Genomic DNA, 71,458 nt, shown 5'->3' with positions numbered 1-71,458 from the left:
AGGTGCTGCTGTAGGCCCTCCTATGTTGGGGACAGAAGCACCAGATCATCAGAAAACAGTAGACATTTGACTTCAGATTCTAGTAGGGTGAGGCCTACTCATTCAAGGGTTTTTCTTTATTTGTACTATTTTCTACATTGTAGAATAATAGTGAAGACATCAAAACTATAAAATAACACATATTGAATAATGTACATTTTATAACATCAAAACTATAAAATAACACATATTGAATAATGTACATTTTATAACATCAAAACTATAAAATAACACATATTGAATAATGTACATTTTATAACATCAAAACTATAAAATAACACATATTGAATAATGTACATTTTATAACATCAAAACTATAAAATAACACATATTGAATAATGTACATTTTATAATGTCAAATGCATATTTGTCTCCACTTTTTGTGGATTGGGGTGATCACTCCTTGGTTCCAAATATTGGGGAATATTTCAGAGCTGAGGATGATGTTAAAGAGTTTAAGGAAAGCCAATTGGAATTTGTGGTCTGTATATTTGATCATTTCATTGAGGATACCATCAACACCACAGGCCTTTTTGGTTTGGAGGGTTTGTATTTTGTCCTGTAGTTCATTCAATGTAATTGGAGAATCCAGTGGGTTCTGGTAGTCTTTAATAGCTGATTCTAAGATTTGTATTTGATCAAGTATATGTTTTTGCTTTTTTGTTCTTTGTTATAGAGCCAAAAATATTGGAGAAGAAGTAGTTTACCCATTCATCTCTGTTTTTGGATAGATAACTCTTTGTGTTGTTTGTTTAGTGTGTTGCAATTTTCAAAAGGTTAGATTCTATGGATTCTTCAATTACATTGAGCTGATTTCTGACATGCTGTTCCTTCTTTTTCCGTAGTGTATTTCTGTATTGTTTCAGTGATTCACCATAGTGAGGCTCAGGTTTTGTGGGTCTATGATTTTGGTTGGATAGGTTTCTCAAAAACGTTCTTAGGTTTTTGCATTCTTCATCAAACCATTTGTAATGTTGTTAATTTTCTTAGGTTGTCTGCTTGACATTTTTAGATTTGATAGGGAAGCTGAAAGGTCAAATATACTGTTTAGGTTTTCTACTGCCAAGTTTACACCTTTACTATTACAGTCAAACGTTTTGTCCAGGACGTTGTCTAAAAGGGATTGAATTTGTTGTTGCCCAGTTATTTGTTGGTAGGTTTCCACACTACTACTTTCCTTCCATCTATAGCATTTCTTAATATTATTCAGTTCCTTTTACTTTGAATCCTCATGATTGAGTATTGCTCTGTTCGAGTATATTGTGATTTTGCTGTGATCTGATAGGTGTGTCAGTGGGCTGACTGTGAACGCTCTGAGAGACTCTGGGTTGAGGTCAGTGATAAAGTAGTCTACAGTACTACTGCCAAGATATGAGCTATAGGTGTACCTACCGTAGGAGTCCCCTCGAAGCCTACCGTTGACTATGTACAGACCCAGCGTGCGACAGAGCTGCAGGAGTTGTGATCCGTTTTTGTTGGTTGTTTTGTTATAGTTGTGTCTAGGGGGGCATATTGGGGAGGGAATGCTGTCACCTCCAGGTAGGTGTTTGTCCCCCTGTGTGCTGAGTGTCAGGTTCTTGTCCAGTTCCGGCATCTCTCTTCTCCTCTCCTCCCATCTCTCTCTCTCCTCTCCTCCCTTCTCTCTCTCCTCCTCTCACTCTCTCTCTCTCCTCCTCTCTCTCTCTCCTCCTCTCGATCTCTCTCTCCTCCTCCTCCTCCTCTCCTCCTCTCCTCTCTCCTCCTCTCTCCTCTCCTCTCTCCTCCTCTCCTCTCTCCTCTCCTTTCTTTAATACAACCTGCTAACAATGCCTATTATTCCTGGAAGTAATTCATAGCTTATTAATGAGTAATTACCATTATAACACGTACTTTGTAGTAAATCATTTCTGTACAATAATGTGCTACAGGAAGCACTGTAAGACACAATGATGTTCTAGTCGTATGATTGGTCTGCTGTGTGTGTCACTCAGGGCAAGAATGTGACGATTGGTCAGATGGGTTGGTTCCCCTGCAGTAAGGTCCAGCCCTTCATCTGTGTGAGTACCACTGACTTTAAACACTGATCTAGGAGTATGTCCGGGATCCAATCCGATCGTGGGTTATAGGCCTTGGGGCTTCTAATCCCAGGCCTTTCTCTTGGTTACACATGGGTTAGATCATCATCAGTGTAAAGATTTCACTGTGTGTAGCATACATACATGTTGTTGATTGCACATTTTATGTTATGCGTGTAGGCTGCACCATATCTGGTATTGATATAAATACCAACATGTGTTTTATTAACTGCTTCAGTTGCAAGGAAGCATGGGTTGTGTTCTCAAAACTGTCTAACCTCTGACCTCTCTCCCCAGAGACCAACTCCTGACCTATCAGACTTCCTATGGTGAGTAATGATACCATTCTATTTACACCTGGTATCACTCATACCTATGTTCTATATATGTACCACCTGGTATCACTCATCACTATGTTCTTGATATGTACCACCTGGTATCACTCATACCTATGTTCTAGATATGTACCACCTGCACTCTTAGAAAAAAGAGTTCAAAAGGGTTCACCGTCTGTCCCCATAGGATATTTTTTTTTGGTTCCAGGTAAAACCCTTTTCGGTTCCAGGTAGAACCCTTGAAGGTTCCAGGTAGAACCCTAGTGGATTCCATGTAGAACCATCTGTGGAAAGGGTTCTAGATGGAACCAAAAGGGTTATACCTGGAACCAAAAAGGGTTCTTCAAAGGTTTCTCCTATGGGGACAGCCGAAGAACCCTTTTAGGTTCTAGATAGCACCTTTATTTCTAAGAGTGTGGTAGCACTGCAGGGTTCTAGGTTTGGAAGTGTTCTGTGTTTCAAAATAGTTATTGATAGCAATCATGGGAAAGGTTTTGTACTGTTCTAACGTAACTGCAATGGGTTCTAGGTTTGGTCATTTAAGTGATTTGGGTTCTAGGTTTGCGGGGAACATGGACCGGTCAGCGGCGAAGAACCTCCTGATTTCACGGTCAGACGGAACGTTTCTGGTCCGCCAGAAAGACGGAGGAGAGTTCGCCATCAGCCTCAAGTGAGCCCCGCCTCCTTACTGGCCAATCAGAAAGGCGCTGTCTGACAGCTGGCAATCATAGGATGCTTGTTATCTGTTTTCTCTCTCTTTCACACACACACACATATTCTCATTCACTCTGTCTGTCTCCTCCAGGTTTAACATGGACATCAGACACATCAAGATCACATCAACAGAAGGCCTCTACCGCATCAACGAGAAGAAAGCATTCAAAGGGTTAATCGTACGTCATTCCCCTTCTCTCTCTCTCTCCCTCTTATCACTCTATCTACCCTCATCTCTCTCTCTGTCTACCCTCCTCATCTCTCTCTCTGTCTACCCTCCTCATCTCTCTCTCGCTCTCTCTCTCTCTCTCTCTCTCTGTCTACCCTCATCTCTCTCTCCGTCTACCCTCATCTCTCTCTCTGTCTACCCTCCTCATCTCTCGCTCTCTGTCTACCCTCATCTCTCTCTCTCTCTCTGTCTACCCTCCTCATCTCTCTCTCTGTCTACCCTCCTCATCTCTCTCTCTCTGTGTCTACCCTCATCTCTCTCTCTCTCTCTCTCTGTCTACCCTCCTCATCTCTCTCTCTCTCTCCCTCTGTCTACCCTCCTCATCTCTCTCTCTACCCTCCTCATCTCTCTCTCTGTCTACCCTCCTCATCTCTCTCTCTCTGTCTACCCTCATCTCTCTCTCTACCCTCCTCATCTCTCTCTCTGTCTACCCTCCTCATCTCTCTCTCTACCCTCATCTCTCTCTCTGTCTACCCTCATCTCTCTCTCTCTCTCTGTCTACCCTCATCTCTCTCTCTCTCTGTCTACCCTCCTCATCTCGCTCTCTCTCTCTGTCTACCCTCATCTCTCTCTCCGTCTACCCTCATATCTCTCTCTCTGTCTACCCTCCTCATCTCTCTCTCTCTCTGTCTACCCTCATCTCTCTCTCTCCCCTCCCCCCGTTAGGAGCTGGTTCAGTTCTACCAGCAGCATTCACTGAAGGAGTATTTTAAGGAAGTGGACACCACCCTCCAGACCCCCTTCAACCAGCCTGAACAGAGTGATACACCTTTCAACACACCCTCCCCAGGTACACACACACTCCACCCTCCAGACCCCCTTCAACCAGCCTGAACAGAGTGATACACCCTTCAACACACCCTCCCCAGGTACACACACACTCCACCCTCCAGACCCCCTTCAACCAGCCTGAACAGAGTGATACACCCTTCAACACACCCTCCCCAGGTACACACACACTCCACCCTCCAGACCCCCTTCAACCAGCCTGAACAGAGTGATACACCCTTCAACACACCCTCCCCAGGTACACACACACTCCACCCTCCAGACCCCCTTCAACCAGCCTGAACAGAGTGATACACCTTTCAACACACCCTCCCCAGGTACACACACACTCCACCCTCCAGACCCCCTTCAACCAGCCTGAACAGAGTGATACACCTTTCAACACACCCTCCCCAGGTACACACACACTCCACCCTCCAGACCCCCTTCAACCAGCCTGAACAGAGTGATACACCTTTCAACACACCCTCCCCAGGTACACACACACTCCACCCTCCAGACCCCCTTCAACCAGCCTGAACAGTGATACACCTTTCAACACACCCTCCCCAGGTACACACACACTCCACCCTCCAGACCCCCTTCAACCAGCCTGAACAGAGTGATACACCTTTCAACACACCCTCCCCAGACACACACACACACTCCACCCTCCAGACCCCCTTCAACCAGCCTGAACAGAGTGATACACCCTTCAACACACCCTCCCCAGGTACACACACACTCCACCCTCCAGACCCCCTTCAACCAGCCTGAACAGAGTGATACACCTTTCAACACACCCTCCCCAGACACACACACACACTCCACCCTCCAGACCCCCTTCAACCAGCCTGAACAGAGTGATACACCCTTCAACACACCCTCCCCAGGTACACACACACTCCACCCTCCAGACCCCCTTCAACCAGCCTGAACAGAGTGATACACCCTTCAACACACCCTCCCCAGACACACACACACACTCCACCCTCCAGACCCCCTTCAACCAGCCTGAACAGAGTGATACACCTTTCAACACACCCTCTCCAGGTACACACACACACACCCCAGACTTCCTACAAACCTCAACTTATTTCCTTCCATAACCTCAAATATAAGTACTGTATGTTTCAACACACCCACCCACGCTCACCTCCCTCTCTCTCTGCCCTGTAGGTGGCAGTATGCATTCGTTCGGCACAGCAAGGGCCAGGTATGACTTCTCAGCCAGAGACCGTACAGAGCTGTCTCTGAGAGAAGGAGACACAGTCAAGGTCCTGTCTAAGAAGGCTCCCAATGGATGGTGGAAAGGAGAGGTCTATGGACGGGTGAGGACCAACACACACCATCAACACATTCACACAGACACACCATCAACACATTCACATACAGTATATACAGTATGATCATCACACAGACACCTGTCAACACATTCACATACAGTATATACAGTATGATCATCACACAGACACCTGTCAACACATTCACATACAGTATATACAGTATGATCATCACACCTGTCAACATGTACACTACCAGTCAAAAGTTTGGACATACCAACTCATTCAAGGGTTTTTCTTTATTTTTTACTATTTTCACATTGTAGAATAGTGAAGACATCTAAACTATGAAATAACACTTATGTAGTAACCAAAAAAGTGTTAAACAAATCAAAATATGTTTTATTATCTTTAAAGTAGCCACCCTTTGCCTTGATGACAGCTTTGCACACGCTTGGCATTCTCTCAATTAGCTTCACCTGGAATGCTTTTCCAACAGTCTTGAAGGAGTTCCCACATATGCTGAGCACTTGTTGGCTGCTTTTCCTTCACTCTGCGGTCCAACTCATCCCAAACCATCTCAATTGGGTTGAGTTTGGGTAATTGTGGAGGCCAGGTCATCTGATGCAGCACTCCATCACTCTCCTTCAAGACTGTTGGAAAATCATTCCAGGTGAAGCTGGTTGAGAGAATGCCAAGAGTGTGCAAAGCTGTCATCAAGGCAAAGGGTGGCTACTTTGAATAATCTGAAATATATTTTGATTTGTATGACTCCATGTGTTATTTCATAGTTTTGATGTCTTCACTATTATTCTACAATGTAGAAAATGGTACAAATAAAGAAAAACCCTTGAATGAGTAGGTGTCTAAACTTTCGACTGGTACTGTATATAGAAGTACAACCCACATAACTTTACTAGAACACAGTCTTGATCACACAGGAGTTGTTGAAGGTCTCTCTCTCTGTAGGTTGGTCTGTTCCCAGCTAACTCCTGTCTCTCTGTCTGTAGGTTGGTCTGTTCCCAGCTAACTCCTGTCTCTCTGTCTGTAGGTTGGTCTGTTCCCAGCTAACTCCTGTCTCTCTGTCTGTAGGTTGGTCTGTTCCCAGCTAACTCCTGTCTCTCTGTCTGTAGGTTGGTCTGTTCCCAGCTAACTCCTGTCTCTCTGTCTGTAGGTTGGTCTGTTCCCAGCTAACTCCTGTCTCTCTGTCTGTAGGTTGGTCTGTTCCCAGCTAACTCCTGTCTCTCTGTCTGTAGGTTGGTCTGTTCCCAGTTAACTCCTTTCTCTCTGTCTGTAGGTTGGTCTGTTCCCAGCTAACTCCTGTCTCTCTGTCTGTAGGTTGGTCTGTTCCCAGCTAACTCCTGTCTCTCTGTCTGTAGGTTGGTCTGTTCCCAGCTAACTCCTGTCTCTCTGTCTGTAGGTTGGTCTGTTCCCAGCTAACTCCTGTCTCTCTGTCTGTAGGTTGGTCTGTTCCCAGCTAACTCCTGTCTCTCTGTCTGTAGGTTGGTCTGTTCCCAGTTAACTCCTGTCTCTCTGTCTGTAGGTTGGTCTGTTCCCAGTTAACTCCTGTCTCTCTGTCTGTAGGTTGGTCTGTTCCCAGTTAACTCCTGTCTCTCTGTCTGTAGGTTGGTCTGTTCCCAGCTAACTCCTGTCTCTCTGTCTGTAGGTTGGTCTGTTCCCAGCTAACTCCTGTCTCTCTGTCTGTAGGTTGGTCTGTTCCCAGCTAACTCCTGTCTCTCTGTCTGTAGGTTGGTCTGTTCCCAGCTAACTCCTGTCTCTCTGTCTGTAGGTTGGTCTGTTCCCAGCTAACTCCTGTCTCTCTGTCTGTAGGTTGGTCTGTTCCCAGTTAACTCCTGTCTCTCTGTCTGTAGGTTGGTCTGTTCCCAGTTAACTCCTGTCTCTCTGTCTGTAGGTTGGTCTGTTCCCAGTTAACTCCTGTCTCTCTGTCTGTAGGTTGGTCTGTTCCCAGCTAACTCCTGTCTCTCTGTCTGTAGGTTGGTCTGTTCCCAGCTAACTCCTGTCTCTCTGTCTGTAGGTTGGTCTGTTCCCAGTTAACTCCTGTCTCTCTGTCTGTAGGTTGGTCTGTTCCCAGCTAACTCCTGTCTCTCTGTCTGTAGGTTGGTCTGTTCCCAGCTAACTCCTGTCTCTCTGTCTGTAGGTTGGTCTGTTCCCAGCTAACTCCTGTCTCTCTGTCTGTAGGTTGGTCTGTTCCCAGTTAACTCCTGTCTCTCTGTCTGTAGGTTGGTCTGTTCCCAGCTAACTCCTGTCTCTCTGTCTGTAGGTTGGTCTGTTCCCAGTTAACTCCTGTCTCTCTGTCTGTAGGTTGGTCTGTTCCCAGCTAACTCCTGTCTCTCTGTCTGTAGGTTGGTCTGTTCCCAGCTAACTCCTGTCTCTCTGTCTGTAGGTTGGTCTGTTCCCAGTTAACTCCTGTCTCTCTGTCTGTAGGTTGGTCTGTTCCCAGTTAACTCCTGTCTCTCTGTCTGTAGGTTGGTCTGTTCCCAGCTAACTCCTGTCTCTCTGTCTGTAGGTTGGTCTGTTCCCAGCTAACTCCTGTCTCTCTGTCTGTAGGTTGGTCTGTTCCCAGTTAACTCCTGTCTCTCTGTCTGTAGGTTGGTCTGTTCCCAGTTAACTCCTGTCTCTCTGTCTGTAGGTTGGTCTGTTCCCAGCTAACTCCTGTCTCTCTGTCTGTAGGTTGGTCTGTTCCCAGCTAACTATGTAGAAGAGGATTACTCTGAATATTGCTGATGTCGCCTCAATGTCACACCTTCACCTGTGTGTGAAAGAGACAGCGTGTCCCAATTCAATCCCTCCCCCATCCCTTGGCCCTAACCCTTTAAGGGGCAGTGCAGTCAGCAATGTGATTTTACTGGGAAGGGGGGGGGGGGGGTTCAACAATATTTCCACACTATGAAGTTGAAATAACACTCTGAAATTGTGAAAAATTATGATAATGACCTTTTAGCTTTTTGAAAACAATGCTTGGAATTTCAGCCTGTTCAGGTGGGATGGAGATTTTGGCCCAACGCATGACATCACAATCTGATCAGATGTTTCTGACCAATGACCAGTCATCTTTTTATTTGCATATGTATCCTCCTACTTTGAAATAACACTCTGAAATTGTGAAAAATTATGATAATGACCTTTTAGCTTTTTGAAAACAATGCTTGGAATTTCAGAGCAGGCCTGACTGGTGTCACGCTTTTTCCCCCGTCCCTAGAAAAACACAGCTGATTAATCTAATTGCATTCTGAACTGAAGATCATGATTATTTCATTAATGGAGTCAGGTGTCTTAGCTGGGGCAAAAGTGTGATACCAATCAGGCGGACTGGAACTGCCCAATCACTGCTCTAGAGGCTAGACTATCATATCCTCCAATCAGGGCTGTGTATGGAAACATATTAAAATTTGTATCAACATGCCGACACGATCAGACTGAGCATTTCAATGGCAAAAGGAGGCTCGGGGGGGGGGATGATACAAAATATATTTGGAGTTATTTTCATATAATAAACACAGTGATTTACTAGACATACAGTGATGATGTAAAAAAAATTAAATCAAAAAGACTGCATGTAGGCTATAAATGTTTGCATAGATCTGCAAGATAGAGGCAATATGGCGGAAGCTTCACCACCACCATAGAGCACTAAAGGACATATTAGCCTGGGAAGCACCACTGAGGGCTTCCACCATTTTTTATGTAGTCAACCGGACGGGACTTCCAACTTCATTGGCTGATCCCTCCTGGTGACCCCTGTTGGGAGTCATGTGCAACCGGGTCATCAGGAGAGATCAGCCAATCGTGAAGAAGAAGAAAGATGCAATGATGCTGCCTCTTTCCATCTCTATGAGCATTACTACACACGGATACCTACACAGACCCTTCAGACATGTTAACATCAAGGGGTTAGGGTCAAGGGGGAGGGGGAGGGGGGGGGGTCCTAAAGACAGGGACCCCTGGCTTCCTCCTATGTTTATAACTCAATGTACTGATTCAATGTTTCTGCTGTGAATAAAACCTCTGCTTTACAGTATGGTCTGTCTCTGTCCTGTTAACATTGTATATAGTTAAAGAGCGACTGCCTTTAAAAAGCAACGAAACAGTTATTCTAGTGTCAAAATTGACTACAAAGTGTAAATAGGTTCATTTTGGTCATAAAGTCAGTCTCGTCTAAAACGGAGTTTGGAACATCCATGTGTCACAATGGATAAATGAAAGCTGGGTTTTGATTTGACGATGTCCATTAGCCCACTAACATGGGGTGAACAGCTGCGGTGATCGCTCTCTATCCAATAGCATAGACAGACCTGCCCGGTGATCGCTCTCTATCCAATAGCATAGACAGACCTGCCCGGTGATCGCTCTCTATCCAATAGCATAGACAGATCTGCCCGGCAGCCCGACTTTGTTTACATAAGACAACACAACGCCATTTTGTTTTGAGAAATACTGCACCAAACACCTTCGATGTAAAATTGCACAACTAAAAACATCCTCTGCAAAAATTACTGATTTCTTGAGTTACCTTCGATTCATTGAGGATTTAGGCTTCAGTGTCTCATGGGGAGAAACATAATTAACCAAACGCGGAATCGGTCAGGAAACACACCTCCAAGACTGAATCTCGTTTTTCCTAATGTGCAACAGAAAAACCACACGTGCCAATTGGCGTGTTCAGTGGCTCTTTAAAGATACTCAGTGATTTGACGTCGCCACGAGCAGCTGAGAGGAGCGAGATGCACGACTCCTCTCTCACACAATCACACAGTCTCTTCACGGTTACAAGGTGGGAGTCACGGGACCAAAACAGCAGAGAAGTCGAGCCTCGCGCTTCAACGCTCTTAGTTGTTTGCGGAAATCGACCCACTATGCTGTTAAACTTTGTGCATCTACGTCACATCGCTAAGTCCACCGTTAATATCATTGCAGTTAATATTGTCTAATGTTCTCAGAGGTTCCGTCCCAAATGACATCCTGATACGTCAACAGAAACAGGGTCCATAGGAGTCTGGTCTAAAGTAGTACACTATATAGGGAATAGGGTGCCAGTTGGGTCACAGATAATCAGGTTAGTTATGAGAGTTAAGACAATATAAATATTTGCTTTTATTTCCAAACAATATCAAAACATTTAAATCACTAGAACTTCAACAATGTCTTTTCGCAAACCATGATCCAATGGTCAACAAACTCACGCCTTGTTATTAAATAGAAGTGTGTCTCTCGTATGTGTGTGTGTGCGTGCCCGTATGTGTGTGTGTGCGTGCCCGTATGTGTGTGCGTGTGTGTGCGTGCCTGTGTGTGTGTGTGTGTCCCCTCCAGGCTTCTACTGGTAGTAAAGCTCCAGGTTCTGTCCATCATGGATCTCATCTGCAGACAGGAGAGTTCAGGAGGACAACAACATGAGGACAACAACACAAACCCCATTCATATGCCAGATGCACCGTGTGTGTGTGTGTGTGTCAAATGTCACCAGTTGCACAACCAAATCATTTCCCTGGGTTTGCCTCAATATAATGAACTAAACCAGGAATCTCCTCACTTTCAAGCCAATACTTCACCAATAGCATTTCTCAATAACAAAAACCTTTGCTTACATTTAGAAACCCACTCAGACAATAACCTTCAGATACAGTGAGGAGGAGACAGTGAATTACATTTACATTTTAGTCATTTAGCAGACGCTCTTATCCAGAGCGACTTACAGTTAGTGCATACATTATTTTTTATTTTTTTCATACTGGCCCCCCGTGGGAAACGAACCCACAACCCTGGCATTGCAAACGCCATGCTCTACCAACTGAGCTACATACCTGCCGGCCATTCCCTCCCCTACCCTGGACAACTTGTGCGCCGCCCCATGGGTCTCCCGGTCGCGGCCGGCTACGACAGAGCCTGGATTCGAACCAGGATCTCTAGTGGCACAGCGATGCAGTGCCTTAGACCACTGCGCCACTCGGGAGACTTATGTTGCTGTATGTTTCTCTCTCCTTACAATATCTAACAGTATCTAACCTGGAAGGAAAGCAGACATGTTGGCTCAGCATTGCCCAGTTTGCGCAGATCCCTCCTGGTCAGAGTGAAACTGCTGTTCTAAGGGCTCAATAGTTTCCTATTTCCTCCTGGTTAAACAGCAGCTTAGCAGGTTTTTTTCATGAATCTTGTTCTAGAGGCAGCTCTGCAGAGTGGTCACTAGCTGGCACAGCCACAAAGTAATAATGATTTTAAACCTAACCTTAACCACACTGCTAAACCCAATGCCAAACCCTAAATTAAAGACCAAAAAGCTAATTTTTGTTTTTCATGAACTTTGCAGCTGGTCTATCTAAGCGGAAATCTCTCACTTCTGTCTCCAGGACAAGACTCAGGACAATAAACGCCATCTTGTGGTTAAACAGTGAAACTGTATTTCTGAGGGCTCAAAAAGGATACAGTCTCCCAGAGACACATGGTCCTTGAATATGGTGTACCTGAAAGGAGAAAACAGGAAGTAAGTCACAGAGTAAGAACACTGCTTAGACCAGGGTCCTTCCTGAACGTTGCAGATAGAATGTCATGAATAGAGCACAATTCCTTATTCTATGTATTCCTTAATGGCCATGTACTCTTAAATCTCTACCCAGCACAGCCAGAAGAGGACTGGCCACCCCTCAGAGCCTGGTTCCTCTCTAGGTTTCTTCTTAGGTTCCTGCCTTTCTATGGAGTTTTTCTTAGCCACCGTGCTTCTACATCTGCATTGCTTGCTGTTTGGGGTTTTAGGCTGGGTTTCTGTATAGCACTTTGTGACATCTGCTGATGTAAAAAGGGCTTTATAAATACATTTGATTGATTGAAATGTATTGTGCAGAACTATCTTAATATTCTAAACTTTACCCTGGATACAAATGCAGTCTACACAGAGAACAGTCTGAATAATACAGGAGAAAGAGAAGGGAAGTGACTCGTCACTGGTTCCAATGTGCCACAACTATCACGTCCACAGGCTAGGGACTGTTCATTTCTTTCTCACCATTTCTTGAGTACGATCTTGTCCCACCGGGTGCCGGTCTGGGCAGCGATGAGCTTCTTCAGGTCTCCTATAGTGTCTTCTGAGCTGCAGAGGAGAGGGTTAAGGTTTGTACACTGACGACTGATATAACGACATGTTGGTACAGTGTTTCTATACCAGCATCTACAGACACCTATATAACCTTAACCAGAACCCTCTGAAGGTTTAGCATCTAGACACCTATATAACCCTAACCAGAACCCCCTGAAGGTTCAGCATCTAGACACCTATATAACCCTAACCAGAACCCCCTGAAGGTTCAGCATCTAGACACCTATATAACCCTAACCAGAACCCTCTGAAGGTTCAGCATCTAGACACCTATATAACCCTAACCAGAACCCCCTGAAGGTTCAGCATCTAGACACCTATATAACCCTAACCAGAACCCTCTGAAGGTTCAGCATCTAGACACCTATATAACCCTAACCAGAACCCCCTGAAGGTTCAGCATCTAGACACCTATATAACCCTAACCAGAACCCTCTGAAGGTTCAGCATCTAGACACCTATATAACCCTAACCAGAACCCCCTGAAGGTTCAGCATCTAGAAGGATGCTGACTTTCTAGGCAGAGTTGCAAAGAAAAAGCCATATCTCAGACTGGCCAATAAAAAGAAAAGATTAAGATGGGCAGTCTGAGATATGGCTTTTTCTTTGCAACTCTGCCTAGAAGGTCAGCATCCCGGAGTCGCCTCTTCACTGTTGACGTTGGGACTGGTGTTTTGCGGGTACTATTTAATGAAGCTGCCAGTTGAGGACCTGTGAGGCGCCTGTTTCTCAAACTAGACACTAATGTATTTGTCCTCTTGCTCAGTTGTGGGCCTCCCGCTGTCCTGTGAAGGGAGTAGTACACAGCGTTGTACGAGATCTTAAGTTTCTTGGCAATTTCTCGCATTGGAATAGCCTTCATTTCTCAGAACAAGAATAGACTGACGAGTTTCAGAAGAAAGTTATTTGTTTCTGGCCATTTTGAGCCTGTAATCAAACCCACAATTGCTGATGCTCCAGATACTCAACTAGTCTCAAGAAGGCCAGTTTTATTGCTTCTTTAATCAGCACAACAGTTTTCAGCTGTGCTAACATAATTGCAAAAGGGTTTTCAAATGATCAACTTGGATTAGCAAACACATCGTGCCATTGGAACACAGGACTGATAGTTGCTGATAATGGGCCACTGTACGCGTATGTAGATATTCCATTAAAAATCTGCAGTTTCCAGCTACAATAGCCATTTCCAAAATTAACAATGTCTACACTGCTTCTTTCGAAAACAATGAAATTTCGAAGTGACCCCAAACTTTTGAACGGTAGTGTACATTTGTATATATAGTGTACGTTACTATCGCCAATAGGCAATAAAGCTGTATGCGTCTATGAATGGGGTAGGCTAGTCTGTGCTGTAAGACTAGCTATTGAACCTGCATGTTGGTCAGCTTGGTAAAAGGATACTTGCACTTCACCCGGACCTTCTTGCCCAGCCGGTCATTGCAAACCACCTCAATCATCCTGATCCTGTTCTGCAGAGAGAGAGACGGGAAGAGTTGCTTGAGATACTGTGTGACACGGTGAGCATACGATAAACACTATTTTCACGCCACTTCGATACGTAAGTTACTTTTTCGTAGCAGGTTAGGAGAACTTAAAGCGGGTTAGGATAATTAACGTAGCAGTTAAGGAGACTGGGGTTAAGGTTATGATGGGTTAGCGAAAATGGTCTCTTAACCTGCTACGAAAATCACTTCGTATCGAAGTGGCGTGAAAAGAGCGTGTCCCGTGAACATACAACACAGTTTAGCTAGCTAGCTAGCTAGCTAACGTTAGTTGGTTACAATACAAGGAGGTTGTTCCAGTTGCTTGTCATTCCAACTCCAATAATGTAATGTTGTTTAATAGCTAACAGTAAGATAATAGCTAGCAAAATAAACGTTATGTTGTCGAATCTGGAGCTGGCTAATGTTAGCAGAACTAGCTAGCGCTTCATCAACAACCACCGAAGATTTCGAACAAAAAATAAAGCATTAAGTCTTAGATATTGACGTTTCATTATACATGTTTATTTTGGTCTATACCATTGATAAAAATATCGTATAAGTAAAGATATTACCTTATTGGTCACTAGTTGTTCGCTAAAACGTGAATCGCTTCAGCCTGCGTAGTCGTAAAGCGTTCCGCTTTGTGTACAACGAGAAGACACACCAATGAAACGTCTAAACTGATGATTGACGTTTCTACTTCAAGGCCTCTCATAAGGTAACATGTCAAGAGAAGGCGGGTACTGCGATATGAACTTATGCCGTAAATTGACCAGAAGTGCTGTGAGTAGTTGCAATGAAATAACATATACGGTCACATCAGTATCTAAGGGCATTTTACCGTAGATCAGTGGAATAAACCACCGAATATGACATCAACATACCATTCGGTTAAGCCAATGTACTTTATCATGAGAAATGCGTCTAATGCAACAACAACAAAAAAAAGCAAATGTTCCAGAAAAGTGAAGAACATTCTAAACATGTCTCTTTGCCGACACCTGGCGGATGGAAGGTGCAACAACAACAGCCGTTTCCTGCGAGCCGCGAGAGGAAAAGAGGAGTGACTTGTACCGTTTTGAAAGCAAGCAGGGACAATGGCAGACGCCGAGGACGAGAAGCTGCCGTCCGGATGGGAGAAGCGGATGAGCCGCAGTTCAAGTAGGTGGAGAGAGATGACTAGCTTTCATCCCAGTCCCGAACAATTTGTCGCTGGTGCACAAAACATTATACCGGCTGAACTAATGCAAATGCTAGCGTTAGCAGCGCAGCTAAGTTTCTTAGCTAGTTAGGTTGGTTGTAAGCTTGTTGCATCGTTAGGTGGTGACGCATGTTTATTTGTGCATTTGTGAATTATGTTTGATGGTTATTCGTTTGACTAGTGCGTGTGTCAAACTATCATCTGGTGTTTAGTTGGCTAACGTTAGCCAGTAATGACGCTCATGTCATGACTAACCCAGCAAGTTAGCTAGCTAAACTAGCAGCGGCGCATGCATGTTTTGACGGCTGTTCAACGTACTATGCATTGGACAGTAACTTCTTTCATAATCAAACAATTCTTAGGTATATATGTATTGGAAGATATACTATTGTATGGGGTGTCGTCATTTTGAGTTAGCCAGTTTATTCATGAATGTCCATTCATTTCATTCGCCAGCTCGCGAGGTAGGCCCATAACAATGACGTCATTTTGTCCCGCGCCTTGGAGCCATTCCAACACCAGTGTTAGGATGGCAGGTGCCTGCCCAGTGAGCAAAAGTTGTTGAAAAAAATATTTTCTCAACGCCTTCTGCACAATATCATTAAAAGTTGCTGAAGACGACTAACTGAGATTAGTTCTGTCCATTCCATGACTAAAGCAAAATGCTTTCGTCTGCATAGATTAGACCACCTTCCGGAGACATTTGAAACCCTACCTCTTTAAGGAATACCTGGAATAGTATAACAGTAATCCTTCTACTCCCCCACCCCCCCATAAAAACAAAAAAAGTGTGGTTGTCCCACTGGCTATCCTAAATTGAATGCACCAATTTGTAAGTTGCTCTGGATAAGAGCGTCTGCTAAATGACTTAAATGTAAATTAGTGCACATGAAGGAAAGGAAGCTTCAGTAGAATTTTGTTTCAGCATCGCCTCCCTCTTTCTCTTAGTCTTTCTCATCCCCCAAACAACACCTCACCTATCTCCTCTCTTCCCCTATCTCCTCTCTTCCCCTCTCTTCCCCTCTCTCTTCCCCTCTCTCTCCTCTCTTCCCCTCTCTCTCCTCTCTTCCCCTCTCTCTCCTCTCTTCCCCTCTCTTCCCCTCTCTCTCCTCTCTTCCCCTCCTCCCCTCTCTCCTCCTGTCTTCCCATCCTCTCTTCACCCTCCTCTCTCTTCCCCTATTTCCTCTCTATTTCTCTTCTCTCTCTCCCCCCCCCCCCCCCCCCCCTCTCTCTCTTTTTCTCCCTCCTCCCACCTTTCCCAGGTAGAGTATACTACTTTAACCACATCACCAATGCCAGCCAATGGGAGCGTCCGGTGGGGTCAGGTAGGTCGCCCAGCAGCTAAGGGGATGGACCTGTAGCTGAAAGGTCGTGGTTAGAATACCTGGTGGGGCTCTGTGAAATTGGTCTGGGGGATTGATCTGACAACTGGAGGGGTGCTGGCCCTTGAGCAAGGCCCTTTACCCAGCAGCGTGCTCTCCATCCAGGGGCGCGGCGCTGCGGCTGGACCCTGTGCTCCTCTCTACTGTGTGTGATGTGTGCTGTCTGGGGGGGTTGAGAAGAAGACTCTGTTGTTCGCTGTAGTATCATATGGACAATGAAGTTGTATTGTCGGTGAGGGAAGTGGACAATAAAGGTGTTTTAATAATAATATGCCATTTAGCAGACGCTTTTATCCAAAGCGACTTACAGTCATGCGTGCATACATTTTTGTGTATGGGTGGTCCCGGGGATCGAACCCACTACCCTGGCGTTACAAGCGCCGTGCTCTAAGTGATGGGAGTAGACAATAAAGTTATATTGTAGGTGATGGGAGTGGATAATAAAGGTATATTGTAGGTGATGGGAGTGGATAATAAAGTTATATTGTAGGTGATGGGAGTGGATAATAAAGTTATATTGTAGGTGGTGGGAGTGGACAATAAAGTTATATTGTAGGTGGTGGGAGTGGATAATAAAGTTATATTGTAGGTGGTGGGAGTGGACAATAAAGTTATATTGTAGGTGGTGGGAGTGGGCAATAAAGTTATATTGTAGGTGGTGGGAGTGGGCAATAAAGTTATATTGTAGGTGGTGGGAGTGGACAATAAAGTTATATTGTAGGTGGTGGGAGTGGACAATAAAGTTATATTGTAGGTGGTGGGAGTGGATAATAAAGTTATATTGTAGGTGGTGGGAGTGGACAATAAAGTTATATTGTAGGTGGTGGGAGTGGGCAATAAAGTTATATTGTAGGTGGTGGGAGTGGATAATAAAGTTATATTGTAGGTGGTGGGAGTGGATAATAAAGTTATATTGTAGGTGGTGGGAGTGGACAATAAAGTTATATTGTAGGTGGTGGGAGTGGATAATAAAGTTATATTGTAGGTGGTGGGAGTGGATAATAAAGTTATATTGTAGGTGGTGGGAGTGGATAATAAAGTTATATTGTAGGTGGTGGGAGTGGATAATAAAGTTATATTGTAGGTGGTGGGAGTGGATAATAAAGTTATATTGTAGGTGGTGGGAGTGGATAATAAAGTTATATTGCAGGTGATGGGAGTGGATAATAAGGTTATAGGTCTCCTGTAGCTCAGTTGGTAGAGCAGGGCGCTTGCAACGCCAGGGTTGTGGGTTCGTTTCCCACGGGGGGCCAGTATGAAAATGTATGTACTCACTAACTGTAAGTCGCTCTGGATAAGAGCGTCTGCTAAATGACTAAAATGTAAAAATGTCATGGGAGTGGACAGTAAAGTTGTATTGGATTGTAGGTGATGGGAGTGGCGAGCCAGACAAGGTGCGTTGTTCCCACCTCCTGGTGAAGCATAGTCAATCACGTCGCCCGTCCTCCTGGAGGGAGGAGAACATCACACGCTCCAAAGACGAGGCCCTCGACCTTATACAAAGTGAGTAGTTGGGGAAAGAGTTTGTGAGAACATTTGATAAAATGTTTCCAGTTGTCTGTATGTGTTGAGAGAAATGGTGTGTGAAAAAGTTTGATAAACTGTGTGCGTGTATCTGTGTGTAAATGTGTTGAGAGAGATGGTTTGTTGGTGTGTGAGGAACGATGTGTGTGTGTTGTTAACATGTTGTTGTTGTAGAGTACATAGAGCAGATGGTGTGTGTTGTTAACATGTTGTTGTAGAGTACATAGAGCAGATGGTGTGTGTTGTTAACATGTTGTAGAGTACATAGAGCAGATGGTGTGTGTTGTTAACATGGTGTTGTTGTTGTAGAGTACATAGAGCAGATGGTGTGTGGTGTTAACATGTTGTTGTAGAGTACATAGAGCAGATGGTGTGTGTTGTTAACATGTTGTTGTAGAGTACATAGAGCAGATGGTGTGTGGTGTTAACATGTTGTTGTAGAGTACATAGAGCAGATGGTGTGTGTTGTTAACATGTTGTTGTAGAGTACATAGAGCAGATGGTGTGTGTTGTTAACATGTTGTTGTAGAGTACATAGAGCAGATGGTGTGTGGTGTTAACATGTTGTAGTAGAGTACATAGAGCAGATGGTGTGTGTTGTTAACATGTTGTTGTTGTAGAGTACATAGAGCAGATGGTGTGTGTTGTTAACATGTTGTTGTAGAGTACATAGAGCAGATGGTGTGTGTTGTTAACATGTTGTTGTAGAGTACATAGAGCAGATGGTGTGTGTTGTTAACATGGTGGTGTTGTTGTTGTAGAGTACATAGAGCAGATGGTGTGTGTTGTTAACATGTTGTTGTTGTAGAGTACATAGAGCAGATGGTGTGTGTTGTTAACATGTTGTTGTTGTAGAGTACATAGAGCAGATGGTGTGTGGTGTTAACATGGTGTTGTTGTTGTAGAGTACATAGAGCAGATGGTGTGTGGTGTTAACATGTTGTTGTAGAGTACATAGAGCAGATGGTGTGTGGTGTTAACATGTTGTTGTTGTTGTAGAGTACATAGAGCAGATGGTGAGTGGTGTTAACATGTTGTTGTTGTTGTAGAGTACATAGAGCAGATGGTGTGTGTGTTAACATGGTGTTGTTGTTGTAGAGTACATAGAGCAGATGGTGTGTGGTGTTAACATGTTGTTGTAGAGTACATAGAGCAGATGGTGTGTGGTGTTAACATGTTGTTGTAGAGTACATAGAGCAGATGGTGTGTGTTGTTAACATGTTGTTGTAGAGTACATAGAGCAGATGGTGTGTGTTGTTAACATGTTGTTGTAGAGTACATAGAGCAGATGGTGTGTGTTGTTAACATGTTGTTGTTGTTGTTGTTGTAGAGTACATAGAGCAGATGGTGTGTGTTGTTAACATGTTGTTGTTGTTGTTGTTGTAGAGTACATAGAGCAGATGAAGTCAGGAGAGGAGGAGTTTGAGGCTCTGGCCTCCCAGTTCAGTGACTGCAGCTCCGCACGCAACGGAGGAGACCTGGGACTGTTCGGCAGAGGTAACACACACACTGACAGGCACACACACACACACACACACACACGGTCACATGTAACATGTACTATACACTCTCACACACAAGCATGCAATCACAGACACACACAAACACATGCACTCCTTTATGTATTTACCAGGTATTTTAGGTTTTAGTTCTGATATCAGTCTGCGTGTGTTTGTGTTTCAGGTCAGATGCAGAAGCCGTTTGAGGATGCGTCCTTTGCTCTGAAGGTGGGAGACATGAGTGGTCCAGTGTTCACCGACTCTGGAGTTCACATCATCCTCCGCACGGGATAGAGACGCTCTGATACCCCTGAATACCCCCATCACCCCCTGAATACCCCCATCACCCCCTGAATACCCCCATCATCCCCGGAATACCCTCTAAATACCCCATCACCTCCTGAATACCCTATCACCCTCTGAATACCCCTGAATACCCCCTCCACCCCCAACATCCATCAATACACATCCAACCCCTTTTACCACCTCGAAATACCCCACAATTAAACCCCCCTACCCCGAGCCACCCCTCAAATGCTCTTATCCACCCCCTCTTACCTCCCACCCCCCTTAAATACCCCCTCTTGTCCTCCCTACTACCCTTAGAAGCCCCCCCCCCACCCCCCCCCCCCAACCTTCTGTTCTGTATGCAACTTTACACTGACACCATCAACACCCCTTTTCCCCTGTACCCATTGCCATGACTACATCATTGTGTGTGTGAAAATAAAAGAGACCTGTTGGTAGTGACTGACTGAGCCAACAAGTGTGTGGGTTCACGTGGACCATTATCCCTCCTCTATAGTGTCCCCTCTCTGTGTGTCAAGGCCTCCCCCTGCTCTATAGTGTCCCCTCTCTGTGTGTCAAGGCCTCCCCCTGCTCTATAGTGTCCCCTCTCTGTGTGTCAAGGCCTCCCCCTGCTCTATAGTGTCCCCTCTCTGTGTGTCAAGCATTATTCTCCCTCTATCAATGATAACATGTCAGACCAGTAACCCAGTGTTCCACACACACTCTCTCATAGGAGACCGACACGTAGAAGGCTGACCAGTAACCCAGTGTTCCACACACTCTCTCATAGGAGACCGACACATACCAGTAACCCAGTGTTCCACACACTCTCTCATAGGAGACCGACACGTAGAAGGCTGACCAGTAACCCAGTGTTCCACACACTCTCTCATAGGAGACCGACACATACCAGTAACCCAGTGTTCCACACACTCTCTCATAGGAGACCGACACGTAGAAGGCTGACCAGTAACCCAGTGTTCCACACACTCTCTCATAGGAGACCGACACATACCAGTAACCCAGTGTTCCACACACTCTCTCATAGGAGACCGACACGTAGAAGGCTGACCAGTAACCCAGTGTTCCACACATAGTCTCTCATAGGAGACCGACACATACCAGTAACCCAGTGTTCCACACACTCTCTCATAGGAGACCGACACATAGAAGGCTGACTCGTGGGATTATTTAAATGGATACCAACATCCCTTATGTGTGGAGAATAGTCAGGGCACAGTCCACTCTGTCTGCCATGTTTGTAGTCCCCCCCTATTCCATTTACTGCTTCACTGTATCCCCTGTGTTCCAGGGAACTACAATACCCAGTATGCATGTGGGGAAGGGTTTTTGTAAGCTTGAATCTGCTAAGAGGCACTTCATATGACTTGTTCATCTCCCACCATTAAAGGACTCTTATTTTGTAAACCTGTCTCTGGACTTTTATTTTGTTGGCTGTCTGTCTGATGCTGTTGCTGTGGGTGGTTTCCAGATTCACGTGGGGTGCGTTTAGTTCAATAAACATTGCATGAAGGTTTATACTGAACGATCCATTTCCCCTAAATGGTGCAAAGCATTATTTTAATGGTCTTTGAGATATATTTGCTCCAGTTTGGTGGGTGTGGTGAGGTGTGACCTGATAAATATGGGTGGTGGGGTGTGACCTGACCAATATGTCTGAGGTGTGACCTGATCAATATGGGTGGTGAGATGTGACCTGATCAATATGGGTGGTGAGGTGTGACCTGACCAATATGTCTGAGGTGTGACCTGATAAATATGGGTGGTGAGGTGTGACCTGACCAATATGTCTGAGGTGTGACCTGACCAATATGTCTGAGGTGTGACCTGACCAATATGTCTGAGGTGTGACCTGACCAATATGTCTGAGGTGTGACCTGATCAATATGTCTGAGGTGTGACCTGACCAATATGTCTGAGGTGTGACCTCCTGATCAATATGGGTGTCATCATTTGAAATCCCAAAACGTGTGCAGCACACTGTCCAGTGCCTTCAGAAAGTATTCACACTCCTTGACTTTTTCCACAGTTTGTGTTATAGCCTGAATTTAAAATTGATTAAATTGAGATTTTGTGTCACTTGCCTACACACAATAACCCATCATGTCAAAGTAGAATAATGTATTTAGAAATTTCTACAAATTAATAAAAATGAAAGCTTGTTATGGCAAACCTAAATAAGTTCAGGAGTAAACATTTGCATAATAAGTTGCATGGACTCACTGTGTGTGCAATAATAGTGGTTAACGTGATTTTTGAATGACTACCTAATTTCTGTACTTCACACACACACATATCTGTAAGGGGGGGGGGGGGAGCAGACAGTTAATATCCCTTTGAGCATGGTGAAGTTATTAATTACACTTTGGATGGTGTATCAATACATCCAGTCACTTCAAAGAAACTGCTGTCCTTGACTCAGAATTTATTGGCTGTGATAGGAGAAAACTGAGGATGAATCAACAACATTGTAGTTACTCCACAATACTAACCTAAATAACAGAGTGAAAAGAAGGAAGCCTGTACAGAATAAACACATTCCAAAACATGCATCTGTTTGCAATATGGCACTAAAGTCAAACTGCAAAAAATGTGGCAAAGAAATTAACTTTATGTTGTGTTGGATTCGGGGCAAATCCAACATATCACTGAGTACCACTCTTCATATTTTCATGCAAGGTGGTGCTGCATCATGTTAGGGGTATACTTGTCATTGGCAAGGACTAGGGAGTTTTTTAGGATAAAATGAAATGGAATAGAGCTAAGCACAGGCAAAATCCTAAAGGAAAACCTGGTTCAATCTGCTTTCCAACAGACACTGGGAGACAAATTCACCTTTCAGCAGGACAATAACCTAAGCTCTTAGAGACTTAACCAGAAAGACACATCTATAATCACTGCCAAAGGTGATTCTAACGTGTTGATTCAGGGGTGTGAATACTTATGTAAATTAGATATTTCTGTATTTCATTTTCAATACATTTGCCAACAGTTCTAAAAACATGCTTTCACTTTGTTATTATGGGGTATTGTGTGTACATGGGTGAGGGAAAAAAACAATTTAATTCATTTTGAATTCAGGCTGTAACACAACAAAATGTGGAATAAGTCAAGGGGTTATGAATACTTCCTGTACAGAGGCCCCAGTTAGATCAGGCTACGCAACCGTGTTCATAGAGATTTGACCATTTATTTAATGTGACCTCAGGAAGATGAAATGGGTGTGAGGGTTAATTTGCTGTTCTGCTCCTATCACATGACCCAGAACGGTCATGTGATTCATATGGTGTGGTAGATTGGCTAGATATGAAACAGAACAAAAGGCAGGTGAGCGTCATCTGAATTCAACATCTTCCCTCATGAAATATAAACAACATCATCTCTCATCATGAAATAGAACATCATCCCTCATCATGAAAGAGAACAACATCATCCCTCATCATGAAAGAGAACAACATCATCCATCATCATGAAAGAGAACAACATCATCCCTTATCTTGAAATAGAACAACACCATCCCTCATCATGAAATAGAACATCATCCCTCATCATGAAATAGAACAACATCATCCCTCATCATGAAAGAGAACAACATCATCCCTCATCATGAAAGAGAACATCATCCCTCATCATGAGAGATCAACATCATCCCTCATCATGAAGGAGAACAACATCATCCCTCATCATGAAAGAGAACAACATCATCCCTCATCATGAAATAGAACATCATCCCTCACCATGAAAGAGAACAACATCATCCATCATCATGAAAGAGAACAACATCATCCCTTATCTTGAAATAGAACAACACCATCCCTCATCATGAAATAGAACATCATCCCTCATCATGAAATAGAACAACATCATCCCTCATCATGAAAGAGAACAACATCATCCCTCATCATGAAAGAGAACATCATCCCTCATCATGAAAGAGATCAACATCATCCCTCATAATAATAAATAATAATAATATGCCATTTAGCAGACGCTTTTATCCAAAGCGACTTAAAGTCATGCGTGCATACATTTTTTTTGTGTATGGGTGGTCCCGGGGATCGAACCCACTACCTTGGCGTTACAAGCGCCGTGCTCTACCATGAAGGAGAACAACATCATCCCTCATCATGAAAGAGAACAACATCATCCCTCATCATGAAATAGAACATCATCCCTCACCATGAAAGAGAACAACATCATCCCTCATCATGAAATAGAACAACATCATCCCTTATCATGAAATAGAACAACATCATCCCTCATCATGAAATAGAACAACATCATCCCTCATCATGAAATAGAACAACATCATCCCTCATCATGAAAGAGAACAACATCATCCCTCATCGTGAAAGAGAACAACATCATCCCTCATCGTGAAAGAGAACAACATCATCCCTCATCATGAAAGACAACAACATCATCCCTCATCATGAAGGAGAACAACATCATCCCTCATCATGAAAGAGAACAACATCATCCCTCATCATGAAAGAGAACAACATCATCCCTCACCATGAAAGAGAACAACATCATCCCTCATCATGAAATAGAACAACATCATCCCTTATCATGAAAGAGAACAACATCATCCCTCATCATGAAGGAGAACAACATCATCCCTCATCATGAAAGAGAACAACATCATCCCTCATCATGAAATAGAACATCATCCCTCACCATGAAAGAGAACAACATCATCCCTCATCATGAAATAGAACAACATCATCCCTTATCATGAAAGAGAACAACATCATCCCTCATCATGAAATAGAACAACATCATCCCTTATCATGAAAGAGAACAACATCATCCCTCATCATGAAAGAGAACAACATCATCCCTCATCATGAAAGAGAACAACATCATCCCTCATCATGAAAGAGAACAACATCATCCATCATCATGAAAGAGAACAACATCATCCCTTATCTTGAAATAGAACAACACCATCCCTCATCATGAAATAGAACAACATCATCCCTCATCATGAAATAGAACAACATCATCCCTCATCATGAAAGAGAACAACATCATCCCTCATCATGAAAGAGAACATCATCCCTCATCATGAAAGAGATCAACATCATCCCTCATCATGAAGGAGAACAACATCATCCCTCATCATGAAAGAGAACAACATCATCCCTCATCATGAAATAGAACATCATCCCTCACCATGAAAGAGAACAACATCATCCCTCATCATGAAATAGAACAACATCATCCCTTATCATGAAATAGAACAACATCATCCCTCATCATGAAATAGAACAACATCATCCCTCATCATGAAATAGAACAACATCATCCCTCATCATGAATGAGAACAACATCATCCCTCATCGTGAAAGAGAACAACATCATCCCTCATCGTGAAAGAGAACAACATCATCCCTCATCATGAAAGAGAACAACATCATCCCTCATCATGAAGGAGAACAACATCATCCCTCATCATGAAAGAGAACAACATCATCCCTCATCATGAAAGAGAACAACATCCTCCCTCACCATGAAAGAGAACAACATCATCCCTCATCATGAAATAGAACAACATCATCCCTTATCATGAAAGAGAACAACATCATCCCTCATCATGAAGGAGAACAACATCATCCCTCATCATGAAAGAGAACAACATCATCCCTCATCATGAAATAGAACATCATCCCTCACCATGAAAGAGAACAACATCATCCCTCATCATGAAATAGAACAACATCATCCCTTATCATGAAAGAGAACAACATCATCCCTCATCATGAAATAGAACAACATCATCCCTTATCATGAAAGAGAACAACATCATCCCTCATCGTGAAAGAGAACAACATCATCCTAACAAATCTGCTAGGACCTTCAAAAAGTTGGTGCTGGCTTATCAGCTCAATATTCGGTACTAAAAACCTTTACTTGGATCTGTTTCAATTCTGGATTCAGTTCCACGTAATGGAAATAGATGATTGTTTTAGATGACATTACCTTCTTACTTAAATAATTTGTGTTACCCAAACTATAGAATTGAGTAATAATAATTGGAAATGGTCAAAAACTTCTCTTATTCAATTAATATTAATCAATTCTATAGTTTGGGTAACACAAATTATTTAAGTAAGAAGGTAATGTCATTGTCTCCTCTGAACAGTTGATATTGAGATGTGTCTGTGACTTGAACTCTGTGAAGCATTTATTTGGGCTGCAATTTCTGAGGCTGGTAACTCTAATGAACTTATCCTCTGCAGCAGAGGTAACTCTGGGTCTTCCTTTCCTGTGGCGGTCCTCATGAGAGCCAGTTTCATCACAGCGCTTGATGGTTTTTGCGACTACACTTGAAGAAACTTTCAAAGTTCTTGAAATGTTCTACGTTGACTGACCTTCATGTCTTAAAGTAATGATGGACTGTTGTTTCTCTTTGCTTATTTGAGCTGTTCTTGCCATAATATGGACTTGGTCTTTTAACAAATAGGGCTATCTTCTGTATACCACCCCTATCTTGTCACAACACAACTGATTGGCTCAAACTAATTAAGAAGGAAAGAGATTCCACAAATTAACTTTTAACAAGGCACACCTGTTAATTGAAATGCATTCCAGGTGACTACCTCATGAAGCTGGTTGAGAGAATGCCAAGAGTGTGAAAAGCTGTCATCAAGGCAAAGGGTGGCTACTTTGAAGAATCTCAAATATAAAATATATTTTGATTTGTTTAACACTTTTTTGGTAAGTACATGATTCTGTATGTGTTATTTCATAGTTTTGATGTCTTCAGTATTATTCTACAATGTAGAAAATAGTAAAAAATAAAGAAAACCCCTTGAATGAGTAGGTGTGTCCAAACTTTTGACTGGTACTGTATGCTATAACATCTATAGTCTGGCGTATCTATAGTTTCTCTGTGTCTCTGGTCTCAGTAGTCTATGTACTCATAGATGCTATAGTCTATAGATTCTACAGTCTTGCCGCACACAAATAGAATAACACATGCACTTTCTCTCATTCACTCAGTAGTTCATAGTAATAATATCTCTTATTCTCTACATTTCAACACTCTTATCACTAATGATATCTCTTATTATCCAAATTTCAATCAACTAATATCCACATTTCATTCCTCTTAATATCCACATTTCAATCAACTAATATCCACATTTCATTCCTCTTAATATCCACATTTCAATCAACTAATATCCACATTTCATTCCTCTTAATATCCAAATTTCAATAAACTAATATCCACATTTCATTCCTCTTAATATCCAAATTTCAATCAACTAATATCCAAATTTCAAACCTCTTATTATCCAAATTTCAATCAACTAATATCCACATTTCAATCAACTAATATCCTAATTTAATTCCTCTTAATATCCAAATGTCAATCAACTAATATCCTAATTTCCATCCTCTTATTAGGCCTCTTCCACACTCACCCAACTCTCACATCCACAATCACCTCATGCTATTACTTGACTTAAGACTAGTGGTACCCCCCTAGTAGTCCCAGACTCAGGGACGCAACAATTTAAGAATGTGGGGGGGGGGGGATATGTCCCCCCTGTCCAGACTACAGGGGTCCCAGACCACATATACGTCTTCTCCATTTTTATGTTTAGTTTAATTGGTTTTATCATTTATTTTTATTTATTTTTAATACAAATTCATTTAAATTGAATGACTGAAATCAGTTGGCGTGTGATGTGTCTCCTCCTGGGCAGCTCACAGTGAAGGTCTGTTCTGGGCCTCGTCGTCTTTTGGTCAAACGGGAATTTCACTTCATAAAATGCGCCACCGGTTTTCCTCGCAGACCCCCACTGGAAAGCTCTGCAGATCATATCAATCATATTTTTCGTGACGCCAAACTGTCGTGGAAATTACCACCAAGGACACCTGAAGTCAATCTTAAATGAATCATTCTTTATTAACAGCAAGCTGGAGAGGTCACAGCCAAACTTAGATGCATAAAGTAGTGGTCTGAAGTGATGAAGCTCCGTCGGGGATCCCGTTAGATCTCTTATATACTCCTTACATAGACAAGTTACATGGTCATTTTTCATAGGGTTGGTTCCTGCATGTGTCTGGAACCATCTCCTATCTTACCTTATAGAACATATTCTGGGTGTTCTGCCAGATGGTCCTAAGGAGGAGGTCATGTCTTCCCCCCTCATATCTTTACCAAGCACAGGCAGGAACCAGGGATTATTTACGACCCGAAAGACAAGATGAACATTTTCAAGGCTGTCTCTTCACACGATAAACTTTGGAGGGATCAACATGTATTAAAAATCAGTCACTTGCATGAACCCAGTCGAATTGGTTATTAGAAAAGCACAAACATTTTCCATCACACATATTGAAATGATTCCCCTTGTTTCCAACGTGGTTCCTGGTGAGCTGTACAGGCAACAGACCCACTGCCTGGAATGAATTTACTCCAACATGTGTTCTGGGGGGTACATTATACAGAGATGTAAAACAACCATAGGTATAGGAGCGCTGAACTCTGGATAGAAAAGAGATGCTTACTCTTACTGTAGAGTGGAATAGAGTGGACTGTGGGGGTGGAAGGTTTGCATGTTGTGGGGGTGGAAGGTTTGTATTTTTCACACTGGTCCCCGGTCAAGTGGGGGTCGCAGGTGAGGGTGTACAGGAAATAAAAGCCCCCTTCGCTGTTGTTGCACCAGCGTTCATGTGTCCCCTGCTCGAGGTTGACGGTACAGTGCCTCAGGTTGTCATCTTTCGCAGGATCTTCATCCCAGACCTCCACCGTTAGCCTCAGGTCTTTGTCGAAGGGACCCATGTCAAAGGTGGCATTCCAGACAGGATTGTTGGACGGAATAACATTGGTCTGATGGGACTTGGAACCGTAGGTGACCACAGCGTACCTGTAGCAGGTGGAGAAACAGGAAGTTGGAAACAAAATGGAAAGATAAAAATACTATGGTGTGCCACAAGAGGGCGATCAAACTCATTCCATGGAGGTCCTACTGTATACTGGTTTGAGTTATTTCTATTAAATTAAGACCTAGACCAGGGGAGGGGATTTCCTTACTAATTAGTGACCTAGACAACCAGCAGAGGGGATTTCCTTTCTAATTAGTGACCTAGACAACCAGGCGAGGGGATTTCCTTACTAATTAGTGACCTAGACAACCAGGTGAGGGGATTTCCTTACTAATTAATTAGTGACCTAGACAACCAGGTGAGGGGATTTCCTTACTACTTAGTGACCTAGACAACCAGGTGAGGGGATTTCCTTACTACTTAGTGACCTAGACAACCAGGTGAGGGGATTTCCATACTAATTAGTGACCTAGACAACCAGGTGAGGGGATTTCCATACTAATTAGTGACCTAGACAACCAGGTGAGGGGATTTTCATACTAATTAGTGACCTAGACAACCAGGTGAGGGGATTTCCATACTAATTAGTGACCTAGACAACCAGGTGAGGGGATTTCCATACTAATTAGTGACCTAGACAACCAGGTGAGGGGACTTCCTTACTAATTAATTAGTGACCTAGACAACCAGGTGAGGGGATTTCCTTACTAATTAGTGACCTAGACAACCAGGTGAGGGGATTTCCTTACTAATTAGTGACCTAGACAACCAGGTGAGGGGATTTCTATACTAATTAGTGACCTAGACAACCAGGTGAGGGGATTTCCTTACTAATTAGTGACCTAGACAACCAGGTGAGGGGATTTCCTTACTAATTAGTGACCTAGACAACCAGGTGAGGGGATTTCCATACTAATTAGTGACCTTAATTCATCAATCAAGTACAAGGGAGGAGGGAAAACCCGCAGACACATGTTGGTGTAAAAGGTTGAAATAACTTTTATCACAATACGATAGTGATTCTGTCTTCTTGTTTCTCTCTCTTTTTCTCTCTCTCGTCTCTCTTCCCTTCTTCTCTTCGAGGAATGAGTTTGACACGTGTTATAATCTGTAGCCCCTAGGACAGGGTTTCCCAACCATCTCCTTGGCCCCTCCCCTAGGTTTCACATTTATGTTTTAACCCTAAACTGGCACACCTCATTAAATTAGTCAACTAATCATCAAGCCTTTGACTAATGGAATCACGTGTGCCAGTTTAACAAACCTGGGGGAAGGCGAGGAGAGGGTTGGGAAAAGAGGGACTACTCCAATTGGCACAAATTGCTTGTGTGACATCATATTGCTTGTGTGACATCATATTGCTTGTGTCCCAAATGGCACCCTATTCTCTGTATAGTGTATAAAGTACACTCTTAGAAACAAAGGTGCCATCTAGAACATAAAGGGTTCTTTGGCTGTCCCCATAGGAAAACCCTTTGAATAACTATTTTTGGTTTCAGGTATAACCATTTTGAGTTCCATGTAGAACCATGTAGAGTTCTACCTGGAACCAAAACGGGTTCTACCTGGAACCAAAAAGGGTTGTTCAAAGGGTTTTCCTATGGGGTCAGCCGAATAAGTGTGGTACACTCTATGGAGCAGGACTGCCCAACCCTGTTCCTGGAGAGCTACCGTCCTGGAGGTTTTAACTCCAACCCTGTTCCTGGAGAGCTACCGTCCTGGAGGTTTATACTCCAACCCTGTTCCTGGAGAGCTACCGTCCTGGAGGTTTTAACTCCAACCCTGTTCCTGGAGAGCTACCGTCCTGGAGGTTTTAACTCCAACCCTGTTCCTGGAGAGCTACCGTCCTGTAGGTTTTAACTCCAATCCTGTTCCTGGAGAGCTACCATCCTGTAGGTTTTAACTCCAACCCTGTTCCTGGAGAGCTACCGTCCTGTAGGTTTTAACTCCAACCCTGTTCCTGGAGAGCTACCGTCCTGTAGGTTTTAACTCCAACCCTGTTCCTGGAGAGCTACCGTCCTGGAGGTTTTAACTCCAACCCTGTTCCTGGAGAGCTACCGTCCTGTAGGTTTTAACTCCAACCCTGTTCCTGGAGAGCTACCGTCCTGGAGGTTTTAACTCCAACCCTGTTCCTGGAGAGCTACCGTCCTGGAGGTTTTAACTCCAACCCTGTTCCTGGAGAGCTACCGTCCTGGAGGTTTTAACTCCAACCCTGTTCCTGGAGAGCTACCGTCCTGTAGGTTTTAACTCCAACCCTGTTCCTGGAGAGCTACCGTCCTGTAGGTTTTAACTCCAACCCTGTTCCTGGAGAGCTACCGTCCTGTAGGTTTTAACTCCAACCCTGTTCCTGGAGAGCTACCGTCCTGTAGGTTTTAACTCCAACCCTGTTCCTGGAGAGCTACCGTCCTGTAGGTTTTAACTCCAACCCTGTTCCTGGAGAGCTACCGTCCTGTAGGTTTTAACTCCAACCCTGTTCCTGGAGAGCTACCATCCTGTAGGTTTTTGCTCCAACCCTAATCTAGCGCACCTGATTCTAATAATTAGCAGGTTGATCAAATGAATCAGGGTAGTAACACCTGGGGTTGGAGCAAAAACCTACAGGAGGGTAGCTATTACGCTTGTTTGAGCATCAAGATTAGTATAGTTTGCTATTTATCTTACATTTCCACAGTGGTTACATCCAAATTTATGAGCAACTTTTAGGGCCTACCAAGTGGCGCAGCGGTCTAAGGCACTGCATCGCAGTGCTTGAGGCATCACTACAGACCTGGGTTCGATCCCAAGCTGTGTCACAACCAGTCGTGCGGTGCACAATTGGCCCAGCGTCGTCCAGTTAGGGGAGGGTTTGGCCGGGAGTGGCTTTACTTGGCTCATCGCGCTCTAGCGACTCCTTGTAGCGGGCCGGGCACCTGAATGGCTTTTGAAAGGTTGGGAGGAGGGCACCTGCAGGCTGACTTGAATCGTCAGTTGAACGGTGTTTCCTCCAACACATACGTACGGCTGACTTCCGGGTTAAGCGGGCGGGTGTTAAGGTGCGCGGTTTGGCGGGTCATGTTTCAGAGGACGCATGACTCGACCTTTGCCTCTCCTGAGCCTGTTGGGGAGTTGCAGCGATGACACAAGATCGCAATTGGGGAGAAAAGGGGGCTAAAATATATATAATAATAATAATAATAATAATAATACAAAAATACCTTCAGGTGGAGAAACAGAAAGTTGGAAACAAATGGAAACATTCAAATACTATGGCGTGCCAGAAGAGGGCGATCTTACCTTATAATCTGTATGTCCTAGGACGGTTTCCCAACCATCTCCTCAGCCCCCCCCAGACGTGAGCAAAAGACATTGAAAATACATATTTTTGTTTGTGCTGATTGGGAAGGGGTTCTATACAGCTAACTGCACATTCTGCTCTGTGCTCCAGCCTCCATCACTTCTATTGAAAAAAGTTAGCTCCTCCCAACCTTTCAAAAGCCATTCAAATGAATTCTGTCCCTTGAGGAGATCTGCCCCGAAAACACTATTGAGAAAGTAAAACAACAGAGTTTTCAAACCCAGATGCTCAACAGGCTCATACTTCCTTGAACGCCTCACAAAGCAGACTCTACAAACCAGACAGGTATTTGGGGTTTGGCAATGGGAGAAGTGAAAAAAATGGTCCCTAAGTTGTTAATTTTCTCGAACTCTAAAGGCAAAACCTAGATTTGAGACAATGTCTTAAAAATGCACTCTCAATCTTTTGTATAATTTCAGCACGTAGTGGCGCTCACGAGCCGAAAGTGATTTTTGCGTACTACGTCATCAAATTAAATACTACGTCATCAAATTGTGTACTACGTTATCCATTTTGTATGATATGTTACAAATCCAATTCATACAGTGAGGGAAAAAAGTATTTGATCCCCTGCTGATTTTGTACGTTTGCCCACTGACAAAGAAATGATCAGTCTATAATTTTAATGGTAGGTTTATTTGAACAGTGAGAGAGAGAATAACAACAACAAAAATCCAGAAAAACACATGTCAAAAATGTTATAAATTGTTTTGCATTTTAATGAGGGTAATAGGTATTTGACCCCCTCTCAATCAGAAAGATTTCTGGCTCCCAGGTGTCTTTTATACACGTAATGAGCTGAGATTAGGAGCACACTCTTAAAGGGAGTGCTCCTAATCTCAGTTTGTTACCTGTACAAAAGACACCTGTCCACAGAAGCAATCAATCAATCAGATTCCAAACTCTCCACCATGGCCAAGACCAAAGAGCTCTCCAAGGATGTCAGGGACAAGATTGTAGACCTACACAAGGCTGGAATGGGCTACAAGATCATCGCCAAGCAGCTTGGTGAGAAGGTGACAACAGTTGGTGCTATTATTCGCAAATGGAAGAAACACAAAAGAACTGTCAATCTCCCTCGGCCTGGGGCTCCATGCAAGATCTCACCTCGTGGAGTTGCAATGATCATGAGAACGGTGAGGAATCAGCCCAGAACTACATGGGATGATCTTGTCAATGATCTCAAGGCAGCTGGGACCATATTTACCAAGAAAACAATTGGTAACACACTACGCCGTGAAGGACTGAAATCCTGCAGCGCCGCAAGGTCCCCCTGCTCAAGAAAGCACATATACAGGGCCGTCTGAAGTTTGCCAATTAACATCTGAATGATTCAGAGGAGAACTGGGTGAAAGTGTTGTGGTCAGATGAGACCAAAATCGAGCTTTTTGACATCAACTCAACTCGCTGTGTTTGGAGGAGGAGGAATGCTGCCTATGACCCCAAGAACACCATCCCCACTGTCAAACATGGAGGTGGAAACATTATGCTTTGGGGGTGTTTTTCTGCTAAGGGGACAGGACAACTTCACTGCATCAAAGGGACGATGGACGGGGTCATGTACCGTCAAATCTTGGGTGAGAACCTCCTTCCCTCAGCCAGGGCATTGAAAATGGGTTGTGGATGGGTATTCCAGCATGACAATGACCCAAAACACACTGCCAAGGCAACAAAAGAGTGGCTCAAGAAGAAGCACATTAAGGTCCTGGAGTGGCCTAGCCAGTCTCCAGACCTTAATCCCATAGAAAATCTGTGGAGGGAGCTGAAGGTTCGAGTTGCCAAACGTCAGCCTCGAAACCTTAATGACTTGGAGAGGATCTGCAAAGAGGAGTGGAACAAAATCCCTCCGGAGATGTGTGCAAACCTGGTGGCCAACTACAAGAAACGTCTGACCTCTGTGATTGCCAACAAGGGTTTTGCCACCAAGTACTAAGTCATGTTTTGCAGAGTGGATAAATACTTATTTCCCTCATTAAAATGCAAATCAATTTATAACATTTTTGACATGCGTTTTTCTGGATTTTTGTTGTTATTCTGTCTCTCACTGTTCAAATAAACCTACCATTAAAATTATAGACTGATCATGTCTTTTTTTATATATTTTTTATAGGGGGTAGATCAGCTTTAATATTGCAGATAGATTCTAACTTCCATCAATGCAATTGTCTGCATCACTTCCAATCCCCCATGTTAATATATATATATATATATATATATATATATATATATATATACATTCATACTGTGGGGAAAAAAAGTATTTAGTCAGCCACCAATTGTGCAAGTTCTCCCACTTAAAAATATGAGAGAGGCCTGTAATTTTAATCATAGGTACACGTCAACTATGACAGACAAATTGAGAAAAAAAATCCAGAAAATCACATTGTAGGATTTTTAATGAATTGATTTGCGAATTATGGTGGAAAATAAGTATTTGGTCACCTACAAACAAGCAATATTTCTGGCTCTCACAGACCTGTAACTTCTTCTTTAAGAGGCTCCTCAGTTTACATGTGTTTACCCTCCACTACTCCTCTGCAGAGGACTGAACAGTTTACATGTGTTTACCCTCCACTACACCTCTGCAGAGGACTGAACAGTTTACATGTGTTTACCCTCCACTACACCTCTGCAGAGGACTGAACAGTTTACATGTGTTTACCCTCCACTACACCTTGCAGAGGACTGAACAGTTTACATGTGTTTACCCTCCACTACACCTTGCAGAGGACTGAACAGTTTACATGTGTTTACCCTCCACTACACCTTGCAGAGGACTGAACAGTTTACATGTGTTTACCCTCCACTACACCTTGCAGAGGACTGAACAGTTTACATGTGTTTACCCTCCACTACACCTTGCAGAGGACTGAACAGTTTACATGTGTTTACCCTCCACTACACCTCTGCAGAGGACTGAACAGTTTACATGTGTTTACCCTCCACTACACCTCTGCAGAGGACTGAACAGTTTACATGTGTTTACCCTCCACTACACCTTGCAGAGGACTGAACAGTTTACATATGTTTACCCTCCACTACACCTCTGCAGAGGACTGAACAGTTTACATGTGTTTACCCTCCACTATACCTCTGCAGAGGACTGAACAGTTTACATGTGTTTACCCACCACTATACCTCTGCAGAGGACTGAACAGTTTACATGTGTTTACCCTCCACTACACCTTGCAGAGGACTGAACAGTTTACATGTGTTTACCCTCCACTATACCTTGCAGAGGACTGAAATTGTGCAGTAACATAACTTACGCATCAGTGTCTCCCGCTATCCATTGGTAGTCTCCTGCCAGTCCCCAGGCTCTGACCACCGTCACCACCAGTCTTCCCTTCGAGACCTCCTTGAGGCAGCAGTTTGAGTCCAGTTTAGAGTAACGGTCCCCACAGGACATTTCCCTGGTGCTCTCTGGGAGGGCATTCTCCTTCAGGTAATCCTGGACAGCCTCCTTTGTATTTCGAACAAAATGTTAACATATTCATTGACATATAACATATAACCTAAGATCCCGATTTTAGGTTTTATTTATGCATCCTGTGACAAGAATCTCCAATAAACAAACCCACCTGAGTTAATATAATTATATAACAAACAACCTTCAGGTTACAGCAAACTTCTGGGTTTTATTCTCCAGAGCTCAAACTCTTTGGAATCTCTGGCCAATAACAATAGAATGTAATAGAATATAATAGCCTTGATGTGAATCATGTACATGTACATATCTTAACCTACTGGCCCAAGTTAGCTACAGTGGGGGAAAAAAGTATTTAGTCAGCCACCAATTGTGCAAGTTCTCCCACTTAAAAAGATGAGAGAGGCCTGTAATTTTCATCATAGGTACACGTCAACTATGACAGACAAAATGAGAACAATAAATCCAGAATATCACATTGTAGGATTTTTTATGAATTTATTTGCAAATTATGGACTATAGGAAATGGAGGGCTGAGCACGCCCCCGTCCACATATCGATGGGGCTGTAGTGGAACGGGTCGAGAGCTTCAAGTTCCTCTGTCCACATCACCAAGGAATTAACATGGTCCACACACACCAACACAGTCGTGAAGAGGCACGACAACGCCTCTTCCCCCACAGGAGGCTGAAAAGATTTGGCCTCAGATCTTCAATAAGTTCTACAGCTGCACCACTGAGAGCATCTTGACTGGCTGCATCACCGCCTGGTACGGCAACTGCTTGGCATCCGACCGCAAACCGCTGACAGAGGGTAGTGGGTATGGACCAGTTCATCACTGGGGCAGAGCTCCCTGCCATCCAGGACCTCTATACCAGCCAGTGTCAGAGGGAGGCCCTAACATTTTTCAAAAGACTCTAGCCACCCAAGCCATAGACTGTTCACTCTGCTTCCGCATGGCAAGCGGTACCGATGCATCAGGTCTGGAACCAACAGGACCCTGAACAGCTTCTACCCCGACGCCATAAGACTGTTAAATAGTTAACCAAATAGCTACCCGGACCATCTGCATTGACCCTTTCTGCACTAGCTCTTTTGACTCTATGCACACACACTCACACATACTTATACTGACACTCCAACACATACATACACACACACACACACACACACACACACACACACACACACACACACACACACACACACACTTAACACACTCATCACACACGCTGTGTTTATTATGTATTGTCCATCCTGTTGCCTAGTTACCTATATGTACATATCTACTTCAATTACTTCATACCCCTGCACATCGACTCTGTACTGGTACCCCCTGTATAGTGTATAGCCACGTTATCGTTACTCATTGTGTTACTCATTGAGTCACAGGTATTATATGAACACACATAAGATGTGGCAAGATGTGTAGGATTGCAGGAAATTAGCTTTAAAAGTGCCAAAATGTTCTCTCCGCCAACAACAGGGGTGTAGGCAGTTTGGGGTCGTATGGTATATTACCCAACAACAGGGGTGTGAGCAGTTTGGGGTCGTATGGTATATTACCCAACAACAGGGGTGTGAGCAGTTTGGGGTCGTATGGTATATTACCCAACAACAGGGGTGTAGGCAGTTTGGGGTCGTATGGTGTATTACCCAACAACAGGGGTGTGAGCAGTTTGGGGTCGTATGGTATATTACCCAACAACAGGGGTGTGAGCAGTTTGGGGTCGTATGGTATATTACCCAACAACAGGGGTGTAGGCAGTTTGGGGTCGTATGGTGTATTACCCAACAACAGGGGTGTGAGCAGTTTGGGGTCGTATGGTGTATTACCCAACAACAGGGGTGTGAGCAGTTTGGGGTCGTATGGTATATTACCCAACAACAGGGGTGTGAGCAGTTTGGGGTCGTATGGTGTATTACCCAACAACAGGGGTGTGAGCAGTTTGGGGTCGTATGGTATATTACCCAACAACAGGGGTGTGAGCAGTTTGGGGTCGTATGGTGTATTACCCAACAACAGGGGTGTGAGCAGTTTGGGGTCGTATGGTGTATTACCCAACAACAGGGGTGTGAGCAGTTTGGGGTCGTATGGTATATTACCCAACAACAGGGGTGTGAGCAGTTTAAGGTCGTATGGTATATTACCCAACAACAGGGGTGTGAGCAGTTTGGGGTCGTATGGTATATTACCCAACAACAGGGGTGTGAGCAGTTTGGGGTCGTATGGTATATTACCCAACAACAGGGGTGTGAGCAGTTTGGGGTCGTATGGTATATTACCCAACAACAGGGGTGTGAGCAGTTTGGGGTCGTATGGTATATTACCCAACAACAGGGGTGTGAGCAGTTTGGGGTCGTATGGTATATTACCCAACAACAGGGGTGTGAGCAGTTTGGGGTCGTATGGTATATTACCCAACAACAGGGGTGTGAGCAGTTTGGGGTCGTATGGTATATTACCCAACAACAGGGGTGTGAGCAGTTTGGGGTCGTATGGTATATTACCCAACAACAGGGGTGTGAGCAGTTTGGGGTCGTATGGTATATTACCCAACAACAGGGGTGTGAGCAGTTTGGGGTCGTATGGTATATTACCCAACAACAGGGGTGTGAGCAGTTTGGGGTCGTATGGTGTATTACCCAACAACAGGGGTGAGAGCAGTTTGGGGTCGTATGGTGTATTACCCAACAACAGGGGTGTGAGCAGTTTGGGGTCGTATGGTATATTACCCAACAACAGGGGTGTGAGCAGTTTGGGGTCGTATGGTATATTACCCAACAACAGGGGTGTGAGCAGTTTGGGGTCGTATGGTATATTACCCAACAACAGGGGTGTGAGCAGTTTGGGGTTGTATGGTATATTACCCAACAACAGGGGTGTGAGCAGTTTGGGGTCGTATGGTATATTACCTAACAACAGGGGTGTGAGCAGTTTGGGGTCGTATGGGTGGGGGGTTGTTACTACGCTGATAAATGACAATATCCAGCCAGACCTTTGCAACCTAGAAAAATGTATGTGTCCGGACCTTCTCAAATAGTATTTGAGTACCCCTGCCTGAAAATTATTTCACCCACCTGTTGTCCCAGGTCTAAATCAGTCCCTGATTAGAGGGCAATAAATAAAAAAAGCTGTGGAACTGGCTTAAAGGTCCGGATTTTAATTTGAGGGAAATATATTAACAAACAAAGGCTACCTTCAGTCCCTCCTGGACAGCCGTGTCGGGTATGAGCAGGTGCAGAGGCGTCAGAGAATAGTAGATGACGTCCGGGAAGTTCTTCAAGGTTCTCATCCAACTATGGTACCCCACTGAGTCGTTACGGTTGAGTGACAGCTCCCCCGGCCAACCACAGCCTCCCACCACCTTGGTGTGGTGGCTGAGGAAGCTAGAGCTGTAGGAGGTCTTCGAGTCACGGTTGTCCAGAACTTTGGAGCAGCTTTCACCGCTAGAGGAAACTGAATACCCAAGGCTCCCCTTAAAACCTGTGGACAAGCAGGACTCCACCTGAGAGGAGGGGAGAGGTGGTACATAGAGCCATGTATTCAGAGAGTTTGGTCTTTAAGGTTTCTACCTAAAAGACTGTGATGCATTTACTACATGGGCAATATTAATCAATGGAATTTTCTGAATGTAACTAAACGTTTAGAAATAGATAAAATACATTGTTGTGCTGAAGGTTTTTGCTGTAATCTAGTGCACCTGATTCCAATAATTAGCTGGTTGATGAGCTGAATCAGGTTAGTTTCAACTGGCGTTGGAGCGAATAACCTGTAGGAGGATAGTTCTCCAGGAACAGGGTTGGAGAGCCCTGGACTAGATAGATGTAAACCTACAGGAGGGTATCTCTCCAGGAACAGGGTTGGAGAGCCCTGGACTAGATAGATGTAAACCTACAGGAGGGTATCTCTCCAGGAACATGGTTGGAGAGCCCTGCTCTAACAGTATATGCCTCTGGTGGTATGTAATGGTTACAGTTTGCTTTTTGAATTCCTGTAGTTTCTTTTAATGGAAAATGTCCTCTATTACAGCAAGCATTGAGACTAAGTAAGTCACCTGGTTTGTGGAGAGGCCACTGCGTGAGGCCTGACAGGTGTGTATTGCTGTGGTCCTTGTCAGCCGGCCTCCCAGGTCAACCTGGCGGATGTAGTGAGTCCCGTAGGTGTCTATGAGCCGGCGGTACTGGGCCTTGGAGGTCTTAGAGTACGATCGCAGAAGATTGATGTCTTTACGGAACTCATCACTGAGAGTAGGAATGTTTGGCGTGCGATAACTGGAACACAGGAATTAGCATATCAGATGTGAATTAAAATACGACACAGAGATGACCTTAATCTACAATTGGTTTACCCTTTCCCAGCATACAGCACACAGAAGCAATGGTCCTTACAACATTTTGGTGGGTGCCGTGGTAACAACAGGTCACATGCGAAAAATCCACTTCAGCTTGAATGTGTTTCAAATCGGAACTCAAAAGATCAGATTCCAATGTTGCTGTTCACACATTGGGGAAAATATCATATATGTATTTGATATGCTAATACATCGGAACTGGGGTGACTGTGTGAACAAAACCTTTATGAAATGAAAACCCTTACGGAAAAAACACATGATTTCACATTGGAAAATTCCACGATTTGCACATGTGAAACCGTGTGTTTTTGGAACACTTTACGTGATGATATTTCACATGTGGATTTTTACACGTGACACACTTTGACTACATTGTGTATGTTTATTTAACAGTAATTATTATTCAACATTTCCTCACCTGGGATTTGAACTCACAACCTCTTGGTTCACGGCATTCCAATCTTCCTACTACGCCACCATGTCTGTGTCAATAAATGATTTTACCAGTATTCCTACACTTTGTTAAAAATACACTCAAGAAAAACTATTATATTTATCATAGTGATTCAGTAGTAATATTAAAACAGACACACCAAAATTATACAACTATACAGAAAACCCTCAAGTTGCTGAAATAAGTCAATGAAATCAATGATGAGAGAATAGTCATGTCACGATCGTTGAGAGACGGGTCAGACCAAGGTGCAGCGTGGTATGCGTACATGTTTATTAAAGACGATAAACACTTGACCAAAACAACAAAAGCAACGTAACGTGAAGCTCAAACAATGGCTACACACTAACAAGCCAAACACGAGTCAAGATCCCACAACTAAGGTAGGCCTCTGATTGGGAATCACACCCGGCCAAACATAGAAATCTCAAACTAGATCTACAACCTAGAAATACAATAACATAGAATTCAACAGAAACTCACACCCTGACCCAACCAACAAGAGTTCTCTCAATCAGGGCGTGACAAGTCAGATTAACTGATAACTAAAATAGCAGTGCAGATGGCACTCTTTTGCTAATGCAGAGATGTATTATAGATACTGAATGCGTAGTTGTCCTTTTCTGTAATACACATGATTTCTAGTGTTCTGTGTATTGCATGAAACTCATACATGTGTATGACCTGTTTAATAACTGCCAGTGTTGAATGTTATGGCTAAAGCCCATTCTGGGCCGGGGACACACTGACAATGTATCTGTGACACTATGGCTGCGTTTACACAGGCACACCAATTCTGATCTTTTGCCCAATTATTGAAACGCTGATCTGATTAGTCAAAAGACCAATTAGTGGTAAAAAATATTGTTGATTTAAAAGTAGAGAATGTCATCCCTGCCCAGTCCCGCCTAATTATTTTACTATCAGTTATAGACAGATGAGATTCTTGCAGAAAGTGTATGGTTTTCAACATACAGTGGGGAAAAAAAGTATTTAGTCAGCCACCAATTGTGCAAGTTCTCCCACTTAAAAAGATGAGAGAGGCCTGTAATTTTCATCATAGGTACACGTCAACTATGACAGACAAAATGAGAATTATTTTTCCAGAAAATCACATTGTAGGATTTTTTATGAATTTATTTGCAAATTATGGTGGAAAATAAGTATTTGGTCAATAACAAAAGTTTCTCAATACTTTGTTATATACCCTTTGTTGGCAATGACACAGGTCAAACGTTTTCTGTAAGTCTTCACAAGGTTTTCACACACTGTTGCTGGTATTTTGGCCCATTCCTCCATGCAGATCTCCTCTAGAGCAGTGATGTTTTGGGGCTGTCGCTGGGCAACACAGACTTTCAACTCCCTCCAAAGATTTTCTATGGGGTTGAGATCTGGAGACTGGCTAGGCCACTCCACGACCTTGAAATGCTTCTTACGAAGCCACTCCTTCGTTGCCCGGGCGGTGTGTTTGGGATCATTGTCATGCTGAAAGACCCAGCCACGTTTCATCTTCAATGCCCTTGCTGATGGAAGGAGGTTTTCACTCAAAATCTCACGATACATGGCCCCATTCATTCTTTCCTTTACACGGATCAGTCGTCCTGGTCCCTTTGCAGAAAAACAGCCCCAAAGCATGATGTTTCCACCCCCATGCTTCACAGTAGGTATGGTGTTCTTTGGATGCAACTCAGCATTCTTTGTCCTCCAAACACGACGAGTTGAGTTTTTACCAAAAAGTTATATTTTGGTTTCATCTGACCATATGACATTCTCCCAATCCTCTTCTGGATCATCCAAATGCACTCTAGCAAACTTCAGACGGGCCTGGACATGTACTGGCTTAAGCAGGGGGACACGTCTGGTACTGCAGGATTTGAGTCCCTGGCGGCGTAGTGTGTTACTGATGGTAGGCTTTGTTACTTTGGTCCCAGCTCTCTGCAGGTCATTCACTAGGTCCCCCCGTGTGGTTCTGGGATTTTTGCTCACCGTTCTTGTGATCATTTTGACCACACGGGGTGAGATCTTGCGTGGAGCCCCAGATCGAGGGAGATTATCAGTGGTCTTGTATGTCTTCCATTTCCTAATAATTGCTCCCACAGTTGATTTCTTCAAACCAAGCTGCTTACCTATTGCAGATTCAGTCTTCCCAGCCTGGTGCAGGTCTACAATTTTGTTTCTGGTGTCCTTTGACAGCTCTTTGGTCTTGGCCATAGTGGAGTTTGGAGTGTGACTGTTTGAGGTTGTGGACAGGTGTCTTTTATACTGATAACAAGTTCAAACAGGTGCCATTAATACAGGTAACGAGTGGAGGACAGAGGAGCCTCTTAAAGAAGAAGTTACAGGTCTGTGAGACCCAGAAATCTTGCTTGTTTGTAGGTGACCAAATACTTATTTTCCACCATAATTTGCAAATAAATTCATTAAAAATCCTACAATGTGATTTTCTGGAAAAAAAATTCTCAATTTGTCTGTCATAGTTGACGTGTACCTATGATGAAAATTACAGGCCTCTCTCATCTTTTTAAGTGGGAGAACTTGCACAATTGGTGGCTGACTAAATACTTTTTTCCCCCACTGTATATATTCATATTTTTTAAACAAGGTGATACATGCCATTGACATTAAAAAAATACTGATTTAAAGCTTTAAATCAGAAATACTTTAGTTTCTCCAGCAAGCCAACCCTGGAATGAGCTCCTTACAACACAACAGTCCAAAGACTTCCTTCTGCGTGGAATGGAAAGAAGGATTGTATTTGTATTTGTTTAAATTGACCCACTTGCTGTACTTTTTGATCCTTTCTAGCTGTGTTCACACTGTACTTAGACCTGCATGGGCTAAGAGACATTTAAGCCTGGGGTTAAGCAGCTATTAACACATGCAAACCTTGGCCCATGGCTAGCTGGTCATGTTCCATACCAGGGTTATTAGCACTGACTTTTCAGAGCAAGCCAATCACTTCCTCCAACCTATAACAATTGTTCCCAGAATGTTCTGGAAAATTATGTTTTCATTCACAGTTCAGTAAAAAATATGCTAATCAAACCATTCAGTGACGACTGTGGATGGGGGCATTATCATCCTATGTGGGCATGGTAGATAAAATAATGGGGCAACTGGGCCTGCCCAGCTATTTAATACATTACCCTACGCATGCTGTGATTTTAGTTGCTTAGGAATTTCTCAGGAACCACACCTGTGTTGAAGCACCTGCTTTCAATATACTTTGTATCCCTCATTTACTCATGTGGTTCCTTTATTTGAGCAGTTACCTGTATTTCAACCTCTAAAGCACCAACAGGGGTCATTGTTGACCCCAAATGGGAAATTATAGCAAAGAAACATTTCTGTCAAACAGTAACACTTTTTATTTTATTAACCTTTTGTAACACAAGTAAGTGGTTTAAATTCCCCAAGGAGTTGAAAACTTTTCACACATTTATAGTCAAATTGGATGTTTAAAAATATGTTATTTTGATCCATAGCATCTTGCCATGAACATTTTTCTGTTATTCCTTCAAACTGTTGTGTTGCTGTGATACTCAGAGGCTGAGGAAATTGTGTTAATCTGACGTACCGGTACGACCTATAAGATAGCCACTGATATGGGCGCTATAGACGACATGGACGCCGGTGCCGTCAGACTTTTAGCTCTAGCTTTGGAACGCTATGGGCTATCAACTCAGTTCCAATTGGATCTGAAAGATGAGACTCTCAACTACGTATAGGGGACATTAACCAGAATCTAAATAGGTATTTCAATATTTGTAATTGTTTTGTTATTGTGACTGCCACGCCTCCCAGGAGCCAAATCTGGGGTGGCTCCATAACTGTATCTTTTCAGAGTACATACACATCTACCTCTGTGCCAAATTTGGTGCTTTTATCACAATCTTTTAGTTTTTTTACTATTGAGACCACATTCTTAGCTAAGCCATGCACCACTAGTATACAACATATAGATCATTTTTCATTCCTCCATATTAACACAGAAATCATCATACATGAGGTTTTTATGTCAGTAGTTGCTTGACAAAGTACTAAAATTTAGGAAAAATAAAAAAATGGTATCGAAATAATGACTTTTTTTGTGTCTAGTTACCGTTTTGTTCCAGGGATGTCCCTGACGACGTTTTTAGGATGTTTTTGGGATGTTTTTGCATGGTCCCCTGGAGGTTTCTGTCTAGTTCCCGGTTTGTTCCAGGAATGTCCCCGAGGACGTTTTTAGGACGTTCTTGGGATGTTTTTGCATGGTCCCTTGGAGGTTTTTGTCTAGCTAGAATGTTGTCATGTTGACATTTTGCATCCCCATGTTGTTAAAAATGTTTCACATGAGATCGTGTTTTCACATGTGTAGTTTCATGTTATCACATGTTGCTTTTAAATGTTGTCACATGTTATCACATTAACTTCACATAACATCACCTGTGAAATTCATGTGTTTTATCTGTAAGGGAAGCGCTATGAAAGTTAAACAAATCATTATTATTATTATTATTATTATAATAATTATTATTATTATTACCTGTAGTGGCGGCAGCGGAGATTCTGTGAGAAGAAGGAGTGGCTGTCGTCTTTGGTCTTGGTCGTGGCAAAGATGGCTACATCCGACTGGGACCCTCCCATCTCTATGCTACCGCCCACCTCCTTCTCCACACTCACACTCACCGGCCCTACAGGTACGCTTACGGACACCTTCGCCTCATTACTCAAACCAATCTTCCATTTTGTAGCGATCTCGTTGGTCGTGGACTGTGCCAGGTTACTGGAGGAGAGGAGAGAAGAGATCTTTACTGTCCAAAAAAGAAAATGTCCATTAAGTAAACTTTGTAAAGTTTTCCAAAGCAGTCAGAAACCATCCTACTCACCTGACAGAGGTATGAGAGTGGCTGGAGATATCCTCAGTACAGTGGCTGTAGGGCCTCCAGTCTACAACAGACAGGGGTATTTTCTGCAGCTCGTTCCCCTGTAGGGGATTACGACACAGCGTACAGGATTTACTGGGGGACAGGTAGGTCTTCAGGTCAATCAGGTAGGCCCCTTTACGTTTCAGGGTGACCACGTCAAATCCCTCCCCTGCCAGGTTGTGACCGGGGACAAAGGGGGCGGAGTCACACTGGGATTGGCTGGCAGTACGACAGGCGTGGGCGGAGTCCAGGTGAAAAAGGAGAAGGAGGAGAGGAAGGGAGAAGAGGGGAGGGGCTGGGAAGGTCATCACTGAACTGGAGGGAGGGGGAGAGAGAGAGAGAGAGACTGTATAAACTCCATGATGTGAGGCACTTTGTTACTTGAAATGAAAAGTGCTAAATAAATAAAGTTATTATTATTATTATCTCAAACACAGAGTTACATTTCACATGATACATGTTATTTATCGCATAGGAAAATGCCTTAATAGAACACACTAACATACGATTTTGGCTTGCACAAACACTACACCCCCTGATGTTCCAATCAGGGGGTGTAGTGCTACCCGGAGTGCACCGGCGCGTCTCTCTGCCACCTCTCACAATGGTGCTTGTTCGGTAAAGTTGAATCAATGCCGCAAGATCACTGAATCTAGAATTGTATAATGTTACTGTTGGAGCAAAAATACCACATCATTTCTTACCAAAATGTATGTTTGTGTTCTTTCTCATTTTATAAGCTGAAATAAAAACAAAGTTATCATGCGGCCAAAAGTCAACAGCACCCGCCACTAGGCAAATATATCTGCTACAGTTGTTAACACCATCTGCTCTATTCACTCACGGAGTAGTAGTTGTAGGCCTACCCTTACAATATATATATATACAGTGGGGAAAAAAAGTATTTAGTCAGCCACCAATTGTGCAAGTTCTCCCACTTAAAAAGATGAGAGAGGCCTGTAATTTTCATCATAGGTACACGTCAACTATGACAGACAAATTGAGCATTTTTTTTCCAGAAAATCACATTGTAGGATTTTTTATGAATTTATTTGCAAATTATGGTGGAAAATAAGTATTTGGTCACCTACAAACAAGCAAGATTTCTGGCTCTCACAGACCTGTAACTTCTTCTTTAAGAGGCTCCTCTGTCCTCCACTCGTTACCTGTATTAATGGCACCTGTTTGAACTTGTTATCAGTATAAAAGACACCTGTCCACAACCTCAAACAGTCACACTCCAAACTCCACTATGGCCAAGACCAAAGAGCTGTCAAAGGACACCAGAAACAAAATTGTAGACCTGCACCAGGCTGGGAAGACTGAATCTGCAATAGGTAAGCAGCTTGGTTTGAAGAAATCAACTGTGGGAGCAATTATTAGGAAATGGAAGACATACAAGACCACTGATAATCTCCCTCGATCTGGGGCTCCACGCAAGATCTCACCCCGTGGGGTCAAAATGATCACAAGAACGGTGAGCAAAAATCCCAGAACCACACGGGGGGACCTAGTGAATGACCTGCAGAGAGCTGGGACCAAAGTAACAAAGCCTACCATCAGTAACACACTACGCCGCCAGGGACTCAAATCCTGCAGTGCCAGACGTGTCCCCCTGTACATGTCCAGGCCCGTCTGAAGTTTGCTAGTGCATTTGGATGATCCAGAAGAGGATTGGGAGAATGTCATATGGTCAGATGAAACCAAAATATAACTTTTTGGTAAAAACTCAACTCGTCGTGTTTGGAGGACAAAGAATGCTGAGTTGCATCCAAAGAACGCCATACCTACTGTGAAGCATGGGGGTGGAAACATCATGCTTTGGGGCTGTTTTTCTGCAAAGGGACCAGGACGACTGATCCGTGTAAAGGAAAGAATGAATGGGGCCATGTATCGTGAGATTTTGAGTGAAAATCTCCTTCCATCAGCAAGGGCATTGAAGATTAAACATGGCTGGGTCTTTCAGCATGACAATGATCCCAAACACACCGCCCGGGCAACGAAGGAGTGGCTTCGTAAGAAGCCTTTCAAGGTCCTGGAGTGGCCTAGCCAGTCTCCAGATCTCAACCCCATAGAAAATCTTTGGAGGGAGTTTAAAGTCTGTGTTGCCCAGCGACAGCCCCAAAACATCACTGCTCTAGAGGAGATCTGCATGGAGGAATGGGCCAAAATACCAGCAACAGTGTGTGAAAACCTTGTGAAGACTTACAGAAAACGTTTGACCTGTGTCATTACCAACAAAGGGTATATAACAAAGTATTGAGAAACTTTTGTTATTGACCAAATACTTATTTTCCACCATAATTTACAAATAAATTCATTTAAAATCCTACAATGTGATTTTCTGGATTTTTTTTCTCATTTTGTCTGTCATAGTTGACGTGTACCTATGATGAAAATTACAGGCCTCTCTCATCTTTTCAAGTGGGAGAACTTGCACAATTGGTGGCTGACTAAATACTTTTTTTCCCCACTGTATACAGTTGAAGTTGGAAGTTTACATACACCTTAGCCAAATACATTTAAACTCAGTCTTTCACAATTCCTGACATTTAGTCCTAGTAAAAATGCCCTGTCTTAGGTCAGTTAGGATCACCACTTTATTTAAGAATGTGAAATGTCAGAATAATAGTAGAGAGAATGATTTATTTCAGCTTTTATTTCTTTCATCACATTCCCAGTGGGTCAGAAGTTTACATACACTCAATTAGTATTTGGTAGCATTGCCTTTAAATTGTTTAACTTGGGTCAAACGCTTTGGGTAGCCTTCCACAAGTGAATTTTGGCCCATTCCTCCTGACAGAGCTGGTGTAACTGAGTCAGGTTTGTAGGCCTCCTTGTTCGCACACGCTTTTCAGTTCTGCCCACACATTTTCTATAGGATTGAGGTCAGGACTTTTGTGATGGCCACTCCAATACCTTGACTTTGTTGTCCTTAAGCCATTTTGCCACAACTTTGGAAGTATGCTTGGGGTCATTGTCCATTTGGAAGACCCATTTGCAACCAAGCTTTAACTTCCTGACTGATGTCTTGAGATGTTGCTTCAATATATCCACTTAATTTTCCTTCCTCATGAAGCCATCTATTTTGTGAAGTTGACCAGTCCCTCCTGCAGCAAAGCACCCCCACAGCATTATGCTGCTTCCCCTGTGCTTCACGGTTGGGATGGTGTTCTTCGGCTTGCAAGCAACCCCCTTTTTCCTCCAAACATAACAATGGTTGTTATGGCCAAACAGTTCTATTTTTGTTTCATCAGACCAGAGGACATTTAATAAAACAAATATATAAATCGAAATAAAAAAAGAAACCCGCACACTGCTCTTGCTAGTATCACTTATAATCTTATAGAGAATCAAAAACAAAAAACAAACAAGCAATACATCCTCATGAGTAGCTTAGCTATAGCTAGCTAGGTCAACCAATACATCGTCATGATTAGCTTAGCTATAGTTAGCTAGGTCAACCAATACAGCATCATAAGTAGCTTAGCTATAGCTAGCTAGGTCAACCAATACAGCATCATAAGTAGCTTAGCTATAGCTAGCTAGGTCAACCAATACATCGTCATGATTAGCTTAGCTATAGTTAGCTAGGTCAACCAATACAGCATCATAAGTAGCTTAGCTATAGCTAGCTAGGTCAACCAATACAGCATCATAAGTAGCTTAGCTTTAGCTAGCTAGGTCAACCAATACAGCATCATAAGTAGCTTAGCTATAGCTAGCTAGGTCAACCAATACATCATCATGAGTAGCTTAGCTATAGTTGGCTAGGTCAACCAATGGAGGCCATGTCTTTGAGTGCATGCATCCTCCAAAGATGGAGAGGGTGGTCAGGTTGATGAAAATGGAGTCGTGTAGCCACTGGAATTCTCCTCCTTCACAATGTAATGCACCCACTTGGGTGATGCCTCAGCAGCGCCAGAAAGCTCACAGAACACAGTTCAGAGTAGTAGCCAGTCATCCTTTGCCTCAGCACTGCATTCCTCTACTGAATCTCTCCTCTCAGGATTCAGGTGACTCTTCAATTGATACATGCTCAGGCCTACGGTACACTCAAGTTTACTCCAAGTACGTTGTTCCAATTGCTAGCTACTTAGCTAGCTAATGTTAGCCCAAAACAATAACACGAAAGGCAACTGGGTGGGGCTACAGATGATCCTTTCCAGTTCATATGAAGTCGTAACTGATGGTGTATTCAAGACAACAGGGAACTCTGGAAAAAAAACGTGTTCCGATTGGGGAAAATAGTTTTGAATGGTTATCCAACTCAGAAACTCGAGCTCCGACCTGAAAATCACTGACGTCACAACTTTTCCCAATCTGAGCTCGTTTTGTTTCCGAATTCCTTGAACACACCAAAATAAGTACATTTCGGCCATGTCATACATATGTAGGATCTTAATTTGATCACTATTTTGTTGCTGAGAATTTTTCTGCAAAGCAGGAAATGCAAACTTGCAGTGTATTTGAGTTTTAAAAAGGCTTCCAAAGTTTATAAATTCCACTTTGAAATGTCTGATTTAATTTGCCCTAATGAAGAATGTATCATACCCTACAAAACTGTCCATTAATTATAATCCACATAATAATTCACATATCCTGTTACTGCAGGATTATTTTCCTGCTGTAGCAAACTAGCTAAAATGTAGATCCTACATCTGTACTGCATACATTTTACTAAACAGTACATGCTAAATAGTACCTAGTACGATTAGTACAAAGTATGCAGTTTAAGTAAGTAGTAGGCAAGCCAGATTTCGGACACAGCCAGTGTTTCACCATAACAAAGCCCCTCAATATAATTTAAATGACCCACAATATGAATAAAAATAGTTATTAAATCACAGATACAATATAAACCATGTTCTCAATTAATATCATAAATAGAAGATACAAAATCCCATGTCAAAAATAATGTTCATAGAAAAATAAATGAATGATCCAACTAGCCAAATGGCTTTTGAATCTGACACTAAAACGGATTAATAGACAAAAACCCGCACACACATTTCATATTGAATCCCCATACCTGGATCACAGCGCAAAAGGAAATGGGACATCAGGGCACCAGGGCTGGACATCATACAGGCTATACATATGCTGTGTCTTCTCTGTCAGAAGAGGAAAACCAAACTGAACCAACGGTAGCTAGCCACTAACGAGGCACTAACGTTAGCCTGCTAGCTAGCTATGTTACGTTCCCCTGCAAGAAACCAAAAGTTGTCGATCAAACAGCTCTCGATGGTGCAGCTGTAGAACCTTTTGAGGATCTGGGGACCCATGCCAAATCTTTTCAGTCTCCTGAGGGGGAAAAGGTGTTGTCGTGCCCTCTTCGCGACTGTCTTGGTGTGTTTGGACCATGATAGTTTGTTGGTGATGTGGACTCCAAGGAACTTGAAACTCTCGACCCGCTCCACTACAGACCTGTTGATGTTAATGGGGGCATGTTCGGCCCTCCTTTTCCTAGAGTCCACGATCAGCTCCTTTGTCTTGCTCACATTGAGGAAGAGGTTGTTGTCCTGGCACCACACTGACAGGTTTCTGACCTCCTCCCTATAAGCTGTCTCATCGTTGTCGGTGTTCAGGCCTACCACTGTTGTGTCGTCAGCATACTTAATGATGGTGTTGGAGTCGTGCTTGGCCATGCAGTCGTGGGTGAACAGGGAGTACAGGAGGGGACTAAGCACGCACCCCTGAGGGGCCCCAGTGTTGAGGATCAGAGTGGCGGATGTATTGTTGCATACCCTTACCACCTGTACTGCATCATCTGTGGATCTGTTGGGGTGGTATGCGAATTGGAGTGGGTCTAGGGTTTCCGGGATGATGGTGTTGATATGAGTCATGACCAGCCTTTCAAAGCACTTCATGGCTACCGACGTGAGTGCTACAGTGTGGTAGTCATTTAGGCAGGTTACCTTCGCCTTCTTGGGCACAGAGACTATGGTGCTGCTTGAAACATGTAGGTATTACAGACTCGGTCAGGGAGAGGTTGAAAATGTCAGTGAAGACACTTGCCAGTTGGTTCGCGCATGCTCTGAGTACACATCCTGGTAATCCATCTGGCACCGTGGCCTTGTGAATGTTGACCTGTTTCAAGGTCTTGCTCACATCGACTATGGAGACTGTGATCACAAAGTCGTCCGGAACAGCTGGTGCTCTCATGCATGCTTCAGTGTTGCTTACCTCGAATCGAGCATAAAAGGCATTTAGCTCGTCTGGTCAGCTCACGTCACTGGGCAGCTCGCGGCAGGGTTTCCCTTTGTAGTCCGTAATAGTTTGCAAGGCCTGCCACATCCGACGAGCGTCAGAGCCGATGTAGTAGGATTCAATATTTGTCCTGTATTGACGCTTTGCCTGTTTTATGGTTCGTCTGAGGGTATAGTGGGATTTCTTATAAGCGTCCGGATTAGTGTCCCGCTCCTTGAATGCGGCAGCTCTAGCCTTTAGCTCGGTGTGGATGTTGCCTGTAATCCATGGCTTCTGGTTGGGATATGTATGCACGGTCACTGTGGGGATGATGTCGTTGATACACTTATTGATGAAGCCGGGAACTGAGGTGATATCCTCCTCAATGCCATTGGATGAATCCCGGAACAGATTCCAGTCTGATGCAAATCAATTTATAACATTTTTGACATGCGTTTTGCTGGATTGATTTGTTGTTATTCTGTCTCTCACTGTTCAAAAAAACCTACCATTAAAATTATACACTGATCATGTCTTTGTCAGTGGGCAAACGTACAAAATCAGCAGGGGATCAAATACTTTTTTCCCTCACTGTATCTACTGTGTTGGTGTGTGGCCATTAGCCTGTGTGGGGCCTTAAGCTCTGACCTTAAGTTTGTGTGTCCTTGCGAATTTTGACAGGCAGCGGTCCAGTCTCGCTAGAGTTCATTGGCAGGAAAATTCTTAGCTGCTTACTCTTGGCAGAAGTCCAAATCCACTAGAAACGTCCTGCTATTCTTATAGCTTCCCCACAGAAAGTCCCCAGAATTACAGAAGAACATTTAGTCGATTATTATTATTACTTATCATTAAAATGACAGTCTCATTATTATTAATTATCATTAGGATTACATAGTCTTCTCAACAACACACACACACACACACACACACACACACACACACACACACACACACACACACACCAGAGCTGTTGAACCAAAATATAATGAGGTGACACATTTAGCGTTTTACCATTATCCCGACATTTGCCACTGCCAAACCTTTGTTTGGTTAGTAGGCTAGTGACAGCTCAAACCAGTGTTTGGTTAATAGGCTAGTGACAACTCAAACCAGTGTTTGGTTAATAGGCTAGTGACAATTCAAACCTTTGTTTGGTTTATACAGTGGGGAAAAAAAGTATTTAGTCAGCCACCAATTGTGCAAGTTCTCCCACTTGAAAAGATGAGAGAGGCCTGTAATTTTCATCATAGGTACACGTCAACTATGAAAGACAAAATTAGAAAAAAAATTCCAGAAAATCACATTGTTGGATTTTTTATGAATTTATTTGCAAATTATGGTGGAAAATAAGTATTTGGTCAATAACAAAAGTTTCTCAATACTTTATTATATACCCTTTGTTGGCAATGACACAGGTCAAACGTTTTCTGTAAGTCTTCACAAGGTTTTCACACACTGTTGCTGTTATTTTGGCCCATTCCTCCAAGCAGATCTCCTCTAGAGCAGTGATGTTTTGGGGCTGTCGCTGGGCAACACGGACTTTCAACTCCCTCCAAAGATTTTCTATGGGGTTGAGATCTGGAGACTGGCTAGGCCACTCCAGGACCTTGAAATGCTTCTTACGAAGCCACTCCTTCGTTGCCCGGGCGGTGTGTTTGGGATCATTGTCATGCTGAAAGACCCAGCCACGTTTCATCTTCAATGCCCTTGCTGATGGAAGGAGGTTTTCACTCAAAATCTCACGATACATGGCCCCATTCATTATTTCCTTTACACGGATCAGTCATCCTGGTCCCTTTGCAGAAAAACAGCCCCAAAGCATGATGTTTCCACCACCATGCTTCACAGTAGGTATGGTGTTCTTTGGATGCAACTCAGCATTATTTGTCCTCCAAACACGACGAGTTGAGTTTTTACCAAAAAGTTATATTTTGGTTTCATCTGACCATATGACATTCTCCCAATCCTCTTCTGGATCATCCAAATGCACTCTAGCAAACTTCAGACGGGCCTGGACATGTACTGGCTTAAGCAGGGGGACACGTCTGGCACTGCAGGATTTGAGTCCCTGGCGGCGTAGTGTGTTACTGATGGTAGGCTTTGTTACTTTGGTCCCAGCTCTCTGCAGGTCATTCACTAGGTCCCCCGGTGTGGTTCTGGGATTTTTGCTCACCGTTCTTGTGATCATTTTGACCCCACGGGGTGAGATCTTGCGTGGAGCCCCAGATCGAGGGAGATTATCAGTGGTCTTGTATGTCTTCCATTTCCTAATAATTGCTCCCACAGTTGATTTCTTCAAACCAAGCTGCTTGTTTGGTTTATAGGCTAGTGACAACTCAAAAGTCACACCATCCATGATTTTGGATTTAATTGAAATACACAACTATGATATGAAAAATCACATTTTAAATCTGCAAAGTCACAAATCTGACAAAGATTCCTCTGAATCTAAACATTGTCCTTAAAGGCTTTTCTGTTCTTTTCCAAGTTGCAAATCCACTCACCTCTTTGAATTTGCAAGAGTGGTTCTACAGCTGAGTTTGTCCTCAGATCTGGAGTCAGTGATGAAGTCTGTCTCTCCCTCTATATCTGTTTTTCTCTACAACCAGGGATGGTCTTTTATACAGAACAGCTGAGTTTCTGACTACGACAAACTTTCCGGAAAACATTCCTAAAGCTAGAGTCACATTTTACACTATTGGGAATTAGCCTATATTGATAGAGCTAAATTAAAATGTTTCTTACAGAATAAATATGGAAAGTATATGCATAACCATGGTAGCAATCAAAAAGGGAACAGTTGGAGATTATGGGAAAATGATTAGACTAAAGGTGAGGACAAAACAGTTAAGACTGATTACAAACATTACACTGTTGATTTTATATGCATTTTACATTTACTGTTTTTCGCTGTGTTTTTTGATAGCAAAATCTGAAAATACTCTGGATACATTCAGAAAAGTTTTTGTGAAAAAAAGTTTCCCTTAGCTGTAGGGCATTTGACCAATTGTGCTGTAATTCTACCAGACCAGACAATGCTTGGACACCAAGTTAAGTTGTAGTGACCTGGTTTGACTTTCTGGTTCATAAAAGTTTTACAACCCAAATTATCATATGAAAACACCGGGGTCCGAAATGATTGACGCCCTTAATAAAGATTAGCAATAATAACTTTGTAAAATAAATCATTTTAATACTGATCTATATTATTTTACATTAATACAATTGCTCAGAGAAAGAGATTTTGTTGAACAAGTCATATTTTTGTCTCTCAAAGGGTAGGGGTCAAAATGATTGACACCCCTAAAGATTCTTATAAATAAAGTAGTCAAAAGGTTAGTATTTGGTCCCATATTCCAACCACACAATGAGACTACATCAAGCGCGTGACCCTACAAACTTGTTGGACGCATTTGCAGTTTGTTTTAGTTGGTTTTCAAATTATTTTGTGCCCAATAGAAATGAATGGTAAATAATGTATTGTGTAATTTTGTAGTCACTTTTATTGTAAATAAGAATAGAATATGTTTCTAAACACTTCTACATTAATGTGGATGCTACCATGATTACGGATAATCCTGAATGAATAATAATAATAATAAATAATAATATGCCATTTAGCAGACGCTTTTATCCAAAGCGACTTACAGTCATGCGTGCATACATTTTTGTGCATGGGTGGTCCCGGGGATCGAACCCACTACCTTGGCGTTACAAGCGCCGTGCTCTACCAGTTGAGCTACAGAGGATACATGAATAATGATGAGTGAGAAAGTTACATAAGGGTCAAAGATCATACCCCCAAGACATGCTAACCTCCCCTGTTATTAGCAATGGTTAATACCACTTACAATTATGTGAAGATGTTTCACACAACTAAAGAGCCATGTCCAAAATAACCCCAGATAACTGACGTTAAACTAGGACAAAGTTCACTAGTTGGTGTTATCACTAATAATGTTGCTGTTTCTCATGGAGAATAATTTCACGTTATTGACCACTGCACAACAACACTGTCTTTAATATGCCATTTAGCAGATGCTTTTATCCAAAGCGACTTACAGTCATGTGTGCATACATTTTTACGTATGGGGGGTCCCGGGGATCGAACCCACTACCCTGGCGTTACAAGTGCCATGCTCTACCAATTGAGCTACAGAGGACTCTGTAAAAGGAGTGGGGTATTTCTTCGGAACAGGACCGTAGGATGCTTCAATAGTATGTGTATTAGTCAACTATATTCTGGGTCGTAAACATTTACATTGTATTGACAGTTCTGTGAAACAGAAACTATTAGTAGCTTAGAAGAAACGGTAGACACTTGTGGGTTGGCTAAGGAGTGGCGTCTCTGAGGGGTCTTTGGCCTGGTTTGCTAACTACCTCTCTCAAAGAGTTCATTGTGTAAAGTCAGAACATCTGGTGTCTCAACCACTGCTTGTCACCAAGGGAGTACCCCAAGGCTTGATCCTAGGCCCCACGCTCTGCTCAATTTACATCAACAACATAGCTCAGGCAGTAGGAAGCTCTCTCATCTATGCATATGCAGATGATAGTCTTGTACTCAGCTTGCCCCTTCACGGATTTTGTGTTAAACGCGCTACAACAAAGTTTTCTTAGTCCTTAACCTTGTTCTGTGTGTGGCGGGTGGGGGGGTTTAACTATACTTGAGGGGACAAGAAGTCCCCACAAGAATAGTAAACTAATAAAAATTAGACCAACTGGGGTCATTTTGTTAGTCCCCACAAGTTCAAATATTATTTCTAAGGGGTTTAGGGTTAAGGTTACAATTAGTGTTAGAATTAGGTTTAGGAGCTAGGGTTAGTTTTTCAGGTTAAGGTACGGGTTACAGAAAATAGTGTTTTGAATGGGACTGAATTGTTTGTCCACACAAGGTTAGTTGTACAAGACTCTCTGTGTGTGTGTGTGTGTGTGTGTGTGTGTGTGTGTGTGTGTGTGTGTGTGGAGAGAGCATGGGTTTGGTTATTACAGAATGCATTGGCATGTAGGTCACAAGCAAATTACATATTGGATCAAAACTTTCCATATGACTTCTCTTCAACAGTAAAAAAATATAAATAAAAAATCATACTTGCAGGTCAACATTTTGGGTATGATCTCGTCTCTCAGAACTGCAAACAAAACAACAACATAAGAACGGGGGTGGAGGCAAAAGGGGAGAGATGGAGAGATCATGGAGATGTTGTAGAAACTTCCTGTTCTGGGTAAACAACAACAGCTCCTTAAACACACCCACAGGCACACTCTTGACCTGAGAGGGAAGAGACGGGAAAGTGGGAGAGATGGACAGAAAGATAATGTTGAGTGATGGTGTAAAACTCCCTGCCATTCCGGGTGCTACATCACTCACCTGGTCTTGTGCTCTCCAGTTAGATCCAGACTAGCCCAAGAATGTACTGTTGTAGCAATCTCAGTTGGACAGACGCTGGGAGACGGGAAGCAAGTACAGGGGGATGATTAAATGAATAAAAGACATGGACAGCATCTGGACAGAGGAAACTAAACATGAGGGGAGGTAATTAAGTCCAGGTGAGTCCAATGAAGCGCTGATGTGTGTAATGATGGTGACAGGTGTGCGTAATGATGGGCAGCCTGGCGCCCTTGAGGGCCAGGGAGGGGGAGCGGGAGCAGGCGTGACAGTACCCCCCTCTAGGGACGCCACCTGGCATCCCACCTGGGCGAGCCTCACAGGCTGGCCGAGGCATGGGAGCCGGACGAGCCGGCTGGGACGTGGAATCCTGACGAGCCGGCGGAGGTGTGACGTGGAATGGGAGCCTGCCGAGCCAACCGAGGCAACAAAACCTCTCGAGGCAGCTAAGGCATGGAAGCCTGACGAGCCAGCTGAGGCATCCCCGGTTCCTTCGGCAGTGGCACTGTTGGTGAAACCATAATATGGAGAGGAAGTACAAAACCAACGACGCTAGACGGAGAGGAATATGCTTAAGCAAAAGGCAGTTTATTAAACACAGAGATAGCTGGTACTGCTCAAGCTACATGCATGGGATCCTGCTAATTAACATGCATGGACCTAATCATATGCCACGCTAATAGTGTCAGCTGAGAAGGATCCCTAAACAGAGTTTACAGCATTACTTATACGATGTAACATGGTGAAAGGGGTCCTTCTTCTAGTCCCTTGATTGGTTCCCGAGGCGTAGGAGGCGGGTCTGCTCTGTCCAGAGTAGAAGCCCCATTGGTGCACGGCAGAGTCCTCTGCCCTTGGCACCCGACCAGTAGAAAGAAGTGCAGTTTGTGTGTGTGCGTAACTCGTGAGGCATGAGAATGAGTGTGCGTATGCATGGAGATGTGTATGTGAATGTGTGTATGTTCTCAAGGGAAAACTCGTGGGGAGCAACCAGATTGTGGCCTGTGGCGTGGGTGTTGTCCTTGACAAGATATTGGTCCTCTGTCCATTGTTCTTGCATAGGAACAGCATTGATTGAAAACAAGCTCCTAACGTTAAAATGGGTCATGCACAATATTTTAGTCAGACCAAGCTATAACATTTTATATTTACTACGACAGCACCCAGACCCGACGTCACCAACCCAAACAAAAAACGTCCCTGATGCTTCTGATAATGGTGTAAGCATTCTGTAAGGACAGACGCTGGGAGACGAGAAGCAAGTACAGGGAGTGAACATTTAATATATACAGACATGAACCAAAACACAGACAACATATCATACAAAATGGATGACACAGTACACAATTTGATGCCGTGGTACACAATTTGATGACGTAGTATATAAAAAACAGGGACCACTTTTGGCTTGTGAGCACCGCTTTTAAAACTACTGGCTTAAAATATACAAAAGATTGAGAGTGCATCTTTAAGACATCATCTCAAATCTAGGTTTTGCCTTTATATTTCGAGAAAATTAACAAGGACAATTTTTTCACTTCTCCCATTGACATACCCCAAATACCTGTCTGGTCTGTAGAGTCTGCTTTGTGAGGCGTTCACAGAAATATGAGCCTTTTGAGCATCTGGGTTTGCAAACTCTGTGGTTTTACTTTCTCAATAGTGTTTTTGGGGCAGATCTGCTCAAGGGACAGAATACATTTGAATGGCTTTTGACAGGTTGGGAGGAGCTAACTTTTTTCAACAGAAGTGCTGGAGGCTGGAGCACAGAGCAGAATGTGCAGTTAGCTATCTAGAACCCCTTCCCAATGAGCACAAACACAAATATGTATTTTCATAGTCAGATGAAGAGCGTTCTGTGGGGGGTGATCCATGTCTCCGTCAGGGCCAAAAGGTCAAGGGACTACAGGGCAGCATAGGCTGAGATGAACTCAGTGTTCTTGACCGTGGATCGGCAGTTCCCAGCGCTGCCAGAGACCCGGAATTCCACATGGGTTGTGCACGCAGGGTACAATAAATTAGAAGGGTTGCAGCCAATGGGTGGGGAGCGTCTGTAAAGCCTACAGGGAGAGGAGCCAACAGAAAACACACACATAGTTGCCCAAGCTACAAAATAGCAAAAATGAGATCATCAGAAAAGAAATAGGTAAGATACTCAATTGAGAGAGAGAGAGGCTTCCTCTGTTTCCTTCATTGATGCCTTCAGTCAATGGTGACACCTGTCAATTATTTTAAAGGGAGGGATAATGATGATTTAAATGATTTCGATGTCCAGATTCGTCTACACTTGTAGGGTTGCCAGCCACAATGCGTGTCTGACTACCTCCAGAGGTGGTCAGGAAGATCTGATCACAATCAGATCACAATGCATCTTTTAATGGTCTACACCTGTCTAAATATGTGGGCAGGATCAGGATGTTAGAACCAGGTATAAACAGGGTTTATGATAGCTGGTTAGCCTAACTTACCTATCTAGATAACATGGGCCAGTAGGTTAAGATATGTACATGTACATGATTCACATCAAGGCTATTATATTCTATTACATTCTATTGTTATTGGCCAGAGATTCCAAAGAGTTTGAACTCTGGAGAATAAAACCCAGAAGTTTGCTGTAACCTGAAGGTTGTTTGTTATATAATTATATTACCTCAGGTGGGTTTGTTTATTGGAGATTCTTGTCACAGGATGCATAAATAAAACCTAAAATCGGGATCTTAGGTTATATGTTATATGTCAATGAATATGTTAACATTTTGTTCGAAATACAAAGGAGGCTGTCCAGGAATACCTGAAGGAGAATGCCCTCCCAGAGAGCACCAGGGAAATGTCCTGTGGGGACCGTTACTCTAAACTGGACTCAAACTGCTGCCTCAAGGAGGTCTCGAAGGGAAGACTGGTGGTGACGGTGGTCAGAGCCTGGGGACTGGCAGGAGACTACCAATGGATAGCGGGAGACACTGATGCGTAAGTTATGTTACTGCACAATTTCAGTCCTCTGCAAGGTGTAGTGGAGGGTAAACACATGTAAACTGTTCAGTCCTCTGCAGAGGTATAGTGGAGGGTAAACACATGTAAACTGTTCAGTCCTCTGCAAGGTGTAGTGGAGGGTAAACACATGTAAACTGTTCAGTCCTCTGCAGAGGTATAGTGGAGGGTAAACACATGTAAACTGTTCAGTCCTCTGCAGAGGTGTAGTGGTGGGTAAACACATGTAAACTGTTCAGTCCTCTGCAAGGTGTAGTGGAGGGTAAACACATGTAAACTGTTCAGTCCTCTGCAGAGGTGCAGTGGAGGGTAAACACATGTAAACTGTTCAGTCCTCTGCAGAGGTGTAGTGGAGGGTAAACACATGTAAACTGTTCAGTCCTCTGCAAGGTGTAGTGGAGGGTAAACACATGTAAACTGTTCAGTCCTCTGCAAGGTGTAGTGGAGGGTAAACACATGTAAACTGTTCAGTCCTCTGCAGAGGTGTAGTGGAGGGTAAACACATGTAAACACAATTTTTTACCCACCTATCGAGCAAAAAGTTTATTGCCGTTTTACCAAAGATAATTTAAATAAAGAGGCCTGTAACTGCTTGTTGCAGGTTAACATTTTTGTTCATTAATCTTGTTCTGGAGGCAGCTCTGCAGTGGTCACTAGCTGGCACAGCCACAAAGTCATAAAATCTGATTTTAAACCTAACCTTAACCACACTGCTAATCCTAATGCCTAACACTAACCTTAAATTAAGACCAAAAAGCACTTTTATTTGTTTTCATTAATTTTTACAATATAGCCAATTTTGACTTTGCAGCTGGCCTATCTAGTGGAAATCGCTCAGTTCTGCCTCAAGGATATGACTCATCCCAATAATCAACCTGCATCCCTGATCATGCTTGCAGGCGATGTCATGGCGACGTTACCTACCATAGCTCTTGCGCAGAAATACGTCATCGGGTCTAACGGTCACGTTGCACTGAAATGTACATGTGTAGGCCGTCAAATTAAAGACACTCCTTCGATATAAAGTTTAAAAAATATGGACAGAATTCATTTGAATGGCTTTTGACAGGTTGGGAGGAGCTAACTTTTTTCAACAGAAGTGCTGGAGGCTGGAGCACAGAGCAGAATGTGCAGTTAGCTATCTAGAACCCCTTCCCAATGAGCACAAACACAAATATGTATTTTTCAATGTCTTTTGCTCACGTCTGATTATAAGGTAAGATCGCCCTCTTGTGGCATGCCATAATATTTGAATCTTTCCATTTGTTTCCAACTTTCTGTTTCTCCACCTGAAGGTATTTTTTTATTATTATTATATATATATTTTTATTTTAGCACCTTTTTCTCCCCAATTGCGATCTAGTCATGCGTCCTCTGAAACATGTTCCACCAAACCGCACTGGGCCAATTTTGCCCCGCCGGTCACAGCTGCCTGGGATCGAACCCGGGTCTGTAGTGATGCCTCAAGCACTGCAATGCAGTGCCTTAGACCGCTGCGCCACTCGGTAGGCCCTAAAAATATGTATTTTGAACAAAAAATATGTATTTCCCACGTCTTTTGCGCTTAAGTTTGGATGTAACCACTGTGAAAACTTAAGATAAATAGCAAACTATACTAATCTTGATGCTCAAACAAGCGTAATAGTTTTCACTTACAAGCCTTTTATTCTCTATAGCAGGGTTGCCCAACCCTGTTCCTGGAGAGCTACCCTCCTGTAGGTTTTCACTCCAACCCCAGGTGTTATTAACCTGATTTATCTTATCAACCTGTTAATTATTAGAATCAGGTGCGCTAGATTACGGTTGGAGCAAAAACCTACAGGACGGTAGCTCTCCAGGAACAGGGTTGGAGTTAAAACCTACAGGACGGTAGCTCTCCAGGAACAGGGTTGGAGTTAAAACCTACAGGACGGTAGCTCTCCAGGAACAGGGTTGGAGTTAAAACATACAGGACGGTAGCTCTCCAGGAACAGGGTTGGAGTTAAAACCTCCAGGACGGTAGCTCTCCAGGAACAGGGTTGGAGTTAAAACCTACAGGACGGTAGCTCTCCAGGAACAGGGTTGGAGCAAAAACCTACAGGACGGTAGCTCTCCAGGAACAGGGTTGGAGTTAAAACCTACAGGACGGTAGCTCTCCAGGAACAGGGTTGGAGTTAAAACCTACAGGACGGTAGCTCTCCAGGAACAGGGTTGGAGTTAAAACCTACAGGACGGTAGCTCTCCAGGAACAGGGTTGGAGTTAAAACCTACAGGACGGTAGCTCTCCAGGAACAGGGTTGGAGTTAAAACCTACAGGACGGTAGCTCTCCAGGAACAGGGTTGGAGTTAAAACCTACAGGACGGTAGCTCTCCAGGAACAGGGTTGGAGTTAAAACCTACAGGACGGTAGCTCTCCAGGAACAGGGTTGGAGTTAAAACCTCCAGGACGGTAGCTCTCCAGGAACAGGGTTGGAGTTAAAACCTCCAGGACGGTAGCTCTCCAGGAACAGGGTTGGAGTTAAAACCTCCAGGACGGTAGCTCTCCAGGAACAGGGTTGGAGTTAAAACCTCCAGGACGGTAGCTCTCCAGGAACAGGGTTGGAGTTAAAACCTACAGGACGGTAGCTCTCCAGGAACAGGGTTGGAGTTAAAACCTCCAGGACGGTAGCTCTCCAGGAACAGGGTTGGAGTTAAAACCTCCAGGACGGTAGCTCTCCAGGAACAGGGTTGGAGTTAAAACCTCCAGGACGGTAGCTCTCCAGGAACAGGGTTGGAGTTAAAACCTCCAGGACGGTAGCTCTCCAGGAACAGGGTTGGAGTATAAACCTCCAGGACGGTAGCTCTCCAGGAACAGGGTTGGGCAGTCCTGCTCCATAGAATGCACCACACTTATTCGGCTGACCCCATAGGAAAACCCTTGTTTTGGAGAGACGAGAGAGAGAAAAAGAGAGAGAGAAACAAGAAGACAGTTGTTTCAACCTTTTACACCAACATGTGTCTGCAGGTTTTCGCTCCTCCCTTGTACTTGATTAATGAATGAAGGTCACTAATAAGTATGGAAATCCCCTCACCTGGTTGTCTAGGTCACTAATTAGTATGGAAATCCCCTCACCTGGTTGTCTAGGTCACTAATTAATGAGTAAGGAAATCCCCTCACCTGGATGTCTAGGTCACTAATTAGTAAGGAAATCCCCTCACCTGGTTGTCTAGGTCACTAATTAGTAAGGAAATCCCCTCACCTGGTTATCTAGGTCACTAATTAGTAAGGAAATCCCCTCCCCTGGTTGTCTAGGTCACTACTTAGTAAGGAAATCCCCTCACCTGGTTGTCTAGGTCACTAATTAGTAAATATATCCCCTCACCTGGTTGTCTAGGTCACTAATTAGTAAGGAAATCCCCTCCCCTGGTTGTCTAGGTCTTAATTTAATAGAAATAACTCAAACCAGTATACAGTAGGACCTCCATGGAATGAGTTTGATCGCCCTCTTGTGGCACGCCATAGTATTTTAATCTTTCCATTTTGTTTCCAACTTCCTGTTTCTCCACCTGCTACAGGTACGCTGTGGTCACCTACGGTTCCTATTCCCATCAGACCAATGTTATTACGTCCAACAATCCTGTCTGGAATGCTACCTTTGACATGGGTCCCTTCGACAAAGACCTGAGGCTAAAAGTGGAGGTCTGGGATGAAGATTTTATGGGTTATAATGACAAGCTGAAGTACTGTACCTTCAACCTCGAGCAGGGGACACATGAACGCCTGTGCAACAACAGCGGGGGGGGCTTTTATTTCCTGTACACCCTCACCTGTGACCCCTACTTGACCGGGGACCAGTGTGAAAAATACATACTTTCCACCACCACAGTCCACTCTAATCCACTCTACAGTAAGAGTAAGCATCTCTTTTCTATCCAGAGTTCAGCGCTCCTATACCTATGGTTGTTTTACATCTCTGTATAATGTACCCCCCAGAACACATGTTGGAGTAAATTCATTCCAGGCAGTGGGTCTGTTGCCTGTACAGCTCACCAGGAACCACGTTGGAAACAAGGGGAATCATTTCAATATGTGTGATGGAAAATGTTATGTTTGTGCTTTTCTAATAACCAATTCGACTGGGTTCATGCAAGTGACTGATTTTTAATACATGTTGATCTCTCCAAAGTTTATCGTGTGAAGAGACAGCCTTGAAAATGTTCATCTTGTCTTTCGGGTCGTAAATAATCCTTGGTTCCTGCCTGTGCCTGGTAAAGATATGAGGGGGGAAGACATGACCTCCTCATTAGGACCATCTGGCAGAACACCCAGAATATGTTCTATAAGTTAAGATAGGAGACGGTGCCAGACACATGTAGGAACCAACCCTATGAAAAATGACCATGTAACTTTTCTATGTAAGGAGTATATAAGAGAACTAACGGGACTGCCCCGGCGGAGCTTCATCACTTCAGACCGGTACTTCATGCATCTAAGTTTGTACTAGATGTGGGGCAAAAGTTTACATTAAGGCAGTTATTTAACACCCAATGTGAAGACTCACTCAAAATGTTTGATATGATTCCAACTACTGAGGTGAAAGTTAGAAAAATCTTAGCTTGAAAACCTCCAAAGCCAAAGATGTCTACGGTTTTGATCATGTGTTCTTTAAAATACATAAAGATATTTTAACATCACCAATAACATATCAGATTAATCTATTTCAGAAACCAAGGTATCTTCCCAAGGGAGCTGTTGTTACCCCCTATGTTCAAGTCTGGAGATTGTTTTATGGTCAATAAATATAGACCTAGAAGTATTTAGCCAATCGTTTCAATGGCTGCAGAGAGAGAGTAGTTGCTGAGCAATTTGACTGATCACTTGAATACTAGTGATTTCTCATTATACCCCTTGCAATTTGCCTTCAGAGCTAATCATTCTACTTTCAGCAAATTGTTATTTTTTTGGAGAAGGTTACATTAAAATGTAACAAAAGGGGAAGTGGTAGGAGCTGTGTTTTATAGATTTGCAAAAAGCATTTGATACTTAAAATCACAGAATATTACTCTCTAAACTAGCAAAGTTTAATTTCTCCCCTAATGCTTTAAAATGGATGGATTAATTTATTTGACAGAAGACAGTGTGTTAGAATCAACCAGAAAGTCTAATTGTCTTGGCAATTGTACAATGGGGGTCCCACAGGAATCTGTTTTAGGGCCTTTACTCTTTAGCTTATATATCAATGAACTGCTTCATGTGTCATGGTGTTGATATACACGTTTATGCAGATGACACTGTTATATACAAATGCCTCAACTGCAAAATAATATCTGCCCATGGACTACAGATAGCCAGTTGTCTAAATCTGGCGTATTTACAGAAATGTTCATTGATGTGCATTGTCCCTGTTAAATAAATACATTAAAATGACTGTAGTTGTGGTGTGCACTGCTCTCTGACTGTAGGGTTGTGCTGCGGTAACTCAGTCTGTCCTGTAGATGGCAGCACTGATACAGAGAAACATAATTCTGCATGGCATCCATCAGCCACAGATCCAGGATCAGTTAAGTCTATACATATCTTAATACAAACCATTTGGCCTATTCACCCTAGAGAGAGTAGGGTGGTAGAGAGGGAAAGGAGGGGTCTGGTGCTTTTTGGGAAAAGGTCAAACAACAGAAATGTCCTTAACACTGTTGTCACAATGATGTGTTCTCTCTCCCTGCCCCCCCTCTTTCTTTCTGTCAGAATCCACCTCTCTTTTTCTCCCCCTTCGCTCTCTTTTTCTCCCCCTTCTCTCTCTCTCTCTCTCTCCCCCTCTCCTCTTCACTCCCCCCCCCTCTCTCTCTCTCTCTCTCTCTCTCTCCTCCCCCTCTCCTCTTCACTCCCCCTTCTCTCTCTCTCTCTCTCTATCTCTCCCCTTCTCTCCCATTTTGTTTTATCTTCCTCTGCATCCCTCTCTCTCTCCCTCCCTCTTTCTCTCTTCTCTTGCACTCTCGTCTCCCCAGAGGTGCATTGTGGGTCTAAAGCTTTGGGGATGTCCTGAACTCTGAGGCAACATACTCTCTCTCTCTCTCTCTCTCTCTCTCTCTCTCTGTCTCTCTCTCTCTCTCTCTCTCTCTCTCTCTCTCTCTCTCTCTCTCTCTCTCTCTCTCTCTCTCTCTCTCTATTCCCCCCCTCCCCACACACATGGTAGCAGCAGTGGCCAGCGGTGCCTGCAGATGTGCCCTGCTAAGCCATCTGCTGTAAGAAGTGAAAGCTGACATCTCAGACACACTGTCATGACACAACCCAGAGCTTCTAATACTCAGTCTGACTACCAAATGGAACCTTATTCCCTACATAGTGCACTACTTTTGACCAGAGCCCACAGGGAATAGGGTGCCATTTGGGATGCAGACTCTGTCTTCACGAAGCTTGACAGAAGCTTGACAATCCACTGAGTTGTTGAGTCAGTCAAATACAACAGACACTGAGAGACATGTTCAGCAACTCTTAGAAGAGAACATAAATGGACTTCAATAGGAATACTTGTTTACTGTTTCCTTGGTAAATGTCCTAATGAAGGCAACCAACACACCAACATGTGTTTTTAACAAGAAATATGTTTTGGTTAAAGAGGAAGAAGGAAGGAAGGAAGAACAGAAAGAAGGAATTCTCAAACTATAAACATCAGCTGTCTCCAACTGTCTTCAACGGTCTTCAACGGTCTTCAATTATCTTCAACTGTCTTCAATTGTCTTCAACTGTCTTCAACTGTCTTCAACTGTCTTCAATTGTCTTCAACTGTCTTCAACGGTCTTCAACTGTCTTCAACTGTCTTCAATTATCTTCAACTGTCTTCAACTGTCTTCAACTGTCTTCAACTGTCTTCAACGGTCTTCAACTCTCTTCAACGGACTTCAACTGTCTTCAGAGTCGCAGAATATGTTCCTCTTTTTCTGCTCTGTTCAGCCACCATTGTAGAAGAGTGAGGTACAGCGATAGTATTTTTCTTTAGTCAGAAACAACACAGCTTATGGAGGGGTTTTTGTCCCACAAACGCAACAAAGAGTTTTCTACAAAGACCATCCCCAAGGCCTCTGAAGACTATAAACCAAGTTTACGTCCCAAATGGCACCCTATTCTTTATGGTCCTTGGTCAGAAAGTAGTGCACTATTTCAGATATAGGGTGCCATTTGGGACGTAGCCTTGGTTCATTTTCTTCACAGGCCTTGGGGATGGTCTTTGTAGTTGTTTGGAATTGAAATGAGACTTAGAAAATTAGAAGAAGAGGAAGTGGGGGCTTTATAAACAAACACACACACACAGAACAGCTGTCAATCAAGATTCTAGTTCCTCCACAAACACTCTGTTCTCTGGTCATCCAGTTGCTGACTGTTCCTACGGTAACTATAGGACTGTTCCTACGGTAACTATAGGACTGTTCCTACGGTAACTACAGGACTGTTCCTACGGTAACTATAGTACTATACTCCGAGTCCATATTCACATAATAATAATAAGGAATTCCCCTTGACCACACCCACAAATTGGGGAAAAATAACATTCTTTCCCATTCACCCCCAGTGTAAAAGAGCCAACTTCATCATGGATTTTTAGTTATAAAAAATAAAGAAAACATGCCGAAAAGCTGCTGTGTTGTTCAATGTACATGTAACCAGGTCAAAAATACAACCTACGGATCGTAATACTCCCACGTAGAGAAATGGAGCCTGTGAGAAGAGCCCTGTGGTTTCAGGCTATTCGGCGTGGGAGAGTCAGGAAATGTGGGGACCCGGTGTCCATGTAGGCTACACAAAGCTATGTGTGTGGAAAACATTTCATCACAGATAAGACATTTAACTTGTTTAGTGTAGTTCATGTGTAAATCCATTCACTACTTGTAGCTCTATAGTCCATTTGTGTTGTTGGTCCTGGCTAGCTAGCTAGCACTCACTCACTCGTTGCTGCTAGCTAGCGCCGTCATAAAAAGGGGCATGAGGGAAGCCCTGCAATATTACGTTTTTCTAAGTAGTGAGAACGCTCTGGAGCAGGAAATGTTGAAATGTAATATTAAGACATGCTGTATTTTTCTTTAATGTAGTTTTGTAATTGACTAAAACAAGCAGACAACAAGAAAATTGCTTTTGAAAAAGGTCAAGTTTTAGTTGTGAGCCCATGGGGTAACCTAGGTAACCACAGGTTGTTTTCCCCACAGGCGGATGTTCTATTTAACAAAGACTGAGTCTATAGGACTGTTCCTACGGTAACTATAAAACTATAGGACTGGTCCTACGGTAACTACAGAACTACAGGACTGTTCCTACGGTAACTATAAAACTATAGGACTGTTCCTACGGTAACCACAGAACTACAGGACTAGTTGTGCAAGAGAGAAAACGTACTGCCCAGCAACAGTGATGTCAAATGTTTCCCATATTATACACACACACACTCAAACTTACACACACACACACACACACACAAACTCTCTCACACACAAACACACACACACACAGAGCCCATCGCAGGAATTAGCCTGTGTTTTAAAGACAGAGAGATCAATGGTTGTGTGATTGTTTAGTTTCCTAATAACTAGAGACAGGATCGATTCAACTTCCTGTGAAGACTGGAGCCTGGAGCCCGGAACCCTAGACCTTAACTTCATTACACCTATATGGAGATATGTAGGGGTGTGTGTGTGTGTGTGTGTGTGTGTGTGTGTGTGTGTGTGTGTGTGTGTGTGTGCTTCATCTTATAGAGAACACCATTAGACAAACAGCAGTAGAGGGTTGTTTTTAGCTATCATTCAGCCCTCGAGACAACATCCTTATGTCACCCTATGACCTACTGTAATCCTTTATGTTACCCTTATGAGCTCTTACGCTGCTCTTATGTCACCCTATGACCTGCTGTAATCCTTTATGTTACCCTTATGAGCTCTTACGCTGCTATTATGTCACCCTACGACCTACTGTAATCCTTTATGTTACCCTTATGAGCTCTTACGCTGCTCTTATGTCACCCTATGACCTGCTGTAATCCTTTATGTTACCCTTATGAGCTCTTACGCTGCTCTTATGTCACCCTATGACCTGCCATAACCCCTTATGCAACCCTTACGAACCCTCACAAACATAGGTGGGTAAACGATGATCACCGTTAGCAGCGAGTAAAGTAACGTTCCCTACACGTTCAATGGGTTTACCCTCTAATACCCCACTGCTTACGAACTCTTATGATACGCTTATGTCCCCCTACGACCTGCTACAACCCCTTATGTAACCCTTACAAACCCTTAAGTAACTCTCATGTCATTAGAGGCCTGCAGGAGTCCTAACACACACTGATCCTGTTAATCTCACTAAACACACGCTGTAGGCCCTGTAGTTAACACACACACAAAAACACAAAAACACACAAAAACACATGGATACACACACACACACACCGTGCTAATTAAATGAAGAGTTCAGTGAAGTGGTTAAGAGAGGAAGAGAGAGGAGGAAGAGAGAGGAGAGGAGGAGGAGAGGAGGAAGAGAGGAGGAAGAGAGGAGGAGGAGAGGAAGAGAGGAGGAGAGGAGGAGGAGGGGAAGAGAGGAGGAGGAGAGGAGGAGGAGAGGAGGGGAGGAGGAGGAGGGGAAGAGAGGAGGAGGAGAGGAGGAGGAGGAAGAGAGGAGGAGGAGAGGAAGAGAGGAGGAAGAGAGGAGGAGGAGAGGAAGAGGAGAGGAAGAGAGGAGGAAGAGAGGAGGAGGAGAGGAAGAGAGGAGGAGAGGAGGAAGAGGGGAAGAGAGGAGGAGGAGAGGAGGAGAGGAGGAGGAGAGGAGGAGAGGAGGAGAGGAGGAGGAGGGGAAGGGAGGAGGAGAGGAAGAGAGGAGGAGGAGAGGAAGAGAGGAGGAAGAGAGGAGGAGGAGAGGAAGAGAGGAGGAAGAGAGGAGGGGGAGAGGAAGAGAGGAGGAAGAGAGAAGGAGGAGAGGAAGAGAGGAGGAGGAGAAGAGGAGGAGAGGAAGAGAGGAGGAAGAGAGGAGGAAGAGAGGATGAGGAGAGGAAGAGAGGAGGAAGAGAGGAGGAAGAGAGGAGGAGGAGAGGAAGAGAGGAGGAGGAGAGGAGGAGGAGAGGAAGAGAGGAGGAGGAGAGGAGGAGGAGAGGAAGAGAGGAGGAGGAGAGGAGGAGGAGAGGAAGAGAGGAGGAAGATAGGAGGAAGAGAGGAGGAGGAGAGGAAGAGAGGAGGAGGAGAGGAGGAGGAGAGGAAGAGAGGAGGAAGAGAGGAAGAGAGGAGGAAGAGAGGAGGAAGAGAGGAGGCAGAGAGGGGAGGAGAGGAAGAGAGGAGGAAGAGAGGAGGAGGAGAGGAGAGAGGAGGAGGAAGAGAGGAGGAGGAGGAGGAGAGGAAGAGAGACGAGGAAGAGAGACGAGAGGAGGAGTAAGAGAGGAGGAGGAAGGGAAGAGAGGAGGAGGAGAGAAGGAGGAAGAGAGGAGGGGAAGAGAGAAGGAGTAGAGGAAGAGATGAGTAGGAGAGGAGGAGCAGGAGAGGAAGAGGAGAGAAGGAGGAAGAGAGGAGAGGAGAGAAGAAGAGAGGAGAGGAGCGGAGAGAGGAGAGGAGAGGAAGAGAGGAGAGGAGAGAAGAAGAGAGGAGAGAAGAAGAGAGGAGAGGAGCGGAGAGGAGAGGGGAAGAGGAGAGGAGAGGAGAGGAGAGGGATGAGAGAAGAGAGGAGAGGGGGAGAGGAGGAGGAGAGGAGGAGAGGAGAGAGGAGGGGGAGAGGAGAGAGAGGAGAGGGAGAGAGGAGAAAGGAGAGGAGAGGAGAGGAGAGGAGAGGAGAGGAGAGGAGAGGAGAGGAGAGGAGAGGAGAGGAGAGGAGAGGAGAGGAGAGGAGAGGAGAGGAGAGGAGGGAGGAGAGGAGAGAGGAGAGAGGAGAAGAGAGGAGAGGGGGAGAGGAGAGGAGAGAGGAGAGAGGAGAGAGGAGAGGAGAGAGGAGAGAGGAGAAGAGAGGAGAGGAGGAGAGGAGGAGGAGACTTACACACCCACTCCCTCCGTCCTTTACCGTTTCTGCTCTCAACTTTACTGTGTCTCCTTTGCATCTGTCTCAAGCTGACTCACAAACCAAAATCAATTGACATCAAAGGGGAGAGTGAGAAATGGCATAACAGGTGTTAGTGTGTGTGTGTGTGTGTGTGTGTTTGAATGTGCACATTCGTGCATGCATTCGTGAGTGTGTATGAGTACGCGAGAGGGACTATATTGTTGTTGAGACATTAAGCTCAGAGACAGATTGTCACGACTTCGGCCGAGGCTGCCTCCCCTCCTTGTTCGGGCAGGCTTCGGCGTTCGTCGTCACCGGCTTACTAACCACTGCCGCCCCAATCATCATCACATTTGTCTTGTCTTGTCAATCACACACACCTGGTTCTAATCCCCTCATTAGTCTGTGTATAAGTGTTCCCTCTGCCCCTTGTCCTTGTGGGTGATTGTTAGTTGTGAGAGTAGTATAGCTCGGTGGAGCTACTCGTACATTTTGTTGCCAGGGTAGATTTTCCCCTGTGCCTATGTATTATTGGATTCTACCGTTACAGTGCATTTGCCAGGGATGAGTGTTTCCCCTGTGCCTGTTTTGTTGATCGCTATTTGAGCGCATTTGTGTGTCAACGAAGGAATAAACTCTGTATTCAGTGATTACCCTCCTGGGCCTGACTCCTGTTGTTTCTAAATAATGAGAG

The 71,458-nt window shown here is 43.7% G+C and overlaps 4 protein-coding genes across 6 annotated transcripts; 2 read left to right on the top strand and 2 right to left on the bottom strand.

Moving 5' to 3' along the window:
- Window positions 1–2,009: 2,009 nt before the first annotated feature.
- LOC311126202 (proto-oncogene vav-like) lies at window positions 2,010–9,458 on the top strand (the record flags this gene model as incomplete). The annotated part of the gene is made up of 7 exons (XM_084200221.1): window positions 2,010–2,075; window positions 2,391–2,422; window positions 2,988–3,098; window positions 3,234–3,321; window positions 4,038–4,161; window positions 5,319–5,470; window positions 8,114–9,458. Coding segments are annotated over 7 exons (627 nt in total), but the record flags the coding sequence as incomplete, so codon positions are not given.
- Window positions 9,459–10,521: 1,063 nt separating this feature from the next.
- LOC311126194 (ubiquitin-like protein 5) lies at window positions 10,522–14,690 on the bottom strand. Of its 2 annotated transcripts, none has more exons than XM_084200211.1 (5): window positions 14,584–14,690; window positions 13,929–13,996; window positions 12,438–12,521; window positions 11,861–11,898; window positions 10,522–10,798 (listed from the first exon to the last, which is right to left on the bottom strand). In XM_084200211.1, the coding sequence occupies exons 2-5, from the start codon at window positions 13,982–13,984 to the stop codon at window positions 10,755–10,757; spliced, it is 222 nt and encodes a 73-aa protein (XP_084056337.1). In that variant the 5' UTR covers window positions 13,985–13,996; window positions 14,584–14,690; the 3' UTR covers window positions 10,522–10,754. The 2 variants fall into 2 exon arrangements, with proteins under 2 accessions (XP_084056337.1, XP_084056338.1); XM_084200212.1 differs by having other exon boundaries at window positions 13,929–13,991; window positions 14,584–14,660.
- A 356-nt stretch (window positions 14,691–15,046) lies between these two features.
- LOC311126199 (peptidyl-prolyl cis-trans isomerase NIMA-interacting 1-like) lies at window positions 15,047–21,327 on the top strand. Of its 2 annotated transcripts, XM_084200218.1 has the most exons (5): window positions 15,072–15,176; window positions 16,479–16,537; window positions 17,963–18,097; window positions 19,505–19,615; window positions 19,802–21,327. In XM_084200218.1, exons 1-5 carry the CDS (start codon window positions 15,109–15,111, stop codon window positions 19,909–19,911), a joined length of 483 nt encoding a protein of 160 aa, XP_084056344.1. In that variant the 5' UTR covers window positions 15,072–15,108; the 3' UTR covers window positions 19,912–21,327. The 2 variants fall into 2 exon arrangements, with proteins under 2 accessions (XP_084056345.1, XP_084056344.1); XM_084200219.1 differs by lacking the exon at window positions 16,479–16,537 and having other exon boundaries at window positions 15,047–15,172.
- Window positions 21,328–27,884: 6,557 nt separating this feature from the next.
- On the bottom strand, window positions 27,885–54,006 carry LOC311126201 (perforin-1-like). Its single transcript, XM_084200220.1, has 7 exons — window positions 53,941–54,006; window positions 45,209–45,562; window positions 44,866–45,105; window positions 39,590–39,806; window positions 38,732–39,040; window positions 35,374–35,567; window positions 27,885–28,811 (listed from the first exon to the last, which is right to left on the bottom strand). Exons 2-7 carry the CDS (start codon window positions 45,553–45,555, stop codon window positions 28,385–28,387), a joined length of 1,734 nt encoding a protein of 577 aa, XP_084056346.1. The 5' UTR covers window positions 45,556–45,562; window positions 53,941–54,006; the 3' UTR covers window positions 27,885–28,384.
- Window positions 54,007–71,458: the final 17,452 nt, after the last annotated feature.

This window comes from Coregonus lavaretus, assembly GCF_964263955.1.
Source record: "Coregonus lavaretus genome assembly, contig: HAP1_SCAFFOLD_597, whole genome shotgun sequence".
Taxonomy (NCBI): domain Eukaryota; kingdom Metazoa; phylum Chordata; class Actinopteri; order Salmoniformes; family Salmonidae; genus Coregonus; species Coregonus lavaretus.
Note: the sequence above shows the minus strand (reverse complement) of the source record. Positions and strands in the feature narration are given on the sequence as shown.

Coding starts and splice junctions, on each gene's coding strand:
- LOC311126194 (XM_084200211.1), bottom strand. CDS start 13,984: ATGATTGAGGTGGTTTGCAATGACCGGCTGGGCAAGAAGGTCCGGGTG. Junction 11,899..12,437: donor AAGATCGTACTCAAGAAATG/GTGAGAAAGAAA, acceptor TTCTCCTTTCAG/GTACACCATATTCAAGGACC. Junction 10,799..11,860: donor CCATGTGTCTCTGGGAGACT/GTATCCTTTTTG, acceptor TCCTGTCTGCAG/ATGAGATCCATGATGGACAG.
- LOC311126199 (XM_084200218.1), top strand. CDS start 15,109: ATGGCAGACGCCGAGGACGAGAAGCTGCCGTCCGGATGGGAGAAGCGG. Junction 15,177..16,478: donor ATGAGCCGCAGTTCAAGTAG/GTGGAGAGAGAT, acceptor TTTCCCAGGTAG/AGTATACTACTTTAACCACA. Junction 19,616..19,801: donor CCTGGGACTGTTCGGCAGAG/GTAACACACACA, acceptor TTTGTGTTTCAG/GTCAGATGCAGAAGCCGTTT.
- LOC311126201 (XM_084200220.1), bottom strand. CDS start 45,555: ATGACCTTCCCAGCCCCTCCCCTCTTCTCCCTTCCTCTCCTCCTTCTC. Junction 45,106..45,208: donor CACTCTCATACCTCTGTCAG/GTGAGTAGGATG, acceptor CCTCTCCTCCAG/TAACCTGGCACAGTCCACGA. Junction 39,807..44,865: donor CTCCGCTGCCGCCACTACAG/GTAATAATAATA, acceptor CCTGTGTTCCAG/TTATCGCACGCCAAACATTC.